This window comes from Calliopsis andreniformis, unplaced genomic scaffold (genome assembly GCF_051401765.1).
Source record: "Calliopsis andreniformis isolate RMS-2024a unplaced genomic scaffold, iyCalAndr_principal scaffold0025, whole genome shotgun sequence".
In the NCBI taxonomy this organism is placed as follows: Eukaryota; Metazoa; Arthropoda; class Insecta; order Hymenoptera; family Andrenidae; genus Calliopsis; species Calliopsis andreniformis.
Genome location: NW_027480434.1, coordinates 3,991,054 through 4,063,142, shown reverse-complemented (window position 1 = coordinate 4,063,142; position 72,089 = coordinate 3,991,054).

Sequence of the window (72,089 nt, the reverse complement as noted above, 5' to 3'; positions counted from 1 at the left end):
TACAATATAAATACAACAGTTTTTCCATCGTATAAAACGAATAATTGCAACCAGTGTGAAAGTAATGGTCATTTCTACGTTCAGGGCACCCTAGGCGTCACTCTAGGGCGTTGCTCCACCACATCTAATAGCTACGGCCTTAGAAGTCAACGCCAGAGGCATAAAATACAATATAAATACAACAGCTCTTCCATCGTATAAAACGAATGATTGCAACCAGTGTGAAAGTAATGGTCATTTATACATTCCGAGCAACCTAGGCTTCACTCTAGGGCGCTGCTCCACCAGATCGAATAGTTAGGTCCTTAGATGTCTACGCCAGAAGCATAAAATACGATATAAATCCAACAGCTTTTCCATCCTATAAAACGAATAATTTCAACCAGTTTGAAAGTGATGGTCATTTCTACGTACCGGGCAACCTAGCCTTCACTCTAGGGCGTTGCTCCACCAGATCAAACAGTTAGGGCCTTAGAAGTCAACGCCCGAGGCATAAAATACAAAATAAATAGAACAGTTTTTCCATTGTATAAAACGAATAATTGCTACCAGTGTAAAAGTTATGGTCAATTCCACGTTCCGGGCAACCTAGGCTTCACCCTAGGGCGTTGTTCCACCACATCGAATAGTTCGGGCCTAAGAAGTGAACGCCAGAAGAATAAAATACAATATAAATATAACAGTTTTTCCATCGTATAAAACGAATAATAGCAACCAGTGTGAAAGTTGTGGTCATTTCTACGTACCGGGCAACCTAGGCTTCAACCTAGGGCATTGCTCCAACAGATTGAATAGTTAGGGCCTTAGAAGTCAATGCCCGAAGCATAAAATGCAATAAAAATACAACAGTTTTTCCATCGTATAACAGGATTAATTGCAACCAGTTTGAAAGTTATGGTCATTTCTACGTTCCGGGCAACCTAGGCTTCACTATAGGGCGTTGCTCCACCAGATCAAACAGTTAGGGCCTTAGAAGTCAACGCCCGAAGCATAAAATACAAAATAAATAGAATAGTTTTTACATTGTTTAAAACGAATAATTGCTACCAGTCTAAAAGTTATAGTCATTTCTAAGTTCCGTGAAACCTAGACTACACCCTAGGGCGTTGTTCCACCAGATCGAATAGTTAGGGCCTGAGAAGTGAACGCCAGAAGCATAAAATACAATATAAATACAACAGTTTTTCCATCGTATAAAACGAATAATAGCAACCAGTGAGAAAGTTATTGTCATTTCTACGTTCCGGGCATCCTAGGCTTCACTCTACGTCGTTGTTCCACCAGATCGGATAGTTAGGGCCTAAGAAGTCAACACCAGAAGAGTAAAATACAAAATAAATACAACAGCCTTTACACCGTATAAAACGAATAATTGCAAACAGTGTGAAAGTAGTGGTCGTTTCTACGTTCCGAGCATCCTAGGCTTCACTTTAGGGCGGTGCTCCACCATATCGAATAGCTACGACCTCAGAAGTCAACGCCTGAAGCATAAAATACGATATAAATACAACAGCTTTTCCATCGTATAAAAGGAATAATTGCAAACAGTGTGAAAGTAATGGTCACTAGTACGTTCCGGGCAACCTAGGCTTCACTCTACGGCGTTGTTCCACCAGATCGAATAGCTAGGGCCCAAGAAGACAACGGCAGAAGCATAAAATACAATATAAATATAACAGTTTTTCATCGTACAAAACGAATAATAGCAACCAGTGTGAAAGTTATGGTCATTTCTACGTTCCGAGCAACCTAGGCTTCACTCTAGGGCGTTGCTCCACCAGATCAAACAGTTAGGGCCTTAGACGTCAACGCCATAAGCATATAATACAATATAAATACAACAGCTTCTCCATCGTATAAAACGAATAATTGCAACCAGTACGAAACTTATGGTCATTTCTACTTTCCGGGCAACGTAGGCTTCACCCTAGGGCGTTGCTCGAACAGATTGAATAGTTAGGGCCTTAGAAGTCAATGCCCGAAGCATATAATGCAATAAAAATACAACAGTTTTTCCATCCTATAACAGGAATAATTGCAACCAGTTTGAAAGTAATGGTCATTTCTACGTTCCGGGCAACCTAGGCTTCACTCTAGGGCGTTGCTCCAATAGATCGAATAGTTAGTGCCTTAGAAGTCAACGCCAGATGCATAAAATATAATATAACTACAACAGTTTTTCTATCGTATAAAACGAATAATTGCAACCAGTATGAAAGTTAACGTCATTTCTACATTCCGGGCAACCTAGGCTTCGCTCTAGGGCGTTGCTCCACTAGATCGAATAGTTAGTACCTTAGAAGTCAGTGCCGGAAGCATAAAATGCAAACAAAATACAACAGTTTTTCCATCATACTACAGGAATAATTGCAACCAGTTTGAAAGCGATGGTCATTTCTACGTTCCGGGCAACCTAGGCTTCACTCTAGGGCGTTGAACCACTAGATCGAATAGTTAGTGCCTTAGAAGTCAACGCCCAGATGCATAAAATACAATATAAATACAACAGTTTTTCCATCGTATAAAACGAATAATTGCAACCAGTATGAAAGTTAACGTCATTTCTACTTTCCGGGCAACCTAGGTTTCACCCTAGGGCGTTGCTCCAACAGATTGAATAGTTAGGGCGTTAGAAGTCAACGCCCGAAGCATAAGATGCAATAAAAATACAACAGTTTTTCCATCGTATAACAGGATTAATTGCAACCAGTTTGAAAGTGATGGTCATTTCTACGTTCCGGGCAACCTAGGCTTCACCCTAGGGCGTTGCTCCAACATATTGATAGTTAGGGCCTTAGAAGTCAACGCCCGAACCATAAAATGCAAAAAAAATACAACAGTGTTTCCATCATATAACACGAATAATTGCAACCAGTTTGAAAGTGATGGCCAATTCTACGTTCCGAGCAACCTAGGTTTCACTCCAGGGCGTTGCTCCACCAGATCGAATAGTTACGGCCTAAGAAGTGAACGCCAGAAGCATAAAATACAATATAAATACAACAGTTTTTCCATCGTATAAAACGAATAATTGCAACCAGTATGAAACTTATGGTCATTTCTACGTTCCGGGCAACCTAGGCTTCTCTATAGGGCGTTGCTCCACCAGATCAAACAGTTAGGGCCTTAGAAGTCAACGCCCGAAGCATAAAATACAAAATAAATAGAATAGTTTTTCCATTGTTTAAAACGAATAATTGCTACCAGTCTAAAAGTTATAGTCATTTCTAAGTTCCGTGCAACCTAGGCTACACCCTAGGGCGTTGTTCCACCAGATCGAATAGTTAGGGCCTGAGAAGTGAACGCCAGAAGCATAAAATACAATATAAATACAACAGTTTTTCCATCGTATAAAACGAATAATAGCAACCAGTGAGAAAGTTATTGTCATTTCTACGTTCCGGGCATCCTAGGCTTCACTCTACGGCGTTGTTCCACCAGATCGGATAGTTAGGGCCTAAGAAGTCAACACCAGAAGAGTAAAATACAAAATAAATACAACAGCCTTTACACCGTATAAAACGAATAATTGCAAACAGTGTGAAAGTAGTGGTCGTTTCTACGTTCCGAGCATCCTAGGCTTCACTTTAGGGCGGTGCTCCACCATATCGAATAGCTACGACCTCAGAAGTCAACGCCTGAAGCATAAAATACGATATAAATACAACAGCTTTTCCATCGTATAAAAGGAATAATTGCAAACAGTGTGAAAGTAATGGTCACTAGTACGTTCCGGGCAACCTAGGCTTCACTCTACGGCGTTGTTCCACCAGATCGAATAGCTAGGGCCCAAGAAGACAACGGCAGAAGCATAAAATACAATATAAATATAACAGTTTTTCATCGTACAAAACGAATAATAGCAACCAGTGTGAAAGTTATGGTCATTTCTACGTTCCGAGCAACCTAGGCTTCACTCTAGGGCGTTGCTCCACCAGATCAAACAGTTAGGGCCTTAGACGTCAACGCCATAAGCATATAATACAATATAAATACAACAGCTTCTCCATCGTATAAAACGAATAATTGCAACCAGTACGAAACTTATGGTCATTTCTACTTTCCGGGCAACGTAGGCTTCACCCTAGGGCGTTGCTCGAACAGATTGAATAGTTAGGGCCTTAGAAGTCAATGCCCGAAGCATATAATGCAATAAAAATACAACAGTTTTTCCATCCTATAACAGGAATAATTGCAACCAGTTTGAAAGTAATGGTCATTTCTACGTTCCGGGCAACCTAGGCTTCACTCTAGGGCGTTGCTCCAATAGATCGAATAGTTAGTGCCTTAGAAGTCAACGCCAGATGCATAAAATATAATATAACTACAACAGTTTTTCTATCGTATAAAACGAATAATTGCAACCAGTATGAAAGTTAACGTCATTTCTACATTCCGGGCAACCTAGGCTTCGCTCTAGGGCGTTGCTCCACTAGATCGAATAGTTAGTACCTTAGAAGTCAGTGCCGGAAGCATAAAATGCAAACAAAATACAACAGTTTTTCCATCATACTACAGGAATAATTGCAACCAGTTTGAAAGCGATGGTCATTTCTACGTTCCGGGCAACCTAGGCTTCACTCTAGGGCGTTGAACCACTAGATCGAATAGTTAGTGCCTTAGAAGTCAACGCCCAGATGCATAAAATACAATATAAATACAACAGTTTTTCCATCGTATAAAACGAATAATTGCAACCAGTATGAAAGTTAACGTCATTTCTACTTTCCGGGCAACCTAGGTTTCACCCTAGGGCGTTGCTCCAACAGATTGAATAGTTAGGGCGTTAGAAGTCAACGCCCGAAGCATAAGATGCAATAAAAATACAACAGTTTTTCCATCGTATAACAGGATTAATTGCAACCAGTTTGAAAGTGATGGTCATTTCTACGTTCCGGGCAACCTAGGCTTCACCCTAGGGCGTTGCTCCAACATATTGATAGTTAGGGCCTTAGAAGTCAACGCCCGAACCATAAAATGCAAAAAAAATACAACAGTGTTTCCATCATATAACACGAATAATTGCAACCAGTTTGAAAGTGATGGCCAATTCTACGTTCCGAGCAACCTAGGTTTCACTCCAGGGCGTTGCTCCACCAGATCGAATAGTTACGGCCTAAGAAGTGAACGCCAGAAGCATAAAATACAATATAAATACAACAGTTTTTCCATCGTATAAAACGAATAATTGCAACCAGTATGAAACTTATGGTCATTTCTACGTTCCGGGCAACCTAGGCTTCTCTATAGGGCGTTGCTCCACCAGATCAAACAGTTAGGGCCTTAGAAGTCAACGCCCGAAGCATAAAATACAAAATAAATAGAATAGTTTTTCCATTGTTTAAAACGAATAATTGCTACCAGTCTAAAAGTTATAGTCATTTCTAAGTTCCGTGCAACCTAGGCTACACCCTAGGGCGTTGTTCCACCAGATCGAATAGTTAGGGCCTGAGAAGTGAACGCCAGAAGCATAAAATACAATATAAATACAACAGTTTTTCCATCGTATAAAACGAATAATAGCAACCAGTGAGAAAGTTATTGTCATTTCTACGTTCCGGGCATCCTAGGCTTCACTCTACGGCGTTGTTCCACCAGATCGGATAGTTAGGGCCTAAGAAGTCAACACCAGAAGAGTAAAATACAAAATAAATACAACAGCCTTTACACCGTATAAAACGAATAATTGCAAACAGTGTGAAAGTAGTGGTCGTTTCTACGTTCCGAGCATCCTAGGCTTCACTTTAGGGCGGTGCTCCACCATATCGAATAGCTACGACCTCAGAAGTCAACGCCTGAAGCATAAAATACGATATAAATACAACAGCTTTTCCATCGTATAAAAGGAATAATTGCAAACAGTGTGAAAGTAATGGTCACTAGTACGTTCCGGGCAACCTAGGCTTCACTCTACGGCGTTGTTCCACCAGATCGAATAGCTAGGGCCCAAGAAGACAACGGCAGAAGCATAAAATACAATATAAATATAACAGTTTTTCATCGTACAAAACTAATAATAGCAACCAGTGTGAAAGTTATGGTCATTTCTACGTTCCGAGCAACCTAGGCTTCACTCTAGGGCGTTAATCCACCAGATCAAACAGTTAGGGCCTTAGAAGTCAACGCCCGATGCATAAAATACAATATAAATATAACAGTTTTTCCATCGTATAAAACGAATAATAGCAGCCAGTGTGAAAGTTATGGTCATTTCTACGTTCCGCTCAACCTAGGCTTCACCCTAGGCCGTTGGTCCACCAGATCGAATTGTTAGGGCCTAAGAAGTGAACGCCAGAAGCATAAAATGCAATAAAAATACAACTGTTTTTCCATCGTATAACAGGATTAATTGCAACCAGTTTGAAAGTGATGGTCATTTCTCCTTTCCGGGCACCCTAGGCTTCACTCTAGGGCGTTGCTCCACTAGATAGAATAGCTAGGGCCTTAGACGTCAGCGCCATAAGCATATAATACAATATAAATACAACAGCTTCTCCATCGTATAAAACGAATAATTGCAACCAGTACGAAACTTATGGTCATTTCTACTTTCCGGGCAACCTAGGCTTCACCCTAGGGCGTTGCTCCAACAGATTGAATAGTTAGGGCCTTAGAAGTCAATGCCCGAAGCATATAATGCAATAAAAATACAACAGTTTTTCCATCCTATAACAGGAATAATTGCAACCAGTTTGAAAGTAATGGTCATTTCTACGTTCCGGGCAACCTAGGCTTCACTCTAGGGCGTTGCTCCAATAGATCGAATAGTTAGTGCCTTAGAAGTCAACGCCAGATGCATAAAATATAATATAACTACAACAGTTTTTCTATCGTATAAAACGAATAATTGCAACCAGTATGAAAGTTAACGTCATTTCTACATTCCGGGCAACCTAGGCTTCGCCCTAGGGCGTTGCTCCTACAGATTGAATAGTTAGGGCCTTAGAGGTCAACGGCCGAAGCATAAAATGCAATAAAAATACAACAGTTTTTCCATCATATAACAGGAATAATTGCAACCAGTTTGAAAGTGATGGTCACTTCGACGTTCCCGGCAACCTAGGCTTCTCTCTAGGGCGTTGCTCCACTAGATCGAATAGTTAGTACCTTAGAAGTCAGTGCCGGAAGCATAAAATGCAAACAAAATACAACAGTTTTTCCATCATATTACAGGAATAATTGCAACCAGTTTGAAAGCGATGGTCATTTCTACGTTCCGGGCAACCTAGGCTTCACTCTAGGGCGTTGAACCACTAGATCGAATAGTTAGTGCCTTAGAAGTCAACCCCAGATGCATAAAATACAATATAAATACAACAGTTTTTCCATCGTATAAAACGAATAATTGCAACCAGTATGAAAGTTAACGTCATTTCTACTTTCCGGGCAACCTAGGTTTCACCCTAGGGCGTTGCTCCAACAGATTGAATAGTTAGGGCGTTAGAAGTCAACGCCCGAAGCATAAGATGCAATAAAAATACAACAGTTTTTCCATCGTATAACAGGATTAATTGCAACCAGTTTGAAAGTGATGGTCATTTCTACGTTCCGGGCAACCTAGGCTTCACCCTAGGGCGTTGCTCCAACATATTGATAGTTAGGGCCTTAGAAGTCAACGCCCGAACCATAAAATGCAAAAAAAATACAACAGTGTTTCCATCATATAACACGAATAATTGCAACCAGTTTGAAAGTGATGGCCAATTCTACGTTCCGAGCAACCTAGGTTTCACTCCAGGGCGTTGCTCCACCAGATCGAATAGTTACGGCCTAAGAAGTCAACGCCAGAAGCATAAAATACAATATAAATACAACAGCTTTTCCATCGTATAAAACAAATAATTGCAACCAGTATGAAACTTATGGTCATTTCTACTTTCCGAGCAACCTAGGCTTCACCCTAGGGCGTTGCTCAAACGGATTGAATAGTTAGGGCCTTAGAAGTCAACACCCGAACCATAAAATGCAAAAAAAAAACAACAGCGTTTCAATCGTATAAAACGAATAATTGCAACAAGTGTGAAAGTTATGGTCATTTCTACATTCCGAGCAACCTAGGCTTCACTCTAGGGCGTTGCTCCACCAGATCGAATAGTTAGTGCCTTAGAAGTCAACGCCAGAAGCATAAAATACAATATAAATACAACAGCTTTTCCATCGAATAAAACGAATAATTGCAACCAGTGTAAAAGTTATGGTCATTTCTACGTTCCGGGCAACCTAGGCTTCACTCTAGGGCGTTGCTCCACCAGATCAAATAGTTAGGGCCTTAGAAGTCCACGCCAGAAGCATAAAATACGATAAAGATGCAACAGTTTTTCCATCGTATAAAACGAATAATTGCAACCAGTGTGAAATTTATGGTCATTCCTACATTCCGAGCAACCTAGACTTCACTCTAGAGCGTTGCTCCACCAGACCGAATAGTTAGGTCCTTAGAAGTCAACGCCAGAAGTATAAAATACGATATAAATACAACAGTTTGTCCATCGTAGAACAGGAATATTTGCGACCAGTGCGAAAGTTACGGTCATTTCTGCGTTCCGGGCAACCTAGGCTTCACTCTAGGGCGTTGCTCCACCAGATTCAACAGTTACGGCCTTAGAAGTCAACGCCCGAAGCATAAAATACAAAATAAATGGAACCGTTTTTCCATTGTATAAAACGAATAATTGCTACCAGTGTAAAAGTTATGGTCATTTCTACGTTCCGGGCAACCTAGGCTTCACCCTAGGGCGTTGTTCCACCAGATCGAATAGTTAGTGCCTAAGAAGTGAACGCCAGAAGCATAAAATACAATATAAATACAACAGTTTTTCCATCGTATAAAACGAATAATTGCAACCAGTATGAAACTTATGGTCATTTCTACGTTCCGGGCAACCTAGGTTTCACTCTAGGACGTTGCTCCACCAGATCAAACAGTTAGGGCCTTAGAAGCCAACGCCCGAAGCATTAAATACAAAATAAATAGAACAGTTTTTCCATTGTATAAAACGAATAATTGCTACCAGTGTAAAAGTTATGGTCATTTCTACGTTCCGGGCAACCTAGGCTTCATCCTAGGCCGTTGTTCCACCAGATCGAATAGTTAGGGCCTAAGAAGTGAAAGCCAGAAGCATAAAATAAAATATAAATACAACAGTTTTTCCAGCATATAAAACGAATAAATGCAACCAGTATGAAAGTTATGGTCATTTCTACTTTCCGGGCAACCTAGGCTTCACCCTCGGGCATTGCTCCAACAGATTGAATAGTTAGGGCCTTAGAAGTCAATGCCCGAAGCATAAAATGCAGTAAAAATACAACAGTTTTTCCATCGTATAACAGGATGAATTGCAACCAGTTTGAAAGTGATGGTCATTTCTACGTTCCGGGCAACCTAGGCTTCACTCTAGGGCGTTGCTCCACCAGATCGAATAGTTAGGGCCTTAGAAGTCCACGCCAGAAGCATAAAATACGATAAAGATGCAACAGTTTTTCCATCGTATAAAAGGAATAATTGCAAACAGTGTGAAAGTAATGGTCACTAGTACGTTCCGGGCAACCTAGGCTTCACTCTACGGCGTTGTTCCACCAGATCGAATAGCTAGGGCCCAAGAAGACAACGGCAGAAGCATAAAATACAATATAAATATAACTGTTTTTCATCGTACAAAACGAATAATAGCAACCAGTGTGAAAGTTATGGTCATTTCTACGTTCCGGGCAACCTAGGCTTCACTCTAGGGCGTTGCTCCGCCAGATCAAACAGTTAGGGCCTTAGAAGTCAACGCCCGATGCATAAAATACAATATAAATATAACAGTTTTTCCATCGTATAAAACGAATAATAGCAGCCAGTGTGAAAGTTATGGTCATTTCTACGTTCCGCTCAACCTAGGCTTCACCCTAGGCCGTTGGTCCACCAGATCGAATTGTTAGGGCCTAAGAAGTGAACGCCAGAAGCATAAAATGCAATAAAAATACAACTGTTTTTCCATCGTATAACAGGATTAATTGCAACCAGTTTGAAAGTGATGGTCATTTCTCCTTTCCGGGCAACCTAGGCTTCACTCTAGGGCGTTGCTCCACTAGATAGAATAGCTAGGGCCTTAGACGTCAACGCCATAAGCATATAATACAATATAAATACAACAGCTTCTCCATCGTATAAAACGAATAATTGCAACCAGTACGAAACTTATGGTCATTTCTACTTTCCGGGCAACCTAGGCTTCACCCTAGGGCGTTGCTCCAACAGATTGAATAGCTAGGGCCTTAGAAGTCAATGCCCGAAGCATAAAATGCAATAAAAATACAACAGTTTTTCCATCGTATAACAGGATTAATTGCAACCAGTTTGAAAGTGATGTTCGTTTCTACGTTCCGGGCAACCTAGGCTTCACTCTAGGGCGTTGCTCCACCAGATCGAATAGTTAGGGCCTAAGAAGTGAACGCCAGAAGCACAAAATACAATATAAATATAACAGTTTTTCCATCGTATAAAACGAATAATAGCAACCAGTGTGAAAGTTATGGTCATTTCTACGTTCCGGGCAACCTAGGCTTCACTATAGGGCGTTGCTCCACCAGATCAAACAGTTAGGGCCTTAGAAGTCAACGCCCGAAGCATAAAATACAAAATAAATAGAATAGTTTTTCCATTGTTTAAAACGAATAATTGCTACCAGTCTAAAAGTTATAGTCATTTCTAAGTTCCATGCAACCTAGGCTACACCCTAGGGCGTTGTTCCACCAGATCCAATAGTTAGGGCCTGAGAAGTGAACGCCAGAAGCATAAAATACAATATAAATACAACAGTTTTTCCATCGTATAAAACCAATAATAGCAACCAGTGAGAAAGTTATTGTCATTTCTACGTTCCGGGCATCCTAGGCTTCACTCTACGGCGTTGTTCCACCAGATCGGATAGTTAGGGCCTAAGAAGTCAACACCAGAAGAGTAAAATACAAAATAAATACAACAGCCTTTACACCGTATAAAACGAATAATTGCAAACAGTGTGAAAGTGCTGGCCATTTCTACGATCCGGGCAACCTAGGCATCACCCTAGGGCGTTGTTCCACCAGATGGAATAGTTAGGGCCTAAGAAGTCAACGCCCGAAGCATAAAATACAAAATGAATAGAACGGTTTTTGCATTGTATAAAACGAATAATTGCAACCAGTGTGAAAGTAATGGTCATTTCTACGTTCCGAGCAACCTAGGCTTCACTCTAGGGCGTTGCTCCACCAGATCGAATAGTTAGGTCCTTAGAAGTAAACGCCAGAAGCATAGAATACGATATAAATACAACAGCTTTTCCATCGTATAAAAGGATTAATTGCAACCAGTTTGAAAGTGATGGTCATTTCTCCTTTCCGGGCAACCTCGGCTTCACCCTAGGGAGTTGCTCCAACAGATTGAATAGTTAGGGCCTTAGAAGTCAACGCCCGAACCATAAAATGCAAAAAAAATACAACAGTGTTTCCATGATATAAGAGGAATAATTGCAACCAGTTTGAAAGTGATGGCCAATTCTACGTTCCGGGCAACCTAGGTTTCAATCCAGGGCGTTGCTCCACCAGTCCGAATAGTTACGGCCTAAGAAGTCAACGCCAGAAGCATAAAATACAATATAAATACAACAGCGTTTCCATCGTATAAAACGAATAATTGCAAGCAGTGTGAAAGTTATGGACATTTCTACATTCCGAGCAACCTAGGCTTCACTCTAGGGCGTTGCTCCACCAGATCGAGTAGTTAGGTCCTTAGACGTAAACGCCAGAAGCATAGAATGCGATATAAATACAACAGCTTTTCCATCGTATAAAAGGATTAATTGCAACCAGTTTGAAAGTGATGGTCATTTCTCCTTTCCGGGCAACCTCGGCTTCACTCAAGGGCGTTGCTCCACTAGATCGAACAGCTAGGGCCTTAGAAGTCAACGCCAGAAGCTTAAAATACAATATAAATACAACAGCTTTTCCATCCTATAAAACAAATAATTACATCCAGTATGAAACTTATGGTCATTTCTACTTTCCGAGCAACCTAGACTTCACCCTAGGGCGTTGCTCCAACAGATTGAATAGTTAGGGTCTTAGAAGCCAACGCCCGAACCATAAAATGCAAAAAAAATACAACAGTGTTTACATCATATAACAGGAATAATTGCAACCAGTTTGAAAGTGATGGCCAATTATACGTTCCGGGCAACCTAGGTTTCACTCCAGGGCGTTGCTCCACCAGACCGAATAATTACGGCCTAAGAAGTCAACGCCAGAAGCATAAAAAACGATATAAATACAACAGCTTTTCCGTCGTATAAAACGAATAATTGCAACCAGTGTGAAAGTAATGGTCATTTCTACGTTCCGAGCACCCTAGGCGTCACTCTAGGGCGTTGCTCCACCACATCTAATAGCTACGGCCTTAGAAGTCAACGCCAGAGGCATAAAATACAGTATAAATACAACAGCGTTTCCATCGTATAAAACGAATAATTGCAACCAGTGTGAAAGTTATTGTCATTTCTACATTCCGAGCAACCTAGGCTTCACTCTAGGGCGTTGCTCCACCAGATCGAATAGTTAGGTCCTTAGAAGTAAACGCCAGAAGCATAAAATACGATATAAATACAACAGCTTTTCCATCGTATAAAACGAATAATTGCAACCAGTATGAAACTTATGGTCATTTCTACTTTCCGAGCAATCTAGGCTTCACTCTAGGGCGTTGCTCCACCAGATCGAATAGTTAGGTCCTTAGAAGTAAACGCTAGAAGCATAAAATACGATATTAATACAACAGCTTTTCCATCGTATAAAAGGATTAATTGCAACCAGTTTGAAAGTGATGGTCATTTCTCCTTTCCGGGCAACCTCGGCTTCACTCAAGGGCGTTGCTTCACTAGATCGAACAGCTAGGGCCTTAGAAGTCAACGCCAGAAGCTTAAAATACAATATAAATACAACAGCTTTTCCATCGTATAAAACGAATAATTACATCCAGTATGAAACTTATGGTCATTTCTACTTTCCGAGCAACCTAGACTTCACCCTAGGGCATTGCTCCAACAGATTGAATCGTTAGGGTCTTAGAAGCCAACGCCCAAACCATAAAATGCAAAAAAAATACAACAGTGTTTACATCATATAACAGGAATAATTGCAACCAGTTTGAAAGTGATGGCCAATTCTACGTTCCGGGCAACCTAGGTTTCACTCCAGGGCGTTGCTCCACCAGACCGAATAATTACGGCCTAAGAAGTCAACGCCAGAAGCATAAAAAACGATATAAATACAACAGCTTTTCCGTCGTATAAAACGAATAATTGCAGCCAGTGTGAAAGTAATGGTCATTTCTACGTTCCGAACATCCTAGGCGTCACTCTAGGGCGTTGCTCCACCACATCTAATAGCTACGGCCTTAGAAGTCAACGCCAGAGGCATAAAATGCAAAAAAAAAACAACAGCGTTTCAATCGTATAAAACGAATAATTGCAACAAGTGTGAAAGTTATGGTCATTTCTACATTCCGAGCAACCTAGGCTTCACTCTAGGGCGTTGCTCCACCAGATCGAATAGTTAGTGCCTTAGAAGTCAACGCCAGAAGCATAAAATACAATATAAATACAACAGCTTTTCCATCGAATAAAACGAATAATTGCAACCAGTGTAAAAGTTATGGTCATTTCTACGTTCCGGGCAACCTAGGCTTCACTCTAGGGCGTTGCTCCACCAGATCAAATAGTTAGGGCCTTAGAAGTCCACGCCAGAAGCATAAAATACGATAAAGATGCAACAGTTTTTCCATCGTATAAAACGAATAATTGCAACCAGTGTGAAATTTATGGTCATTCCTACATTCCGAGCAACCTAGACTTCACTCTAGAGCGTTGCTCCACCAGACCGAATAGTTAGGTCCTTAGAAGTCAACGCCAGAAGTATAAAATACGATATAAATACAACAGTTTGTCCATCGTAGAACAGGAATATTTGCGACCAGTGCGAAAGTTACGGTCATTTCTGCGTTCCGGGCAACCTAGGCTTCACTCTAGGGCGTTGCTCCACCAGATTCAACAGTTACGGCCGTAGAAGTCAACGCCCGAAGCATAAAATACAAAATAAATGGAACCGTTTTTCCATTGTATAAAACGAATAATTGCTACCAGTGTAAAAGTTATGGTCATTTCTACGTTCCGGGCAACCTAGGCTTCACCCTAGGGCGTTGTTCCACCAGATCGAATAGTTAGTGCCTAAGAAGTGAACGCCAGAAGCATAAAATACAATATAAATACAACAGTTTTTCCATCGTATAAAACGAATAATTGCAACCAGTATGAAACTTATGGTCATTTCTACGTTCCGGGCAACCTAGGTTTCACTCTAGGACGTTGCTCCACCAGATCAAACAGTTAGGGCCTTAGAAGCCAACGCCCGAAGCATTAAATACAAAATAAATAGAACAGTTTTTCCATTGTATAAAACGAATAATTGCTACCAGTGTAAAAGTTATGGTCATTTCTACGTTCCGGGCAACCTAGGCTTCATCCTAGGCCGTTGTTCCACCAGATCGAATAGTTAGGGCCTAAGAAGTGAAAGCCAGAAGCATAAAATAAAATATAAATACAACAGTTTTTCCAGCATATAAAACGAATAAATGCAACCAGTATGAAAGTTATGGTCATTTCTACTTTCCGGGCAACCTAGGCTTCACCCTCGGGCATTGCTCCAACAGATTGAATAGTTAGGGCCTTAGAAGTCAATGCCCGAAGCATAAAATGCAGTAAAAATACAACAGTTTTTCCATCGTATAACAGGATGAATTGCAACCAGTTTGAAAGTGATGGTCATTTCTACGTTCCGGGCAACCTAGGCTTCACTCTAGGGCGTTGCTCCACCAGATCGAATAGTTAGGGCCTTAGAAGTCCACGCCAGAAGCATAAAATACGATAAAGATGCAACAGTTTTTCCATCGTATAAAAGGAATAATTGCAAACAGTGTGAAAGTAATGGTCACTAGTACGTTCCGGGCAACCTAGGCTTCACTCTACGGCGTTGTTCCACCAGATCGAATAGCTAGGGCCCAAGAAGACAACGGCAGAAGCATAAAATACAATATAAATATAACAGTTTTTCATCGTACAAAACGAATAATAGCAACCAGTGTGAAAGTTATGGTCATTTCTACGTTCCGGGCAACCTAGGCTTCACTCTAGGGCGTTGCTCCGCCAGATCAAACAGTTAGGGCCTTAGAAGTCAACGCCCGATGCATAAAATACAATATAAATATAACAGTTTTTCCATCGTATAAAACGAATAATAGCAGCCAGTGTGAAAGTTATGGTCATTTCTACGTTCCGCTCAACCTAGGCTTCACCCTAGGCCGTTGGTCCACCAGATCGAATTGTTAGGGCCTAAGAAGTGAACGCCAGAAGCATAAAATGCAATAAAAATACAACTGTTTTTCCATCGTATAACAGGATTAATTGCAACCAGTTTGAAAGTGATGGTCATTTCTCCTTTCCGGGCAACCTAGGCTTCACTCTAGGGCGTTGCTCCACTAGATAGAATAGCTAGGGCCTTAGACGTCAACGCCATAAGCATATAATACAATATAAATACAACAGCTTCTCCATCGTATAAAACGAATAATTGCAACCAGTACGAAACTTATGGTCATTTCTACTTTCCGGGCAACCTAGGCTTCACCCTAGGGCGTTGCTCCAACAGATTGAATAGCTAGGGCCTTAGAAGTCAATGCCCGAAGCATAAAATGCAATAAAAATACAACAGTTTTTCCATCGTATAACAGGATTAATTGCAACCAGTTTGAAAGTGATGTTCGTTTCTACGTTCCGGGCAACCTAGGCTTCACTCTAGGGCGTTGCTCCACCAGATCGAATAGTTAGGGCCTAAGAAGTGAACGCCAGAAGCACAAAATACAATATAAATATAACAGTTTTTCCATCGTATAAAACGAATAATAGCAACCAGTGTGAAAGTTATGGTCATTTCTACGTTCCGGGCAACCTAGGCTTCACTATAGGGCGTTGCTCCACCAGATCAAACAGTTAGGGCCTTAGAAGTCAACGCCCGAAGCATAAAATACAAAATAAATAGAATAGTTTTTCCATTGTTTAAAACGAATAATTGCTACCAGTCTAAAAGTTATAGTCATTTCTAAGTTCCATGCAACCTAGGCTACACCCTAGGGCGTTGTTCCACCAGATCCAATAGTTAGGGCCTGAGAAGTGAACGCCAGAAGCATAAAATACAATATAAATACAACAGTTTTTCCATCGTATAAAACCAATAATAGCAACCAGTGAGAAAGTTATTGTCATTTCTACGTTCCGGGCATCCTAGGCTTCACTCTACGGCGTTGTTCCACCAGATCGGATAGTTAGGGCCTAAGAAGTCAACACCAGAAGAGTAAAATACAAAATAAATACAACAGCCTTTACACCGTATAAAACGAATAATTGCAAACAGTGTGAAAGTGCTGGCCATTTCTACGATCCGGGCAACCTAGGCATCACCCTAGGGCGTTGTTCCACCAGATGGAATAGTTAGGGCCTAAGAAGTCAACGCCCGAAGCATAAAATACAAAATGAATAGAACGGTTTTTGCATTGTATAAAACGAATAATTGCAACCAGTGTGAAAGTAATGGTCATTTCTACGTTCCGAGCAACCTAGGCTTCACTCTAGGGCGTTGCTCCACCAGATCGAATAGTTAGGTCCTTAGAAGTAAACGCCAGAAGCATAGAATACGATATAAATACAACAGCTTTTCCATCGTATAAAAGGATTAATTGCAACCAGTTTGAAAGTGATGGTCATTTCTCCTTTCCGGGCAACCTCGGCTTCACCCTAGGGAGTTGCTCCAACAGATTGAATAGTTAGGGCCTTAGAAGTCAACGCCCGAACCATAAAATGCAAAAAAAATACAACAGTGTTTCCATGATATAAGAGGAATAATTGCAACCAGTTTGAAAGTGATGGCCAATTCTACGTTCCGGGCAACCTAGGTTTCAATCCAGGGCGTTGCTCCACCAGTCCGAATAGTTACGGCCTAAGAAGTCAACGCCAGAAGCATAAAATACAATATAAATACAACAGCGTTTCCATCGTATAAAACGAATAATTGCAAGCAGTGTGAAAGTTATGGACATTTCTACATTCCGAGCAACCTAGGCTTCACTCTAGGGCGTTGCTCCACCAGATCGAGTAGTTAGGTCCTTAGACGTAAACGCCAGAAGCATAGAATGCGATATAAATACAACAGCTTTTCCATCGTATAAAAGGATTAATTGCAACCAGTTTGAAAGTGATGGTCATTTCTCCTTTCCGGGCAACCTCGGCTTCACTCAAGGGCGTTGCTCCACTAGATCGAACAGCTAGGGCCTTAGAAGTCAACGCCAGAAGCTTAAAATACAATATAAATACAACAGCTTTTCCATCCTATAAAACAAATAATTACATCCAGTATGAAACTTATGGTCATTTCTACTTTCCGAGCAACCTAGACTTCACCCTAGGGCGTTGCTCCAACAGGTTGAATAGTTAGGGTCTTAGAAGCCAACGCCCGAACCATAAAATGCAAAAAAAATACAACAGTGTTTACATCATATAACAGGAATAATTGCAACCAGTTTGAAAGTGATGGCCAATTATACGTTCCGGGCAACCTAGGTTTCACTCCAGGGCGTTGCTCCACCAGACCGAATAATTACGGCCTAAGAAGTCAACGCCAGAAGCATAAAAAACGATATAAATACAACAGCTTTTCCGTCGTATAAAACGAATAATTGCAACCAGTGTGAAAGTAATGGTCATTTCTACGTTCCGAGCACCCTAGGCGTCACTCTAGGGCGTTGCTCCACCACATCTAATAGCTACGGCCTTAGAAGTCAACGCCAGAGGCATAAAATACAGTATAAATACAACAGCGTTTCCATCGTATAAAACGAATAATTGCAACCAGTGTGAAAGTTATTGTCATTTCTACATTCCGAGCAACCTAGGCTTCACTCTAGGGCGTTGCTCCACCAGATCGAATAGTTAGGTCCTTAGAAGTAAACGCCAGAAGCATAAAATACGATATAAATACAACAGCTTTTCCATCGTATAAAACGAATAATTGCAACCAGTATGAAACTTATGGTCATTTCTACTTTCCGAGCAATCTAGGCTTCACTCTAGGGCGTTGCTCCACCAGATCGAATAGTTAGGTCCTTAGAAGTAAACGCTAGAAGCATAAAATACGATATTAATACAACAGCTTTTCCATCGTATAAAAGGATTAATTGCAACCAGTTTGAAAGTGATGGTCATTTCTCCTTTCCGGGCAACCTCGGCTTCACTCAAGGGCGTTGCTTCACTAGATCGAACAGCTAGGGCCTTAGAAGTCAACGCCAGAAGCTTAAAATACAATATAAATACAACAGCTTTTCCATCGTATAAAACGAATAATTACATCCAGTATGAAACTTATGGTCATTTCTACTTTCCGAGCAACCTAGACTTCACCCTAGGGCATTGCTCCAACAGATTGAATCGTTAGGGTCTTAGAAGCCAACGCCCAAACCATAAAATGCAAAAAAAATACAACAGTGTTTACATCATATAACAGGAATAATTGCAACCAGTTTGAAAGTGATGGCCAATTCTACGTTCCGGGCAACCTAGGTTTCACTCCAGGGCGTTGCTCCACCAGACCGAATAATTACGGCCTAAGAAGTCAACGCCAGAAGCATAAAAAACGATATAAATACAACAGCTTTTCCGTCGTATAAAACGAATAATTGCAGCCAGTGTGAAAGTAATGGTCATTTCTACGTTCCGAACATCCTAGGCGTCACTCTAGGGCGTTGCTCCACCACATCTAATAGCTACGGCCTTAGAAGTCAACGCCAGAGGCATAAAATACAGTATAAATACAACAGCGTTTCCATCGTATAAAACGAATAATTGCAACCAGTGTGAAAGTTATGGTCATTTCTACATTCCGAGCAACCTAGGCTTCACTCTAGGGCGTTGCTCCACCAGATCGAATAGTTAGAGCCTTAGAAATCAACGCCAGAAGCATAAAATACAACATAAATACAACAGCTTTTCCATCGTATAAAACGAATAATTGCAACCTGTTTGAAGGTGATGGCCAATTCTACGTTCCGGGCAACCTAGGTTTCACTCCAGGGCGTTGCTCCACCAGACCGAATAGTTACGGCCTAAGAAGTCAACGCCAGAAGCATAAAATACGATATAAATACAACAGCATTTCCATCGTATAAAACGAATAATTCCAACCAGTGTGAAAGTAATGGTCATTTCTACGTTCCGAGCACCCTAGGCGTCACTCTAGGGCGTTGCTCCACCAGATCGAATAGTTAGGTCCTTAGAAGTAAACGTCAGAAGCATAAAATACGGTATAAATACAACAGCTTTTCCAACGTATAAAAGGATTAATTGCAACCAGTTTGAAAGTGATGGTTATTTCTCCTTTCCGGGCAACCTCGGCTTCACTCTAGGTCGTTGCTCCACTAGATCGAACAGCTAGGGCCTTAGAAGTCACGCCAGAAGCATAAAATACAATATAAATACAAAAGCTTTTTCCATCGTATAAAACGAATAATTGCAACCATTATGAAACTTATATTCATTTCTACTTTCCGAGCAACCTAGGCTACACCCTAGGGCGTTGTTCCACCAGATCCAATAGTTAGGGCCTGAGAAGTGAACGCCAGAAGCATAAAATACAATATAAATACAACAGTTTTTCCATCGTATAAAACCAATAATAGCAACCAGTGAGAAAGTTATTGTCATTTCTACGTTCCGGGCATCCTAGGCTTCACTCTACGGCGTTGTTCCACCAGATCGGATAGTTAGGGCCTAAGAAGTCAACACCAGAAGAGTAAAATACAAAATAAATACAACAGCCTTTACACCGTATAAAACGAATAATTGCAAACAGTGTGAAAGTGCTGGCCATTTCTACGATCCGGGCAACCTAGGCATCACCCTAGGGCGTTGTTCCACCAGATGGAATAGTTAGGGCCTAAGAAGTCAACGCCCGAAGCATAAAATACAAAATGAATAGAACGGTTTTTGCATTGTATAAAACGAATAATTGCAACCAGTGTGAAAGTAATGGTCATTTCTACGTTCCGAGCAACCTAGGCTTCACTCTAGGGCGTTGCTCCACCAGATCGAATAGTTAGGTCCTTAGAAGTAAACGCCAGAAGCATAGAATACGATATAAATACAACAGCTTTTCCATCGTATAAAAGGATTAATTGCAACCAGTTTGAAAGTGATGGTCATTTCTCCTTTCCGGGCAACCTCGGCTTCACCCTAGGGAGTTGCTCCAACAGATTGAATAGTTAGGGCCTTAGAAGTCAACGCCCGAACCATAAAATGCAAAAAAAATACAACAGTGTTTCCATGATATAAGAGGAATAATTGCAACCAGTTTGAAAGTGATGGCCAATTCTACGTTCCGGGCAACCTAGGTTTCAATCCAGGGCGTTGCTCCACCAGTCCGAATAGTTACGGCCTAAGAAGTCAACGCCAGAAGCATAAAATACAATATAAATACAACAGCGTTTCCATCGTATAAAACGAATAATTGCAAGCAGTGTGAAAGTTATGGACATTTCTACATTCCGAGCAACCTAGGCTTCACTCTAGGGCGTTGCTCCACCAGATCGAGTAGTTAGGTCCTTAGACGTAAACGCCAGAAGCATAGAATGCGATATAAATACAACAGCTTTTCCATCGTATAAAAGGATTAATTGCAACCAGTTTGAAAGTGATGGTCATTTCTCCTTTCCGGGCAACCTCGGCTTCACTCAAGGGCGTTGCTCCACTAGATCGAACAGCTAGGGCCTTAGAAGTCAACGCCAGAAGCTTAAAATACAATATAAATACAACAGCTTTTCCATCCTATAAAACAAATAATTACATCCAGTATGAAACTTATGGTCATTTCTACTTTCCGAGCAACCTAGACTTCACCCTAGGGCGTTGCTCCAACAGGTTGAATAGTTAGGGTCTTAGAAGCCAACGCCCGAACCATAAAATGCAAAAAAAATACAACAGTGTTTACATCATATAACAGGAATAATTGCAACCAGTTTGAAAGTGATGGCCAATTATACGTTCCGGGCAACCTAGGTTTCACTCCAGGGCGTTGCTCCACCAGACCGAATAATTACGGCCTAAGAAGTCAACGCCAGAAGCATAAAAAACGATATAAATACAACAGCTTTTCCGTCGTATAAAACGAATAATTGCAACCAGTGTGAAAGTAATGGTCATTTCTACGTTCCGAGCACCCTAGGCGTCACTCTAGGGCGTTGCTCCACCACATCTAATAGCTACGGCCTTAGAAGTCAACGCCAGAGGCATAAAATACAGTATAAATACAACAGCGTTTCCATCGTATAAAACGAATAATTGCAACCAGTGTGAAAGTTATTGTCATTTCTACATTCCGAGCAACCTAGGCTTCACTCTAGGGCGTTGCTCCACCAGATCGAATAGTTAGGTCCTTAGAAGTAAACGCCAGAAGCATAAAATACGATATAAATACAACAGCTTTTCCATCGTATAAAACGAATAATTGCAACCAGTATGAAACTTATGGTCATTTCTACTTTCCGAGCAATCTAGGCTTCACTCTAGGGCGTTGCTCCACCAGATCGAATAGTTAGGTCCTTAGAAGTAAACGCTAGAAGCATAAAATACGATATTAATACAACAGCTTTTCCATCGTATAAAAGGATTAATTGCAACCAGTTTGAAAGTGATGGTCATTTCTCCTTTCCGGGCAACCTCGGCTTCACTCAAGGGCGTTGCTTCACTAGATCGAACAGCTAGGGCCTTAGAAGTCAACGCCAGAAGCTTAAAATACAATATAAATACAACAGCTTTTCCATCGTATAAAACGAATAATTACATCCAGTATGAAACTTATGGTCATTTCTACTTTCCGAGCAACCTAGACTTCACCCTAGGGCATTGCTCCAACAGATTGAATCGTTAGGGTCTTAGAAGCCAACGCCCAAACCATAAAATGCAAAAAAAATACAACAGTGTTTACATCATATAACAGGAATAATTGCAACCAGTTTGAAAGTGATGGCCAATTCTACGTTCCGGGCAACCTAGGTTTCACTCCAGGGCGTTGCTCCACCAGACCGAATAATTACGGCCTAAGAAGTCAACGCCAGAAGCATAAAAAACGATATAAATACAACAGCTTTTCCGTCGTATAAAACGAATAATTGCAGCCAGTGTGAAAGTAATGGTCATTTCTACGTTCCGAACATCCTAGGCGTCACTCTAGGGCGTTGCTCCACCACATCTAATAGCTACGGCCTTAGAAGTCAACGCCAGAGGCATAAAATACAGTATAAATACAACAGCGTTTCCATCGTATAAAACGAATAATTGCAACCAGTGTGAAAGTTATGGTCATTTCTACATTCCGAGCAACCTAGGCTTCACTCTAGGGCGTTGCTCCACCAGATCGAATAGTTAGAGCCTTAGAAATCAACGCCAGAAGCATAAAATACAACATAAATACAACAGCTTTTCCATCGTATAAAACGAATAATTGCAACCTGTTTGAAGGTGATGGCCAATTCTACGTTCCGGGCAACCTAGGTTTCACTCCAGGGCGTTGCTCCACCAGACCGAATAGTTACGGCCTAAGAAGTCAACGCCAGAAGCATAAAATACGATATAAATACAACAGCATTTCCATCGTATAAAACGAATAATTCCAACCAGTGTGAAAGTAATGGTCATTTCTACGTTCCGAGCACCCTAGGCGTCACTCTAGGGCGTTGCTCCACCAGATCGAATAGTTAGGTCCTTAGAAGTAAACGTCAGAAGCATAAAATACGGTATAAATACAACAGCTTTTCCAACGTATAAAAGGATTAATTGCAACCAGTTTGAAAGTGATGGTTATTTCTCCTTTCCGGGCAACCTCGGCTTCACTCTAGGTCGTTGCTCCACTAGATCGAACAGCTAGGGCCTTAGAAGTCACGCCAGAAGCATAAAATACAATATAAATACAAAAGCTTTTTCCATCGTATAAAACGAATAATTGCAACCATTATGAAACTTATATTCATTTCTACTTTCCGAGCAACCTAGGCTTCACCATAGGGCGTTGCTCCAACAGATTGAATAGTTAGGGCCTTAGAAGTCAACGCCCGAAGCATAAAATGCAATAAAAATACAACAGTGTTTCCATCATATAACAGGAATAATTGCAACCCGTGTGAAAGTGATGGTCATTTCCACGTTCCAGGCAACCTAGGCTTCACCCTAGGGCGTTGTTCCACCAGATGGAATAGTTAGGGCCTAAGAAGTCAACGCCAGAAGCATAAAACACTATATAAATACAACAGTTTTTCCATCATATAAAACGAATAATTGCAACCAGGATTAAAGTTATGGTCATTTCTACGTTCCGGGTAACCTAGGTTTCACTCTAGGGCGTTGCTCCACCAGATCGAATAGTTAACGCCTCAGAAGTCAACGCCCGAAGCATAAAATGCAAAATAAATAAAACAGCTTTTCCTTTGTATAAAACGAATAACTGTAACCAGTGTGAAGGTACTGGTCATTTCTACGTTCCGGGTAACCTAGGTTTCACCCTAGGTCGTTGCTCCACCAGATCGAATAGCTAGGGACTTAGAATTCAACGCCAGAAGGATAAAATACAATACAAGTACAGCAGCTTTTCCCATCGTATAAAATGAATAATTGCCGACATTGTGAAAGTAATGGTCATTTCTACGTTCCGGTCAACCTAGGCGTCACTCTAGGGCGTTGCTCCACCACATCCAATAGCTACGGCCTTAGAAGTCAACGCCAGGAGCATAAAATACAATATAAATACAACAGCTCTTCCATCGTATAGAATGAATAATTGCAAAAATTGTGGAAGTAATGGTCATTTCTACGTTCCGGGCAACCTATGCGACTCTCTAAGGCGTTGCTCCACCACATCTAATAGCTACGGCCTTAAAAGTGAACGCCAGAAGCATAACACACGATATAAATACAACAGCTTTTCCATCGTATAAAACGAATAATGCTAACCAGTGTGAAAGTGCTGGCCATTTCTACGTTCCGGGCAACCTAGGCTTCACCCTAGGGCGTTGTTCCACCAGATGGAATAGTTAGGGCCTAAGAAGTCAACGCCCGAAGCATAAAATACAAAATAAATAGAACGGTTTTTGCATTGTATAAAACGAATAATTGCTACGAGTGTAAAAGCTATGGTCATTTCTACGTTCCGGGCAACCTAGGCTTCACCCTAGGGCGTTGTTCCACCAGATCGAATAGTTAGGGCCTAAGAAGTGAACGCCAGAAGCATAAGATGCAATAAAAATACAACAGTTTTTCCATCGTGTAGCAGGAATAGTTTGCAACCAGTGTGATAGTAGTGGTCATTTCTACGTTCCGGGCAACCCAGGTTTCACTCCAGGGCGTTGCTCCACCAGATCGAATAGTTACGGGCCTAAGAAGTCAACGCCAGAAGCATAAAATACGATAAAGATGCAACAGTTTTTCCATCGTATAAAACGAATTATTGCAATCAGTGTCAAAGTTATGGTCATTTCTACGTTCCGGGTAAGCTAGGTTTTACTCTAGGGCGTTGCTCCACCAGATCGAATAGTTAACGCCTCAGAAGTCAACGCCCGAACATAAAATGCAAAATAAATAAAACAGTTTTTCCATTGTATAAAACGAATAACTGTAACCAGTGTGAAGGTACTGGTCATTTCTACGTTCCGGGTAACCTAGGTTTCACCCTAGGTCGTTGCTCCCCCAGATCGAATAGCTAGGGACTTAGAATTCAACGCAAGAAGGATAAAATACAATATAAGTACAACAGCTTTTCCCATCGTATAAAATGAATAATTGCCGACATTGTGAAAGTAATGGTCATTTCTACGTTCCGGTCAACCTAGGCGTCACTCTAGGGCGTTGCTCCACCACATCCAATAGCTACGGCCTTAGAAGTCAACGCCAGGAGCATAAAATACAATATAAATACAACAGCTCTTCCATCGTATAGAATGAATAATAGCAAAAATTGTGAAAGTAATGGTCATTTCTACGTTCCGTGCAACATATGCGACTCTCTAAGGCGTTGCTCCACAACATCTAATAGCTACGGCCTTAAAAGTGAACGCCATAAGCATAACACACGATATAAATGCAACAGCTTTTCCATCGTATAAAACGAATAATGCTAACCAGTGTGAAAGTGCTGGCCATTTCTACGATCCGGGCAACATAGGCATCACCCTAGGGCGTTGTTCCACCAGATGGAATAGTTAGGGCCTAAGAAGTCAACGCCCGAAGCATAAAATACAAAATAAATAGAACGGTTTTTGCATTGTATAAAACGAATAATTGCAACCAGTGTGAAAGTGCTGGCCATTTCTACGTTCCGAGCAACCTAGGCTTCACTCTAGGGCGTTGCTCCACCAGATCGAATAGTTAGGTCCTTAGAAGTAAACGCCAGAAGCATAGAATACGATATAAATACAACAGCTTTTCCATCGTATAAAAGGATTAATTGCAACCAGTTTGAAAGTGATGGTCGTTTCTCCTTTCCGGGCAACTTCGGCTTCACCCTAGGGAGTTGCTCCAACAGATTGAATAGTTAGGGCCTTAGAAGTCAACGCCCGAACCATAAAATGCAAAAAAAATACAACAGTGTTTCCATCATATAAGAGGAATAATTGTAACCAGTTTGAAAGTGATGGCCAATTCTACGTTCCGGGCAACCTAGGTTTCAATCCAGGGCGTTGCTCCACCAGACCGAATAGTTACGGCCTAAGAAGTCAACGCCAGAAGCATAAAATACAATATAAATACAACAGCGTTTCCATCGTATAAAACGAATAATTGCAAGCAGTGTGAAAGTTATGGACATTTCTACATTCCGAGCAACCTAGGCTTCACTGTAGGGCGTTGCTCCACCAGATCGAGTAGTTAGGTCCTTAGACGTAAACGCCAGAAGCATAGAATGCGATATAAATACAACAGCTTTTCCATCGTATAAAAGGAATAATTGCAACCAGTTTGAAAGTGATGGTCATTTCTCCTTTCCGGGCAACCTCGGCTTCACTCAAGGGCGTTGCTCCACTAGATCGAACAGCTAGGGCCTTAGAAGTCAACGCCAGAAGCTTAAAATACAATATAAATACAACAGCTTTTCCATCCTATAAAACAAATAATTACATCCAGTATGAAACTTATGGTCATTTCTACTTTCCGAGCAACCTAGACTTCACCCTAGGGCGTTGCTCCAACAGATTGAATAGTTAGGGTCTTAGAAGCCAACGCCCGAACCATAAAATGCAAAAAAAATACAACAGTGTTTACATCATATAACAGGAATAATTGCAACCAGTTTGAAAGTGATGGCCAATTCTACGTTCCGGGCAACCTAGGTTTCACTCCAGGGCGTTGCTCCACCAGACCGCATAATTACGGCCTAAGAAGTCAACGCCAGAAGCATAAAAAACGATATAAATACAACAGCTTTTCCGTCGTATAAAACGAATAATTGCAACCAGTGTGAAAGTAATGGTCATTTCTACGTTCCGTGCAACCTAGGCTTCACTCTAGGGCGTTGCTCCACCAGATCGAATAGTTAGGTCCTTAGAAGTCAACGCCAGAAGCATAAAATACGACATAAATACAACAGCTGTTCCATCGTATAAAAGGAATAATTGCAAACAGTGTGAAAGTAATGGTCATTTCTACGTTCCGGGCAACCTAGGCTTCACTCTACGGCGTTGTTCCACCAGATCGAATAGTTAGGGCCTAAGAAGTCAACACCAGAAGAATAAAATACAATAAAAATACAACAGTCCTTCCATCCTATAACAGGAATAATTGCAACCCGTGTGAAAGTGATGGTCATTTCTACGTTCCAGGCAACCTAGGCTTCACTCTAGGGCGTTGTTCCACCAGATCGGATAGTTAGGGTCTAAGAAGTCAACACCAGAAGAATAAAATACAAAATAAATACAACAGACTTTATACCGTATAAAACAAATAATTGCAACCTGTGTGAAGGTTATGATCATATCTTCGTTCCGGGCAACTTAGGCTTCACTGTCGGGCGTTGCTCCACCAGATCGAAATGTTAGGGCCTAAGAAGTCAACGACCGAAGCATAAAATACGATATAAATACAACAGCATTTCCATCGTATTAAATGAATAATTGCAAACAGTGTGAAAGTAGTGGTCATTTCTACGTTCCGGGTAACCTAGGCTTCACTGTATGGCGTTCTTCCACCACATCGAATAGCTACGGCCTCAGAAGTCCTCGCCTGAAGCATAAAATACAATAAAAATACAACAGTCTTTTCATCGTATAACAGGAATAATTGCAACAAGCGTGAAAGTAATGATCATTTCGGCGTTTCAGGAATCCTAGACTTAACTCTGAGGCATTGATCCACCAAATCGAATAATTGGGGCCTTCGAAGTCAACGCAAGAAGCATAAAATACAATATAAATACAAGAGTTTTTTCATCGTATAAAAGGAATAATTGCAACCAGTATGAAACTTATGGTCATTTCTACGTTCCGGGCAACCTAGGCTTCACTGTATGTCGTTCTTCCACCACATCGAATATCTACGGCCTCAGAAGTCAACGCCTGAAGTATAAAATACAATAAAAATACTACAGTCTTTCCATTCTATAACAGGAGTAATTGCAACCCGTGTGAAAGTGATGGTCATTTCTACGTTCGAGGCAACCTAGGCTTCATTCTAGGGCGTTGTACTACAAGGTCGAATAGTTAGGGCCTAAGAAGTCAACGCCCGTAGCATTAAATACAAAATAAATAGAACAGTTTTTCCATTGTATAAAACGAATAATTGCTACCAGTGTAAAAGTTATGGTCATTTCTACGTTCCGGGCAACCTGGGCTTCTCCCTATGCCGTTGTTCCACCAGATCGAATAGTTAGGGCCTAAGAAGTGAACGCCAGAAGCATAAAATACGATAAAGATGCAACAGTCTTTCCATCGTATAAAACGAATTATTGCAACCAGTGTGAATGTTATGGTCATTTCTACGTTCCGGGCAACCTAGGCTTCACCGTAGGCCGTTGTTCCACCAGATCGAATAGTTAGGGCCTAAGAAGTGAACGCCAGAAGCATAAAATGCAATAAAAATACAACAGTTTTTCCATCGTATAGCAGGAATAATCTGCAACCAGTGTGATAGTAGTGGTCACTTCTACGTTCCGGGCAACCTAGGTTTCACTCCAGGGCGTTGCTCCACCAGATCGAATAGTTAACGCCTCAGAAGTCAACGCCCGAAGCATAAAATGCAAAATAAATAAAACAGTTTTTCCATTGTATAAAACGAATAACTGTAACCAGTGTGAAGGTACTGGTCATTTCTACGTTCCGGTTAACCTAGGTTTCACCCTAGGTCGTTGCTCCACCAGATCGAATAGCTAGGGACTTAGAATTCAACGCCAGAAGGATAAAATTCAATATAAGTACAACAGTTTTTCCATCGTATAAAATGAATAATTGCAGACATTGTGAAAGTAATGGTCATTTCTACGTTCCGGTCAACCTAGGCGTCACTCTAGGGCCTTGCTCGACCACATCTAATAGCTACGGCCTTAGAAGTCAACGCCAGGAGCATAAAATACAATATAAATACAACAGCTTTTCCATCGTATAAAGTGGATAATTGCAGACATTGTGAAAGTCATGGTCATTTCTACGTTCCGGTCAACCTAGGCGTCACTCTAGGGCGTTGCTCGACCACATCTAATAGATACGGCCTTAGAAGTCAACGCCAGGAGCATAAAATACAATATAAATACAACAGCTTTTCCATCGTATAAAATGAATAATTGCAGACATTGTGAAAGTAATGGTCATTTCTACGTTCCGGTCAACCAAGGCGTCACTCTAGGGCGTTGCTCCACCACATCCAATAGCTACGGCCTTAGAAGTCAACGCCAGGAGCATAAAATACAATATAAATACAACAGCATTTCCATCGTATAAAATGAGTAATTGCAAACAGTGTGAAAGTACTGGTCATTTCTACGTTCTGGGCAACCTAGGCTTCACCCTAGGGCGTTGTTCCACCAGACGGTATAGTTAGGGCCTAAGAAGTCAACGCCAGAAGCATAAAATACCATATAAATACAACAGCTTTTCCATAGTAGAAAACGAATAATGGCAACCAGTGTGAAAGTTATGGTTATTTCTACGTTCCGAGCAGCCTAGGCTTCACACTAGGGCCCTGCTCCACCAGATCGAATAGGTAGGGCCTTAGATGTCAACGCCAGATGCATAAAATACAATAAAGGTGCAACAGTTTTTCCATCGTATAACAGGAATAACTGCAACCAGTGTGAAAGTACTGGTCATTGCTACGTTCCGGGTAACCTAGGTTTCACTCTAGGGCGTTGCTCCACCAGATGCAATAGCTAGGGACTTTGAATTCAACGCCAGAAGAATAAAATACAATATAAGTACAACAGTTTTTCCATCGTATAAAATGAATATTTGCAAAAATTGTGAAAGTAATGGTCATTTCTACGTTCCGGGCAACCTATGCGACTCTCTAAGGCGTTGCTCCACCACATCTAATAGCTACGGCCTTAAAAGTGAACGTCAGAAGCATAAAATACGATAAAGATGCAACAGTCTTTCCATCGTATAAAACGAATAATTGCAACCAGTGTGAAAGTTATGGTCATTTCTACGTTCCGGGCAACCTAGGCTTCACCCTAGGCCGTTGTTCCACCAGATCGAATAGTTAGGGCCTAAGAAGTGAACGCCAGAAGCATAAAATACGACATAAATACAACAGCTGTTCCATCGTATAAAAGGAATAATTGCAAACAGTGTGAAAGTAATGGTCATTTCTACGTTCCGGGCAACCTAGGCTTCACTCTACGGCGTTGTTCCACCAGATCGAATAGTTAGCGCCTAAGAAGTCAACACCAGAAGAATAAAATACAATAAAAATACAACAGTCTTTCCATCCTATGACAGGAATAATTGCAACCCGTGTGAAAGCGATGGTCATTTCTACGTTCCAGGCAACCTAGGCTTCACTCTAGGGCGTTGTTCCACCAGATCGAATAGCTAGGGTCTAAGAAGTCAGCACCAGAAGAATAAAATACAAAATAAATACAACAGCCTTTACACCGTATAAAACAAATAATTGCAACCTGTGTGAAGGTTATGGTCATATCTACGTTCCGGGCAACCAAGGCTTCACTGTCGGGCGTTGCACCACCAGATCGAAATGTTAGGGCCTAAGAAGTCAACGTCAGAAGCATAAAACTCTATATAAATACAACAGTTTTTCCATCATATAAAACGAATAATTGCAACCAGGATTAAAGTTATGGTCATTTCTACGTTCCGGGTAACCTAGGTTTCACTCTAGGGCGTTGCTCCACCAGATCGAATAGTTAACGCCTCAGAAGTCAACGCCCGAAGCATAAAATACAATATAAATACAACAGTCTTTCCATCCTATAACAGGAATAATTGCAACCCGTGTGAAAGTGATGGTCATTTCTACGTTCCAGGCAACCTAGGCTTCACTCTAGGGCGTTGTTCCACCAGATCGAATAGTTAGGGCCTAAGAAGTCAACACCAGAAGAATAAAATTCAAAATAAATGCAACAGCCTTTACACCGTATAAAACGAATAATTGCTACCAGTGTAAAAGTTATGGTCATTTCTACGTTCCGGGCAACCTAGGCTTCACCCTAGGCCGTTGTTCCACCAGATCGAATAGTTAGGCCCTAAGAAGTGAACGTCAGAAGCATAAAATACGATAAAGATGCAACAGTCTTTCCATCGTATAAAACGAATAATTGCAACCAGTGTGAAAGTTATGGTCATTTCTACGTTCCGGGCAACCTAGGCTTCACCCTAGGCCGTTGTTCCACCAGATCGAATAGTTAGGGCCTAAGAAGTGAACGCCAGAAGCATAAAATGCAATAAAAATACAACAGTTTTTCCATCGTATAGCAGGAATAATTTGCAACCAGTGTGATAGTAGTGGTCATTTCTACGTTCCGGGCAACCTAGGCTTCACTCTAGGGCGTTGTTCCACCAGATCGAATAGTTAGGGCCTAAGAAGTCAACACCAGAAGAATAAAATTCAAAATAAATACAACAGCCTTTACACGGTATAAAACAAATAATTGCAGCCTGTGTGAAGGTTATGGTCATATCTACGTTCCGGGCAATCTAGGCTTCACTGTCGGGCGTTGCTCCACCAGATCGAATAGTTAGGTCCTTAGAAGTAAACGTCAGATGCATAAAATACGATATAAATACAACAGCTTTTCCAACGTATAAAAGGATTAATAGCAACCAGTTTGAAAGTGATGGTCATTTCTCCTTTCCGGGCAACCTCGGCTTCACTCTAGGTCGTTGCTCCACTAGATCGAACAGCTAGGGCCTTAGAAGTCAACGCCAGAAGCATAAAATACAATATAAATACAACAGCTTTTTCCATCGTATAAAACGAATAATTGCAACTAGTATGAAACTTATATTCATTTCTACTTTCCGAGCAACCTAGGCTTCACCCTAGGGCGTTGCTCCAACAGATTGAATAGTTAGGGCCTTAGAAGTCAACGCCCGAAGCATAAAATGCGGTTAAAATACAACAGTGTTTCCATCATATAACAGGAATAATTGCAACCAGTTTGAAAGTGATGGCCAATTCTACGTTCCGGGCAACCTATGCTTCGCTCTAGGCCGTTGCTCCACCAGATCGAAAAGATAGTGCCTCAGAAGTCAACGCCAGGAGCATAAAATGCGATATAAATACAACAGTTTTTCCATCGTATAAAACGAATAATTGCAACCAGTATGAAACCTATGGTCATTTCTACTTTCCGAGCAACCTAGGCTTCACCCTAGGGCGTTGCTCCAACGGATTGCATAGTTAGGGCCTTAGAAGTCAACGCCCGAACCATAAAATGCAAAAAAAATACAACAGAGTTTCCATCATATAACAGGAATAATTGCAACCAGTTTGAAAGTGAGGGCCAATTCTACGTTCCGGGCAACCTAGGCTTCGCTCTAGGGCGTTGCTCCACCAGATCGAAAAGATAGTGCCTTAGAGGTCAACGCCAGAAGCATAAAATGCGATATAAATACAACAGTTTTTCCATCGTATAAAACGGATAATTGCGACCAGTTTGAAAGTGATGGTCATTTCTGCTTTCCGGGCAGCCTAGGCTTCACTCTAGGGCGTTGCTCCACCAGATCGAATAGTTAGTCCCTTAGAAGTCAACGCCAGAAGCATAAAATACAATATAAATACAACAGTTTTTCCATCGTATAAAACGAATAATTGCAACCAGTACTAAACTTATGGACATTTCTACTTTCCGTGCATCCTAGGCTTCACCCTAGGGCGCTGCTCCAACAGATTGGACAGTTAGGGCCTTAGAAGTCAACGCCCGAACCATAAAATGCAAAAAAAATACAACAGTATTTCCATCATATATCAGGAATAATTGCAACCAGTTTGAAAGTGATGGCCAATTCTACGTTCCGGGCAACCTAGGTTTCACTCCAGGGCGTTGCTCCACCAGACCGAATAGTTACGGCCTAAGAAGTCAACGCCAGAAGCATAAAATACGATATAAATACAACAGCTTTTCCATCGTATAAAACGAATAATTGCAACCAGTATGAACCTTATGGTCATTTCTACTTTCCGAGCAACCTAGGCTTCACCCTAGGGCGTTGCTCCAACGGATTGAATAGTTAGGGCCTTAGAAGTCAACGCCCGAACCATAAAATGCAAAAAAAATACAACAGTGTTTCCATCATATAACAGGAATAATTGCAACCAGTTTGAAAGTGATGGCCAATTCTACGTTCCGGGCAACCTAGGTTTCACTCCAGGGCGTTGCTCCACCAGATCGAATAGTTAGTGCCTTAGAAGTCAACGCCGGAAGCATAAAATACAATATAAACACAACAGTTTTTCCATAGTATAAAACAAATAATTGCAACCAGTATGAAACTTATGGTCATTTCTACTTTCCGAGCAACCTAGGCTTCACCCTAGGGCGTTGCTCCAACGGATCGAATAGTTAGGTCCTAAGAAGTGAACGCCAGAAGCATAAGAGGCAATAAAAACACAACAGTTTTTCCATTGTATAGCAGGAATAATTTGCAACCAGTGTGATAGTAGTGGTCATTTGTACGTTCCGGGCAACCCAGGTTTCACTCCAGGGCGTTGCTCCACCAGATCGAATAGTTACGGCCTAAGAAGTCAACGCCAGAAGCATAAAATACGATAAGGATGCAACAGTTTTTCCATCGTATAAAACGAATTATTGCAATCAGTGTGAAAGTTATGGTCATTTCTACATTACGAGCAACCTAGGCTTCACTCTAGGGCGTTGCTCCACCAGATCGAATAGTTAGGTCCTTAGAAGTCAACGCCAGAAGCATAAAATACGACATAAATACAACAGCTGTTCCATCGTATAAAAGGAATAATTGCAAACAGTGTGAAAGTAATGGTCATTTCTACGTTCCGGGCAACCTAGGCTTCACTCTACGGCGTTGTTCCACCAGATCGAATAGTTAGCGCCTAAGAAGTCAAAACCAGAAGAATAAAATACAATAAAAATACAACAGTCTTTCCATCCTATAACAGGAATAATTGCAACCCGTGTGAAAGCGATGGTCATTTCTACGTTCCAGGCAACCTAGGCTTCACTCTAGGGCGTTGTTCCACCAGATCGAATAGCTAGGGTCTAAGAAGTCAGCACCAGAAGAATAAAATACAAAATAAATACAACAGCCTTTACACCGTATAAAACAAATAATTGCAACCTGTGTGAAGGTTATGGTCATATCTACGTTCCGGGCAACCAAGGCTTCACTGTCGGGCGTTGCACCACCAGATCGAAATGTTAGGGCCTAAGAAGTCAACGTCAGAAGCATAAAACTCTATATAAATACAACAGTTTTTCCATCATATAAAACGAATAATTGCAACCAGGATTAAAGTTATGGTCATTTCTACGTTCCGGGTAACCTAGGTTTCACTCTAGGGCGTTGCTCCACCAGATCGAATAGTTAACGCCTCAGAAGTCAACGCCCGAAGCATAAAATACAATATAAATACAACAGTCTTTCCATCCTATAACAGGAATAATTGCAACCCGTGTGAAAGTGATGGTCATTTCTACGTTCCAGGCAACCTAGGCTTCACTCTAGGGCGTTGTTCCACCAGATCGAATAGTTAGGGCCTAAGAAGTCAACACCAGAAGAATAAAATTCAAAATAAATGCAACAGCCTTTACACCGTATAAAACGAATAATTGCTACCAGTGTAAAAGTTATGGTCATTTCTACGTTCCGGGCAACCTAGGCTTCACCCTAGGCCGTTGTTCCACCAGATCGAATAGTTAGGCCCTAAGAAGTGAACGCCAGAAGCATAAAATACGATAAAGATGCAACAGTCTTTCCATCGTATAAAACGAATAATTGCAACCAGTGTGAAAGTTATGGTCATTTCTACGTTCCGGGCAACCTAGGCTTCACCCTAGGCCGTTGTTCCACCAGATCGAATAGTTAGGGCCTAAGAAGTGAACGCCAGAAGCATAAAATGCAATAAAAATACAACAGTTTTTCCATCGTATAGCAGGAATAATTTGCAACCAGTGTGATAGTAGTGGTCATTTCTACGTTCCGGGCAACCTAGGCTTCACTCTAGGGCGTTGTTCCACCAGATCGAATAGTTAGGGCCTAAGAAGTCAACACCAGAAGAATAAAATTCAAAATAAATACAACAGCCTTTACACGGTATAAAACAAATAATTGCAGCCTGTGTGAAGGTTATGGTCATATCTACGTTCCGGGCAATCTAGGCTTCACTGTCGGGCGTTGCTCCACCAGATCGAATAGTTAGGTCCTTAGAAGTAAACGTCAGATGCATAAAATACGATATAAATACAACAGCTTTTCCAACGTATAAAAGGATTAATAGCAACCAGTTTGAAAGTGATGGTCGTTTCTCCTTTCCGGGCAACCTCGGCTTCACTCTAGGTCGTTGCTCCACTAGATCGAACAGCTAGGGCCTTAGAAGTCAACGCCAGAAGCATAAAATACAATATAAATACAACAGCTTTTTCCATCGTATAAAACGAATAATTGCAACTAGTATGAAACTTATATTCATTTCTACTTTCCGAGCAACCTAGGCTTCACCCTAGGGCGTTGCTCCAACAGATTGAATAGTTAGGGCCTTAGAAGTCAACGCCCGAAGCATAAAATGCGGTTAAAATACAACAGTGTTTCCATCATATAACAGGAATAATTGCAACCAGTTTGAAAGTGATGGCCAATTCTACGTTCCGGGCAACCTATGCTTCGCTCTAGGCCGTTGCTCCACCAGATCGAAAAGATAGTGCCTCAGAAGTCAACGCCAGGAGCATAAAATGCGATATAAATACAACAGTTTTTCCATCGTATAAAACGAATAATTGCAACCAGTATGAAACCTATGGTCATTTCTACTTTCCGAGCAACCTAGGCTTCACCCTAGGGCGTTGCTCCAACGGATTGCATAGTTAGGGCCTTAGAAGTCAACGCCCGAACCATAAAATGCAAAAAAAATACAACAGAGTTTCCATCATATAACAGGAATAATTGCAACCAGTTTGAAAGTGAGGGCCAATTCTACGTTCCGGGCAACCTAGGCTTCGCTCTAGGGCGTTGCTCCACCAGATCGAAAAGATAGTGCCTTAGAGGTCAACGCCAGAAGCATAAAATGCGATATAAATACAACAGTTTTTCCATCGTATAAAACGGATAATTGCGACCAGTTTGAAAGTGATGGTCATTTCTGCTTTCCGGGCAGCCTAGGCTTCACTCTAGGGCGTTGCTCCACCAGATCGAATAGTTAGTGCCTTAGAAGTCAACGCCAGAAGCATAAAATACAATATAAATACAACAGTTTTTCCATCGTATAAAACGAATAATTGCAACCAGTACTAAACTTATGGACATTTCTACTTTCCGTGCATCCTAGGCTTCACCCTAGGGCGCTGCTCCAACAGATTGGACAGTTAGGGCCTTAGAAGTCAACGCCCGAACCATAAAATGCAAAAAAAATACAACAGTGTTTCCATCATATATCAGGAATAATTGCAACCAGTTTGAAAGTGATGGCCAATTCTACGTTCCGGGCAACCTAGGTTTCACTCCAGGGCGTTGCTCCACCAGACCGAATAGTTACGGCCTAAGAAGTCAACGCCAGAAGCATAAAATACGATATAAATACAACAGCTTTTCCATCGTATAAAACGAATAATTGCAACCAGTATGAACCTTATGGTCATTTCTACTTTCCGAGCAACCTAGGCTTCACCCTAGGGCGTTGCTCCAACGGATTGAATAGTTAGGGCCTTAGAAGTCAACGCCCGAACCATAAAATGCAAAAAAAATACAACAGTGTTTCCATCATATAACAGGAATAATTGCAACCAGTTTGAAAGTGATGGCCAATTCTACGTTCCGGGCAACCTAGGTTTCACTCCAGGGCGTTGCTCCACCAGATCGAATAGTTAGTGCCTTAGAAGTCAACGCCGGAAGCATAAAATACAATATAAATACAACAGTTTTTCCATAGTATAAAACAAATAATTGCAACCAGTATGAAACTTATGGTCATTTCTACTTTCCGAGCAACCTAGGCTTCACCCTAGGGCGTTGCTCCAACGGATTGAATAGTTAGGGCCTTAGAAATCAACGCCGGAACCATAAAATGCAAAAAAAATACAACAGTGTTTCCTTCATATAACAGGAATAATTGCAACCAGTTTGAAAGTGATGGCCAATTCTATGTTCCGGGCAACCTAGGTTTCACTCCAGGGCGTTGCTCCACCAGACCGAATAGTTACGGCCCAAGAAGTCAACGCCAGAAGCATAAAATACGATATAAATACAACAGCTTTTCCATCGTATAAAACGAGTAATTGCAACCAGTATGAAACTTATGGTCATTTGTACTTTCCGAGCAACCTAGGCTTCACCCTAGGGCGTTGCTCCAACAGATTGAGTGGTTAGGGCCTTAGATGTCAACGCCCGAAGCATAAAATGCAATAAAAATACAACTGTGTTTCCATCATATAACAGGAATAATTGCAACGAGTTTGAAAGTGATGGCCAATTCTACGTTCCGGGCAACCTAGACATCACTCTACGGCGTTGCTCCACCAGATCGAATAGTTAGTGCCTTAGAAGTCACCGCCAGAAGCATAAAATACAATATAAATACAACAGCTTTTCCATCGTATAAAACGAATAATTGCAACCAGTATGAAACTTATGGGCATTTCTACTTTCCGAGCAACCTAGGCTTCACCCTAGGGCGTTGCTCCAACAGATTGAGTACTTAGGACCTCAGAAGTCAACGCCCGAAGCATAAAATGCAAAAAAAATACAACAGTGTTTCCATCATATAACAGGAATAATTGCAACCAGTTTGAAAGTGATGGCCAATTCTACGTTCCGGGCAACCTAGGTTTCACTCCAGGGCGTTGCTCCACCAGAGCGAATAGTTACGGCCCAAGAAGTAAACGCCAGAAGCATAAAATACGATATAAATACAACAGTTTTTCCATCGTATAAAACGAATAATTGCAACCAGTTTGAAAGTGATGGCCAATTCTACCTTCCGGGCAACCTAGGCTTCACTCTACGGCGTTGCTCCACTAGATCGAACAGCTAGGGCCTTAGAAGTCAACGCTAGAAGCATAAAATGCGATATAAATACAACAGTTTTTCCATCATATAACAGGAATAATTGCAACCAGTTTGAAAGTGATGGCCAATTCTACGTTCCGGGCAACCTAGGCTTCAGTCTATTGCGTTGCTCCACCAGATCGAATAGTTAGTGCCTTAGAAGTCAACGCCAGAAGCATAAAATACAATATAAATACAACAGTTTTTCCATCGTATAAAACGGATAATTGCAACCAGTATGAAACCTATGGTCATTTCTACTTTCCGAGGAACCTAGGCTTCACCCTAGGGCGTTGCTCCAACAGATTGAGTAGTTAGGGCCTTAGAAGTCATCGCCCGAACCATAAAATGCAAAAAAAATACAACAGTGTTTCCATCGTATAACAGGAATAATTCCAACCAGTTTGAAAGTGATGGCCAATTCTACGTTCCGGGCAACCTAGGTTTCACTCCAGGGCGTTACTCCACCAGATCGAATAGTTAGTGCCTTAGAAATCAACGCCAGAAGCATAAAATACAATATACATACAACAGTTTTTCCATAGTATAAAACAAATAACTGCAACCAGTTTGAAACTTATGGCCATTTCTACTTTCCGAGCAACCTAGGCTTCACCCTAGGGCGTTGCTCCAACGGATTGAATAGTTAGGGCCTTAGAAGTCATCGCCCGAACCATAAAATGCAAAAAAAATACAACAGTGTTTCCATCATATAACAGGAATAATTGCAACCAGTTTGAAAGTGATGGCCAATTTTACGTTCCGGGCAACCTAGGTTTCACTCCAGTGCGTTGCTCCACCAGACCGAATAGTTATGGCCCAAGAAGTCAACGCCAGAGGCATAAAATACGATACAAATACAACAGCTTTTCCATCGTATAAAACGAATAATTGCAACCAGTATGAAACTTATGGTCATTTCTACTTTCCGAGCAAGCTAGGCTTCACCCTAGGGCGTTGCTCCAACAGATTGAGTAGTTAGGGCCTTAGAAGTCATCGCCCGAACCATAAAATGCAAAAAAAATACAACAGTGTTTCCATCATATAACAGGAATAATTGCAACCAGTTTGAAAGTGATGGCCAATTTTACGTTCCGGGCAACCTAGGTTTCACTCCAGTGCGTTGCTCCACCAGACCGAATAGTTACGGCCCAAGAAGTCAACGCCAGAGGCATAAAATACGATACAAATACAACAGCTTTTCCATCGTATAAAACGAATAATTGCAACCAGTATGAAACTTATGGTCATTTCTACTTTCCGAGCAAGCTAGGCTTCACCCTAGGGCGTTGCTCCAACAGATTGAATAGTTAGGGCCTTAGAAGTCAACGCCCGAACCACAAAACGCAAATAAAATACAACAGTGTTTCCATCATATAACAGGAATAATTGCAACCAGTTTGAAAGTGATGCCCAATTCTACGTTCCGGGCAACCTAGGCTTCAGTCTATTGCGTTGCTCCACCAGATCGAATAGTTAGTGCCTTAGAAGTCAACGCCAGAAGCATAAAATACAATATAAATACAACAGTTTTTCCATCGTATAAAACGAATAATTGCAACCAGTATGAAACTTATGGTCATTTCTACTTTCCGAGGAACCTAGGCTTCACCCTAGGGCGTTGCTCCAACAGATTGAGTAGTTAGGACCTTAGAAGTCAACGCCCGAAGCATAAAATGCAAAAAAAATACAACAGTGTTTCCATCATATAACAGGAATAATTGCAACCAGTTTGAAAGTGATGGCCAATTCTACGTTCCGGGCAACCTAGGCTTCGCTCTAGGGCGTTGCTCCACCAGATCGAATAGATAGTGCCTTAGAAGTCAACGCCAGAAGCATAAAATACAATATAAATACAACAGTTTTTCCATCGTACAAAACGAATAATTGCAACCAGTATGAAACTTATGGTCATTTCAACTTTCCGAGCACGCTAGGCTTCACCCTAGGGCGTTGCTCCAACAGATTGAATAGTTATTGCCTTAGATGTCAACGCCCGAACCATAAAACGCAAAAAAAATACAACAGTGTTTCCATCATATAACAGGAATAATTGCAACCAGTTTGAAAGTGATGGCCAATTCTACGTTCCGGGCAACCCAGGCTTCACTCTATTGCGTTGCTCCACCAGATCGAATAGTTAGTGCCTTAGAAGTCAACGCCAGAAGCATAAAATACAATCTAAATACAACAGGTTTTCCATCGTATAAAACGAATACTTGCAACCAGTATGAAACTTATGGTCATTTGTACGTTCCGAGCAGCCTAGGCTTCACCCTAGGGCGTTGCTCCAACATATTGAGTAGTTAGGGCCTTAGATGTCAACGCCCGAAGCATAAAATGCAAAAAAAATACAACAGTGTTTCCATCATATAACAGGAATAATTGCAACCAGTTTGAAAGTGATGGCCAATTCTACGTTCCGGGCAACCTAGACTTCGCTCTAGGGCGTTGCTCCACCAGATCGAATAGATAGTGCCTTAGAAGTCAACGCCAGAAGCATAAAATACAATATAAATACAACAGTTTTTCCATCGTATAAAACGAATAATTGCAACCAGTATGAAACTTATGGTCATTTCTACTTTCCGAGCACGCTAGGCTTCACCCTAGGGCGTTGCTCCAACGGATTGAATAGTTAGGGCCTTAGAAGTCAACGCCCGAACCATAAAATGCAAAAAAAATACAACAGTGTTTCCATCGTATAACAGGAATAATTCGAACCAGTTTGAAAGTGATGGCCAATTCTACGCTCCGGGCAACCTAGGTTTCACTCCAGGGCGTTACTCCACCAGATCGAATAGTTAGTGCCTTAGAAATCAACGCCAGAAGCATAAAATACAATATACATACAACAGTTTTTCCATAGTATAAAACAAATAACTGCAACCAGTTTGAAACTTATGGCCATTTCTACTTTCCGAGCAACCTAGGCTTCACCCTAGGGCGTTGCTCCAACGGATTGAATAGTTAGGGCCATAGAAGTCATCGCCCGAACCATAAAATGCAAAAAAAATACAACAGTGTTTCCATCATATAACAGGAATAATTGCAACCAGTTTGAAAGTGATGGCCAATTCTACGTTCCGGGCAACCTAGGTTTCACTCCAGTGCGTTGCTCCACCAGACCGAATAGTTACGGCCCAAGAAGTCAACGCCAGAGGCATAAAATACGATACAAATACAACAGCTTTTCCATCGTATAAAACGAATAATTGCAACCAGTATGAAACTTATGGTCATTTCTACTTTCCGAGCAAGCTAGGCTTCACCCTATGGCGTTGCTCCAACAGATTGAATAGTTAGGGCCTTAGAAGTCAACGCCCGAACCATAAAACGCAAATAAAATACAACAGTGTTTCCATCATATAACAGGAATAATTGCAACCAGTTTGAAAGTGATGCCCAATTCTACGTTCCGGGCAACCTAGGCTTCAGTCTATTGCGTTGCTCCACCAGATCGAATAGTTAGTGCCTTAGAAGTCAACGCCAGAAGCATAAAATACAATATAAATACAACAGTTTTTCCATCGTATAAAACGAATACTTGCAACCAGTATGAAACTTATGGTCATTTCTACTTTCCGAGGAACCTAGGCTTCACCCTAGGGCGTTGCTCCAACAGATTGAGTAGTTAGGACCTTAGAAGTCAACGCCCGAAGCATAAAATGCAAAAAAAATACAACAGTGTTTCCATCATATAACAGGAATAATTGCAACCAGTTTGAAAGTGATGGCCAATTCTACGTTCCGGGCAACCTAGGCTTCGCTCTAGGGCGTTGCTCCACCAGATCGAATAGATAGTGCCTTAGAAGTCAACGCCAGAAGCATAAAATACAATATAAATACAACAGTTTTTCCATCGTACAAAACGAATAATTGCAACCAGTATGAAACTTATGGTCATTTCAACTTTCCGAGCACGCTAGGCTTCACCCTAGGGCGTTGCTCCAACAGATTGAATAGTTATTGCCTTAGATGTCAACGCCCGAACCATAAAACGCAAAAAAAATACAACAGTGTTTCCATCATATAACAGGAATAATTGCAACCAGTTTGAAAGTGATGGCCAATTCTACGTTCCGGGCAACCCAGGCTTCACTCTATTGCGTTGCTCCACCAGATCGAATAGTTAGTGCCTTAGAAGTCAACGCCAGAAGCATAAAATACAATCTAAATACAACAGGTTTTCCATCGTATAAAACGAATACTTGCAACCAGTATGAAACTTATGGTCATTTGTACGTTCCGAGCAGCCTAGGCTTCACCCTAGGGCGTTGCTCCAACATATTGAGTAGTTAGGGCCTTAGATGTCAACGCCCGAAGCATAAAATGCAAAAAAAATACAACAGTGTTTCCATCATATAACAGGAATAATTGCAACCAGTTTGAAAGTGATGGCCAATTCTACGTTCCGGGCAACCTAGACTTCGCTCTAGGGCGTTGCTCCACCAGATCGAATAGATAGTGCCTTAGAAGTCAACGCCAGAAGCATAAAATACAATATAAATACAACAGTTTTTCCATCGTATAAAACGAATAATTGCAACCAGTATGAAACTTATGGTCATTTCTACTTTCCGAGCACGCTAGGCTTCACCCTAGGGCGTTGCTCCAACGGATTGAATAGTTAGGGCCTTAGAAGTCAACGCCCGAACCATAAAATGCAAAAAAAATACAACAGTGTTTCCATCGTATAACAGGAATAATTCGAACCAGTTTGAAAGTGATGGCCAATTCTACGCTCCGGGCAACCTAGGTTTCACTCCAGGGCGTTACTCCACCAGATCGAATAGTTAGTGCCTTAGAAATCAACGCCAGAAGCATAAAATACAATATACATACAACAGTTTTTCCATAGTATAAAACAAATAACTGCAATCAGTTTGAAACTTATGGCCATTTCTACTTTCCGAGCAACCTAGGCTTCACCCTAGGGCGTTGCTCCAACGGATTGAATAGTTAGGGCCATAGAAGTCATCGCCCGAACCATAAAATGCAAAAAAAATACAACAGTGTTTCCATCATATAACAGGAATAATTGCAACCAGTTTGAAAGTGATGGCCAATTCTACGTTCCGGGCAACCTAGGTTTCACTCCAGTGCGTTGCTCCACCAGACCGAATAGTTACGGCCCAAGAAGTCAACGCCAGAGGCATAAAATACGATACAAATACAACAGCTTTTCCATCGTATAAAACGAATAATTGCAACCAGTATGAAACTTATGGTCATTTCTACTTTCCGAGCAAGCTAGGCTTCACCCTAGGGCGTTGCTCCAACAGATTGAATAGTTAGGGCCTTAGAAGTCAACGCCCGAACCATAAAACGCAAATAAAATACAACAGTGTTTCCATCATATAACAGGAATAATTGCAACCAGTTTGAAAGTGATGCCCAATTCTACGTTCCGGGCAACCTAGGCTTCAGTCTATTGCGTTGCTCCACCAGATCGAATAGTTAGTGCCTTAGAAGTCAACGCCAGAAGCATAAAATACAATATAAATACAACAGTTTTTCCATCGTATAAAACGAATAAATGCAACCAGTATGAAACTTATGGTCATTTCTACTTTCCGAGGAACCTAGGCTTCACCCTAGGGCGTTGCTCCAACAGATTGAGTAGTTAGGACCTTAGAAGTCAACGCCCGAAGCATAAAATGCAAAAAAAATACAACAGTGTTTCCATCATATAACAGGAATAATTGCAACCAGTTTGAAAGTGATGGCCAATTCTACGTTCCGGGCAACCTAGGCTTCGCTCTAGGGCGTTGCTCCACCAGATCGAATAGATAGTGCCTTAGAAGTCAACGCCAGAAGCATAAAATACAATATAAGTACAACAGTTTTTCCATCGTACAAAACGAATAATTGCAACCAGTATGAAACTTATGGTCATTTCAACTTTCCGAGCACGCTAGGCTTCACCCTAGGGCGTTGCTCCAACAGATTGAATAGTTATTGCCTTAGAAGTCAACGCCCGAACCATAAAACGCAAAAAAAATACAACAGTGTTTCCATCATATAACAGGAATAATTGCAACCAGTTTGAAAGTGATGGCCAATTCTACGTTCCGGGCAACCTAGGCTTCGCTCTAGGGCGTTGCTCCACCAGATCGAATAGATAGTGCCTTAGAAGTCAACGCCAGAAGCCTAAAATACAATATAAATACAACAGTTTTTCCATCGTATAAAACGAATAATTGCGACCAGTATGAAACTTATGGTCATTTCTACTTTCCGAGCAACCTAGGCTTCACCCTAGGGCGTTGCTCCAACGGATTGAATAGTTAGGGCCTTAGAAGTCATCGCCCGAACCATAAAATGCAAAAAAAATACAACAGTGTTTCCATCATATAACAGGAATAATTGCAACCAGTTTGAAAGTGATGGCCAATTCTGCGTTCCGGGCAAAATAGGTTTCACTCCAGGGCGTTGCTCCACCAGACCGAATAGTTACGGCCCAAGAAGTCAACGCCAGAAGCATAAAATACGATATAAATACAACAGCTTTTCCATCGTATAAAACGAATAATTGCAACCAGTATGAAACTTATGGTCATTTCTGCTTTCCGAGCAAGCTAGGCTTCACCCTAGGGCGTTGGTGCAACAGATTGAATAGTTAGGGCCTTAGAAGTCAATGCCCGAAGCATAAAATGCAATTAAAATACAACAGTGTTTCCATCATATAACAGGAATAATTGCAACCAGTTTGAAAGTGATGGCCAATTCTACGTTCCGGGCAACCTAGGCTTCGCTCTAGGGCGTTGCTCCACCAGATCGAAAAGGTAGTGCCTTAGAAGTCAACGCCAGAAGCATAAAATGCGATATAAATACAACAGTTTTTCCATCGTATAAAACGAATAATTGCGACCAGTATGAAACTTATGGTCATTTCTACTTTCCGAGCAACCTAGGCTTCACCCTAGGGCGTTGTTCCAACGGATTGAATAGTTAGGGCCTTAGAAGTCATCGCCCGAACCATAAAATGCAAAAAAAATACAACAGTGTTTCCATCATATAACAGGAATAATTGCAACCAGTTTGAAAGTGATGGCCAATTCTGCGTTCCGGGCAAAATAGGTTTCACTCCAGGGCGTTGCTCCACCAGACCGAATAGTTACGGCCCAAGAAGTCAACGCCAGAAGCATAAAATACGATATAAATACAACAGCTTTTCCATCGTATAAAACGAATAATTGCAACCAGTATGAAACTTATGGTCATTTCTACTTTCCGAGCAAGCTAGGCTTCACCCTAGGGCATTGCTCCAACAGATTGAACAGTTAGGGCCTTAGAAGTCAACGCCCGAACCATAAAACGCAAATAAAATACAACAGTGTTTCCATCATATAACAGGAATAATTGCAACCAGTTTGAAAGTGATGGCCAATTCTACGTTCCGGGCAACCTAGGCTTCAGTCTATTGCGTTGCTCCACCAGATCGAATGGTTAGTGCCTTAGAAGTCAACGCCAGAAGCATAAAATACAATATAAATATAACAGTTTTTCCATCGTATAAAACGAATAATTGCAACCAGTATGAAACTTATGGTCATTTCTACTTTCCGAGGAACCTAGGCTTCACCCTAGGGCGTTGCTCCAACAGATTGAGTAGTTAGGACCTTAGATGACAACGCCCGAAGCATAAAATGCAAAAAAAATACAACAGTGTTTCCATCATATAACAGGAATAATTGCAACCAGTTTGAAAGTGATGGCCAATTCTACGTTCCGGGCAACCTAGGCTTCGCTCTAGGGCGTTGCTCCACCAGATCGAATAGATAGTGCCTTAGAAGTCAACGCCAGAAGCCTAAAATACAATATAAATACAACAGTTTTTCCATCGTATAAAACGAATAATTGCAACCAGTATGAAACTTATGGTCATTTCTACTTTCCGAGCACGCTAGGCTTCACCCTAGGGCGTTGCTCCAACAGATTGAATAGTTATTGCCTTAGAAGTCAACGCCCGAACCATAAAACGCAAAAAAAATACAACAGTGTTTCCATTATATAACAGGAATAATTGCAACCAGTTTGAAAGTGATGGCCAATTCAACGTTCCGGGCAACCTAGGTTTCACTCCAGGGCGTTGCTCCACCAGATCGAATAGTTAGTGCCTTAGAAGTCAACGCCCGAACCATAAAATGCAAAAAAAATACAACAGTGTTTCCATCATATAACAGGAATAATTGCAACCAGTTTGAAAGTGATAGCCAATTCTACGTTCCGGGCAACCTAGGTTTCACTCCAGGGCGTTGCTCCACCAGACCGAATAGTTACGGCCCAAGAAGTCAACGCCAGAGGCATAAAATACGATATAAATACAACAGCTTTTCCATCGTATAAAACGAATAATTGCAACCAGTATGAAACTTATGGTCATTTCTACTTTACGAGCAAGCTAGGCTTCACCCTAGGGCGTTGCTCCAACAGATTGAATAGTTAGGGCCTTAGAAGTCAACGCCCGAAGCATAAAATGCAATTAAAATACAACAGCGTTTCCATCATATAACAGGAATAATTGCAACCAGTTTGAAAGTGATGGCCAATTCTACGTTCCGGGCAACCTAGACTTCACTCTACGGCGTTGCTCCACCACATCGAATAGTTAGTGCCTTAGAAGTCAACGCCAGAAGCATAAAATACAATATAAATACAACAGTTTTTCCATCGTATAAAACGAATAATTGCAACCAGTATAAAACTTATGGTCATTTCTACTTTCCGAGCAACCTAGGCTTCACCCTAGGGCGTTGCTCCAACAGATTGAATAGTTAGGGCCTTAGAAGTCAACGCCCGACCCATAAAATGCAAAAAAAAAATACAACAGTGTTTCCGTCATATATCAGGAATAATTGCAACCAGTTTGAAAGTGATAGCCAATTCTACGTTCCGGGCAACCTAGGTTTCACTCCAGGGCGTTGCTCCTCCAGACCGAATAGTTACGGCCTAAGAAGTCAACGCCAGAAGCATAAAATACGATATAAATACAACAGCTTTTCCATCGTATAAAACAAATAATTGCAACCAGTATGAAACTTATGGTCATTTCTACTTTCCGAGCAAGCTAGGCTTCACCCTAGGGCGTTGGTGCAACAGATTGAATAGTTAGGGCCTTAGAAGTCAACGCCCGAAGCATAAAATGCAATTAAAATACAACAGTGTTTCCATCATATAACAGGAATAATTGCAACCAGTTTGAAAGTGATGGCCAATTCTACGTTCCGGGCAACCTAGGCTTCGCTCTAGGGCGTTGCTCCACCAGATCGAAAAGGTAGTGCCTTAGAAGTCAACGCCAGAAGCATAAAATGCGATATAAATACAACAGTTTTTCCATCGTATAAAACGAATAATTGCGACCAGTATGAAACTTATGGTCATTTCTACTTCCCGAGCAACCTAGGCTTCACCCTAGGGCGTTGCTCCAACGGATTGGATAGTTAGGGCCTTAGAAGTCATCGCCCGAACCATAAAATGCAAAAAAAATACAACAGTGTTTCCATCATATAACAGGAATAATTGCAACCAGTTTGAAAGTGATGGCCAATTCTGCGTTCCGGGCAAAATAGGTTTCACTCCTGGGCGTTGCTCCACCAGACCGAATAGTTACGGCCCAAGAAGTCAACGCCAGAAGCATAAAATACGATATAAATACAACAGCTTTTCCATCGTATAAAACGAATAATTGCAACCAGTATGAAACTTATGGTCATTTCTACTTTCCGAGCAAGCTAGGCTTCACCCTAGGGCATTGCTCCAACAGATTGAATAGTTAGGGCCTTAGAAGTCAACGCCCGAACCATAAAACGCAAATAAAATACAACAGTGTTTCCATCATATAACAGGAATAATTGCAACCAGTTTGAAAGTGATGGCCAATTCTACGTTCCGGGCAACCTAGGCTTCAGTCTATTGCGTTGCTCCACCAGATCGAATGGTTAGTGCCTTAGAAGTCAACGCCAGAAGCGTAAAATACAATATAAATACAACAGTTTTTCCATCGTATAAAACGAATAATTGCAACCAGTATGAAACTTATGGTCATTTCTACGTTCCGGGCAACCTAGACTTCACACTAGGGCGTTGCTCCACCAGATCGAATAGTTAGTGCCTTAGAAGTCAACGCCAGAAGCATAAAATACAATATAAATACAACAGTTTTTCCATCGTATAAAACGAATAATTGCGACCAGTATGAATCTTATGTTCATTTCTACTTTCCGAGCAACCTAGGCTTCACCCTAGGGCGTTGCTCCAACAGATTGAATAGTTAGGGCCTTAGAAGTCAACGCCCGAACCATAAAATGAAGAAAAAATCCAACAGTGCTTCCATCATATAACAGGATTAATTGCAACCAGTTTGAAAGTGATGGCCAATTCTACGTTCCGGGCAACCTAGGCTTCACTCTATTGCGTTGCTCCACCAGATCGAATTGTTAGTGCCTTAGGAGTCAATGCAAGAATCTTAAAGGACAATATAAATACAACAGTTTTTCCATCGTATAAAACGAATAATTGCAACCAGTATGAAACTTATGGTCATTTCTACTTTCCGAGCAACCTAGGCTTCACCCTAGGGCGTTGCTCCAACGGATTGAATAGTTAGGGCCTTAGAAGTCATCGCCCGAACCATAAAATGCAAAAAAAATACAACAGCGTTTCCATCATATAACAGGAATAATTGCAACCAGTTTGAAAGTGATGGCCAATTCTGCGTTCCGGGCAAAATAGGTTTCACTCCAGGGCGTTGCTCCACCAGACCGAATAGTTACGGCCCAAGAAGTCAACGCCAGAAGCATAAAATACGATATAAATACAACAGCTTTTCCATCGAATAAAACGAATAATTGCAACCAGTATGAAACTTATGGTCATTTCTGCTTTCCGAGCAAGCTAGGCTTCACCCTAGGGCGTTGGTGCAACAGATTGAATAGTTAGGGCCTTAGAAGTCAACGCCCGAAGCATAAAATGCAATTAAAATACAACAGTGTTTCCATCATATAACAGGAATAATTGCAACCAGTTTGAAAGTGATGGCCAATTCTACGTTCCGGGCAACCTAGGCTTCGCTCTAGGGCGTTGCTCCACCAGATCGAAAAGGTAGTGCCTTAGAAGTCAACGCCAGAAGCATAAAATGCGATATAAATACAACAGTTTTTCCATCGTATAAAACGAATAATTGCGACCAGTATGAAACTTATGGTCATTTCTACTTTCCGAGCAACCTAGGCTTCACCCTAGGGCGTTGCTCCAACGGATTGGATAGTTAGGGCCTTAGAAGTCATCGCCCGAACCATAAAATGCAAAAAAAATACAACAGTGTTTCCATCATATAACAGGAATCATTGCAACCAGTTTGAAAGTGATGGCCAATTCTGCGTTCCGGGCAAAATAGGTTTCACTCCTGGGCGTTGCTCCACCAGACCGAATAGTTACGGCCCAAGAAGTCAACGCCAGAAGCATAAAATACGATATAAATACAACAGCTTTTCCATCGTATAAAACGAATAATTGCAACCAGTATGAAACTTATGGTCATTTCTACTTTCCGAGCAAGCTAGGCTTCACCCTAGGGCATTGCTCCAACAGATTGAATAGTTAGGGCCTTAGAAGTCAACGCCCGAACCATAAAACGCAAATAAAATACAACAGTGTTTCCATCATATAACAGGAATAATTGCAACCAGTTTGAAAGTGATGGCCAATTCTACGTTCCGGGCAACCTAGGCTTCAGTCTATTGCGTTGCTCCACCAGATCGAATGGTTAGTGCCTTAGAAGTCAACGCCAGAAGCGTAAAATACAATATAAATACAACAGTTTTTCCATCGTATAAAACGAATAATTGCAACCAGTATGAAACTTATGGTCATTTCTACTTTCCGAGGAACCTAGGCTTCACCCTAGGGCGTTGCTCCAACAGATTGAGTAGTTAGGACCTTAGATGACAACGCCCGAAGCATAAAATGCAAAAAAAATACAACAGTGTTTCCATCATATAACAGGAATAATTGCAACCAGTTTGAAAGTGATGGCCAATTCTACGTTCCGGGCAACCTAGGCTTCGCTCTAGGGCGTTGCTCCACCAGATCGAATAGATAGTGCCTTAGAAGTCAACGCCAGAAGCCTAAAATACAATATAAACACAACAGTTTTTCCATCGTATAAAACGAATAATTGCAACCAGTATGAAACTTATGGTCATTTCTACTTTCCGAGCACGCTAGGCTTCACCCTAGGGCGTTGCTCCAACAGATTGAATAGTTATTGCCTTAGAAGTCAACGCCCGAACCATAAAACGCAAAAAAAATACAACAGTGTTTCCATTATATAACAGTAATAATTGCAACCAGTTTGAAAGTGATGGCCAATTCAACGTTCCGGGCAACCTAGGTTTCACTCCAGGGCGTTGCTCCACCAGATCGAATAGCTAGTGCCTTAGAAGTCAACGCCCGAACCATAAAATGCAAAAAAAATACAACAGTGTTTCCATCATATAACAGGAATAATTGCAACCAGTTTGAAAGTGATGGCCAATTCTACGTTCCGGGCAACCTAGGTTTCACTCCAGGGCGTTGCTCCACCAGACCGAATAGTTACGGCCCAAGAAGTCAACGCCAGAGGCATAAAATACGATATAAATACAACAGCTTTTCCATCGTATAAAACAAATAATTGCAACCAGTATGAAACTTATGGTCATTTCTACTTTCCGAGCAGCCTAGGCTTCACCCTAGGGCGTTGCTCCAACGGATTGAATAGTTAGGGCCTTAGAAGTCAACGCCCGAACCATAAAATGCAAAAAAAATACAACAGTGTTTCCATTATATAACAGTAATAATTGCAACCAGTTTGAAAGTGATGGCCAATTCAACGTTCCGGGCAACCTAGGTTTCACTCCAGGGCGTTGCTCCACCAGATCGAATAGCTAGTGCCTTAGAAGTCAACGCCCGAACCATAAAATGCAAAAAAAATACAACAGTGTTTCCATCATATAACAGGAATAATTGCAACCAGTTTGAAAGTGATGGCCAATTCTACGTTCCGGGCAACCTAGGTTTCACTCCAGGGCGTTGCTCCACCAGACCGAATAGTTACGGCCCAAGAAGTCAACGCCAGAGGCATAAAACACGATATAAATACAACAGCTTTTCCATCGTATAAAACAAATAATTGCAACCAGTATGAAACTTATGGTCATTTCTACTTTCCGAGCAGCCTAGGCTTCACCCTAGGGCGTTGCTCCAACGGATTGAATAGTTAGGGCCTTAGAAGTCAACGCCCGAACCATAAAATATAAAAAAAATACAACAGTGTTTCCATCATATATTAGGAATAATTGCAACCAGTTTGAAAGTGATGGCCAATTCTACGTTCCGGGCAACCTAGGTTTCACTCCAGGGCGTTGCTCCACCAGAGCGAATAGTTACGGCCCAAGAAGTAAACGCCAGAAGCATAAAATACGATATAAATACAACAGTTTTTCCATCGTATAAAACGAATAATTGCAACCAGTTTGAAAGTGATGGCCAATTCTACCTTCCGGGCTACCTAGGCTTCACTCTACGGCGTTGCTCCACTAGATCGAACAGCTAGGGCCTTAGAAGTCAACGCTAGAAGCATAAAATGCGATATAAATACAACAGTTTTTCCATCATATAACAGGAATAATTGCAACCAGTTTGAAAGTGATGGCCAATTCTACGTTCCGGGCAACCTAGGCTTCAGTCTATTGCGTTGCTCCACCAGATCGAATAGTTAGTGCCTTAGAAGTCAACGCCAGAAGCATAAAATACAATATAAATACAACAGTTTTTCCATCGTATAAAACGGATAATTGCAACCAGTATGAAACCTATGGTCATTTCTACTTTCCGAGGAACCTAGGCTTCACCCTAGGGCGTTGCTCCAACAGATTGAGTAGTTAGGGCCTTAGAAGTCATCGCCCGAACCATAAAATGCAAAAAAAATACAACAGTGTTTCCATCGTATAACAGGAATAATTCCAACCAGTTTGAAAGTGATGGCCAATTCTACGTTCCGGGCAACCTAGGTTTCACTCCAGGGCGTTACTCCACCAGATCGAATAGTTAGTGCCTTAGAAATCAACGCCAGAAGCATAAAATACAATATACATACAACAGTTTTTCCATAGTATAAAACAAATAACTGCAACCAGTTTGAAACTTATGGCCATTTCTACTTTCCGAGCAACCTAGGCTTCACCCTAGGGCGTTGCTCCAACGGATTGAATAGTTAGGGCCTTAGAAGTCATCGCCCGAACCATAAAATGCAAAAAAAATACAACAGTGTTTCCATCATATAACAGGAATAATTGCAACCAGTTTGAAAGTGATGGCCAATTTTACGTTCCGGGCAACCTAGGTTTCACTCCAGTGCGTTGCTCCACCAGACCGAATAGTTACGGCCCAAGAAGTCAACGCCAGAGGCATAAAATACGATACAAATACAACAGCTTTTCCATCGTATAAAACGAATAATTGCAACCAGTATGAAACTTATGGTCAATTCTACTTTCCGAGCAAGCTAGGCTTCACCCTAGGGCGTTGCTCCAACAGATTGAATAGTTAGGGCCTTAGAAGTCAACGCCCGAACCACAAAACGCAAATAAAATACAACAGTGTTTCCATCATATAACAGGAATAATTGCAACCAGTTTGAAAGTGATGCCCAATTCTACGTTCCGGTAACCTAGGCTTCAGTCTATTGCGTTGCTCCACCAGATCGAATAGTTAGTGCCTTAGAAGTCAACGCCAGAAGCATAAAATACAATATAAATACAACAGTTTTTCCATCGTATAAAACGAATAATTGCAACCAGTATGAAACTTATGGTCATTTCTACTTTCCGAGGAACCTAGGCTTCACCCTAGGGCGTTGCTCCAACAGATTGAGTAGTTAGGACCTTAGAAGTCAACGCCCGAAGCATAAAATGCAAAAAAAATACAACAGTGTTTCCATCATATAACAGGAATAATTGCAACCAGTTTGAAAGTGATGGCCAATTCTACGTTCCGGGCAACCTAGGCTTCGCTCTAGGGCGTTGCTCCACCAGATCGAATAGATAGTGCCTTAGAAGTCAACGCCAGAAGCATAAAATACAATATAAATACAACAGTTTTTCCATCGTACAAAACGAATAATTGCAACCAGTATGAAACTTATGGTCATTTCAACTTTCCGAGCACGCTAGGCTTCACCCTAGGGCGTTGCTTCAACAGATTGAATAGTTATTGCCTTAGATGTCAACGCCCGAACCATAAAACGCAAAAAAAATACAACAGTGTTTCCATCATATAACAGGAATAATTGCAACCAGTTTGAAAGTGATGGCCAATTCTACGTTCCGGGCAACCCAGGCTTCACTCTATTGCGTTGCTCCACCAGATCGAATAGTTAGTGCCTTAGAAGTCAACGCCAGAAGCATAAAATACAATCTAAATACAACAGGTTTTCCATCGTATAAAACGGATACTTGCAACCAGTATGAAACTTATGGTCATTTGTACGTTCCGAGCAGCCTAGGCTTCACCCTAGGGCGTTGCTCCAACATATTGAGTAGTTAGGGCATTAGATGTCAACGCCCGAAGCATAAAATGCAAAAAAAATACAACAGTGTTTCCATCATATAACAGGAATAATTGCAACCAGTTTGAAAGTGATGGCCAATTCTACGTTCCGGGCAACCTAGACTTCGCTCTAGGGCGTTGCTCCACCAGATCGAATAGATAGTGCCTTAGAAGTCAACGCCAGAAGCATAAAATACAATATAAATACAACAGTTTTTCCATCGTATAAAACGAATAATTGCAACCAGTATGAAACTTATGGTCATTTCTACTTTCCGAGCACGCTAGGCTTCACCCTAGGGCGTTGCTCCAACGGATTGAATAGTTAGGGCCTTAGAAGTCAACGCCCGAACCATAAAATGCAAAAAAAATACAACAGTGTTTCCATCGTATAACAGGAATAATTCGAACCAGTTTGAAAGTGATGGCCAATTCTACGCTCCGGGCAACCTAGGTTTCACTCCAGGGCGTTACTCCACCAGATCGAATAGTTAGTGCCTTAGAAATCAACGCCAGAAGCATAAAATACAATATACATACAACAGTTTTTCCATAGTATAAAACAAATAACTGCAACCAGTTTGAAACTTATGGCCATTTCTACTTTCCGAGCAACCTAGGCTTCACCCTAAGGCGTTGCTCCAACGGATTGAATAGTTAGGGCCATAGAAGTCATCGCCCGAACCATAAAATGCAAAAAAAATACAACAGTGTTTCCATCATATAACAGGAATAATTGCAACCAGTTTGAAAGTGATGGCCAATTCTACGTTCCGGGCAACCTAGGCTTCGCTCTAGGGCGTTGCTCCACCAGATCGAATAGATAGTGCCTTAGAAGTCAACGCCAGAAGCCTAAAATACAATATAAATACAACAGTTTTTCCATCGTATAAAACGAATAATTGCAACCAGTATGAAACTTATGGTCATTTCTACTTTCCGAGCACGCTAGGCTTCACCCTAGGGCGTTGCTCCAACAGATTGAATAGTTATTGCCTTAGAAGTCAACGCCCGAACCATAAAACGCAAAAAAAATACAACAGTGTTTCCATTATATAACAGGAATAATTGCAACCAGTTTGAAAGTGATGGCCAATTCAACGTTCCGGGCAACCTAGGTTTCACTCCAGGGCGTTGCTCCACCAGATCGAATAGTTAGTGCCTTAGAAGTCAACGCCCGAACCATAAAATGCAAAAAAAATACAACAGTGTTTCCATCATATAACAGGAATAATTGCAACCAGTTTGAAAGTGATAGCCAATTCTACGTTCCGGGCAACCTAGGTTTCACTCCAGGGCGATGCTCCACCAGACCGAATAGTTACGGCCCAAGAAGTCAACGCCAGAGGCATAAAATACGATATAAATACAACAGCTTTTCCATCGTATAAAACGAATAATTGCAACCAGTATGAAACTTATGGTCATTTCTACTTTACGAGCAAGCTAGGCTTCACCCTAGGGCGTTGCTCCAACAGATTGAATAGTTAGGGCCTTAGAAGTCAACGCCCGAAGCATAAAATGCAATTAAAATACAACAGCGTTTCCATCATATAACAGGAATAATTGCAACCAGTTTGAAAGTGATGGCCAATTCTACGTTCCGGGCAACCTAGACTTCACTCTACGGCGTTGCTCCACCACATCGAATAGTTAGTGCCTTAGAAGTAAACGCCAGAAGCATAAAATACAATATAAATACAACAGTTTTTCCATCGTATAAAACGAATAATTGCAACCAGTATAAAACTTATGGTCATTTCTACTTTCCGAGCAACCTAGGCTTCACCCTAGGGCGTTGCTCCAACAGATTGAATAGTTAGGGCCTTAGAAGTCAACGCCCGAACCATAAAATGCAAAAAAAAAATACAACAGTGTTTCCGTCATATATCAGGAATAATTGCAACCAGTTTGAAAGTGATAGCCAATTCTACGTTCCGGGCAACCTAGGTTTCACTCCAGGGCGTTGCTCCTCCAGACCGAATAGTTACGGCCTAAGAAGTCAACGCCAGAAGCATAAAATACGATATAAATACAACAGCTTTTCCATCGTATAAAACAAATAATTGCAACCAGTATGAAACTTATGGACATTTCTACTTTCCGAGCAAGCTAGGCTTCACCCTAGGGCGTTGCTCCAACAGATTGAATAGTTAGGGCCTTAGAAGTCAACGCCCGAACCATAAAACGCAAAAAAAATACAACTGTCTTTCCATCATATAACAGGAATAATTGCAACCAGTTTGAAAGTGTTGGCCAATTCTACGTTCCGGGCAACCTAGACTTCACACTAGGGCGTTGCTCCACCATATCGAATAGTTAGTGCCTTAGAAGTCAACGCCAGAAGCATAAAATACAATATAAATACAACAGTTTTTCCATCGTATAAAACGAATAATTGCAACCAGTATGAATCTTATGTTCATTTCTACTTTCCGAGCAACCTAGGCTTCACCCTAGGGCGTTGCTCCAACAGATTGAATAGTTAGGGCCTTAGAAGCCAACGCCCGAACCATAAAATGAAGAAAAAATCCAACAGTGCTTCCATCATATAACAGGATTAATTGCAACCAGTTTGAAAGTGATGGCCAATTCTACGTTCCGGGCAACCTAGGCTTCACTCTATTGCGTTGCTCCACCAGATCGAATTGTTAGTGCCTTAGGAGTCAATGCAAGAATCTTAAAGGACAATATAAATACAACAGTTTTTCCATCGTATAAAACGAATAATTGCAACCAGTATGAAACTTATGGTCATTTCTACTTTCCGAGCAACCTAGGCTTCACCCTAGGGCGTTGCTCCAACGGATTGAATAGTTAGGGCCTTAGAAGTCATCGCCCGAACCATAAAATGCAAAAAAAATACAACAGCGTTTCCATCATATAACAGGAATAATTGCAACCAGTTTGAAAGTGATGGCCAATTCTGCGTTCCGGGCAAAATAGGTTTCACTCCAGGGCGTTGCTCCACCAGACCGAATAGTTACGGCCCAAGAAGTCAACGCCAGAAGCATAAAATACGATATAAATACAACAGCTTTTCCATCGAATAAAACGAATAATTGCAACCAGTATGAAACTTATGGTCATTTCTGCTTTCCGAGCAAGCTAGGCTTCACCCTAGGGCGTTGGTGCAACAGATTGAATAGTTAGGGCCTTAGAAGTCAACGCCCGAAGCATAAAATGCAATTAAAATACAACAGTGTTTCCATCATATAACAGGAATAATTGCAACCAGTTTGAAAGTGATGGCCAATTCTACGTTCCGGGCAACCTAGGCTTCGCTCTAGGGCGTTGCTCCACCAGATCGAAAAGGTAGTGCCTTAGAAGTCAACGCCAGAAGCATAAAATGCGATATAAATACAACAGTTTTTCCATCGTATAAAACGAATAATTGCGACCAGTATGAAACTTATGGTCATTTCTACTTTCCGAGCAACCTAGGCTTCACCCTAGGGCGTTGCTCCAACGGATTGGATAGTTAGGGCCTTAGAAGTCATCGCCCGAACCATAAAATGCAAAAAAAATACAACAGTGTTTCCATCATATAACAGGAATAATTGCAACCAGTTTGAAAGTGATGGCCAATTCTGCGTTCCGGGCAAAATAGGTTTCACTCCTGGGCGTTGCTCCACCAGACCGAATAGTTACGGCCCAAGAAGTCAACGCCAGAAGCATAAAATACGATATAAATACAACAGCTTTTCCATCGTATAAAACGAATAATTGCAACCAGTATGAAACTTATGGTCATTTCTACTTTCCGAGCAAGCTAGGCTTCACCCTAGGGCATTGCTCCAACAGATTGAATAGTTAGGGCCTTAGAAGTCAACGCCCGAACCATAAAACGCAAATAAAATACAACAGTGTTTCCATCATATAACAGGAATAATTGCAACCAGTTTGAAAGTGATGGCCAATTCTACGTTCCGGGCAACCTAGGCTTCAGTCTATTGCGTTGCTCCACCAGATCGAATGGTTAGTGCCTTAGAAGTCAACGCCAGAAGCGTAAAATACAATATAAATACAACAGTTTTTCCATCGTATAAAACGAATAATTGCAACCAGTATGAAACTTATGGTCATTTCTACGTTCCGGGCAACCTAGACTTCACACTAGGGCGTTGCTCCACCAGATCGAATAGTTAGTGCCTTAGAAGTCAACGCCAGAAGCATAAAATACAATATAAATACAACAGTTTTTCCATCGTATAAAACGAATAATTGCAACCAGTATGAATCTTATGTTCATTTCTACTTTCCGAGCAACCTAGGCTTCACCCTAGGGCGTTGCTCCAACAGATTGAATAGTTAGGGCCTTAGAAGTCAACGCCCGAACCATAAAATGAAGAAAAAATCCAACAGTGCTTCCATCATATAACAGGATTAATTGCAACCAGTTTGAAAGTGATGGCCAATTCTACGTTCCGGGCAACCTAGGCTTCACTCTATTGCGTTGCTCCACCAGATCGAATTGTTAGTGCCTTAGGAGTCAATGCAAGAATCTTAAAGGACAATATAAATACAACAGTTTTTCCATCGTATAAAACGAATAATTGCAACCAGTATGAAACTTATGGTCATTTCTACTTTCCGAGCAACCTAGGCTTCACCCTAGGGCGTTGCTCCAACGGATTGAATAGTTAGGGCCTTAGAAGTCATCGCCCGAACCATAAAATGCAAAAAAAATACAACAGCGTTTCCATCATATAACAGGAATAATTGCAACCAGTTTGAAAGTGATGGCCAATTCTGCGTTCCGGGCAAAATAGGTTTCACTCCAGGGCGTTGCTCCACCAGACCGAATAGTTACGGCCCAAGAAGTCAACGCCAGAAGCATAAAATACGATATAAATACAACAGCTTTTCCATCGAATAAAACGAATAATTGCAACCAGTATGAAACTTATGGTCATTTCTGCTTTCCGAGCAAGCTAGGCTTCACCCTAGGGCGTTGGTGCAACAGATTGAATAGTTAGGGCCTTAGAAGTCAACGCCCGAAGCATAAAATGCAATTAAAATACAACAGTGTTTCCATCATATAACAGGAATAATTGCAACCAGTTTGAAAGTGATGGCCAATTCTACGTTCCGGGCAACCTAGGCTTCGCTCTAGGGCGTTGCTCCACCAGATCGAAAAGGTAGTGCCTTAGAAGTCAACGCCAGAAGCATAAAATGCGATATAAATACAACAGTTTTTCCATCGTATAAAACGAATAATTGCGACCAGTATGAAACTTATGGTCATTTCTACTTTCCGAGCAACCTAGGCTTCACCCTAGGGCGTTGCTCCAACGGATTGGATAGTTAGGGCCTTAGAAGTCATCGCCCGAACCATAAAATGCAAAAAAAATACAACAGTGTTTCCATCATATAACAGGAATAATTGCAACCAGTTTGAAAGTGATGGCCAATTCTACGTTCCGGGCAACCTAGGTTTCACTCCAGGGCGTTGCTCCACCAGACCGAATAGTTACGGCCCAAGAAGTCAACGCCAGAGGCATAAAATACGATATAAATACAACAGCTTTTCCATCGTATAAAACAAATAATTGCAACCAGTATGAAACTTATGGTCATTTCTACTTTCCGAGCAGCCTAGGCTTCACCCTAGGGCGTTGCTCCAACGGATTGAATAGTTAGGGCCTTAGAAGTCAACGCCCGAACCATAAAATGCAAAAAAAATACAACAGTGTTTCCATTATATAACAGTAATAATTGCAACCAGTTTGAAAGTGATGGCCAATTCAACGTTCCGGGCAACCTAGGTTTCACTCCAGGGCGTTGCTCCACCAGATCGAATAGCTAGTGCCTTAGAAGTCAACGCCCGAACCATAAAATGCAAAAAAAATACAACAGTGTTTCCATCATATAACAGGAATAATTGCAACCAGTTTGAAAGTGATGGCCAATTCTACGTTCCGGGCAACCTAGGTTTCACTCCAGGGCGTTGCTCCACCAGACCGAATAGTTACGGCCCAAGAAGTCAACGCCAGAGGCATAAAATACGATATAAATACAACAGCTTTTCCATCGTATAAAACAAATAATTGCAACCAGTATGAAACTTATGGTCATTTCTACTTTCCGAGCAGCCTAGGCTTCACCCTAGGGCGTTGCTCCAACGGATTGAATAGTTAGGGCCTTAGACGTCAACGCCCGAACCATAAAATGCAAAAAAAATACAACAGTGTTTCCATCATATAACAGGAATAATTGCAACCAGTTTGAAAGTGATGGCCAATTCTACGTTCCGGGCAACCTAGGCTTCGCTCTAGCGCGTTGCTCCACCAGATCGAAAAGATAGAGCCTTAGAAGTCAACGCCAGAAGCATAAAATGCGATATAAATACAATAGTTTTTCCATCGTATAAAACGAATAATTGCAACCAGTTTGAAAGTGATGGCCAATTCTACGTTCCGGGCAACCTAGGTTTCACTCCAGGGCGTTGCTCCACCAGACCGAATAGTTACGGCCCAAGAAGTCAACGCCAGAGGCATAAAATACGATATAAATACAACAGCTTTTCCATCGTATAAAACGAATAATTGCAACCAGTATGAAACTTATGGTCATTTCTACTTTCCGAGGAACCTAGGCTTCACCCTAGGGCGTTGCTCCAACAGATTGAGTAGTTAGGACCTTAGATGACAACGCCCGAAGCATAAAATGCAAAAAAAATACAACAGTGTTTCCATCATATAACAGGAATAATTGCAACCAGTTTGAAAGTGATGGCCAATTCTACGTTCCGGGAAACCTAGGCTTCGCTCTAGGGCGTTGCTCCACCAGATCGAATAGATAGTGCCTTAGAAGTCAACGCCAGAAACCTAAAATACAATATAAATACAACAGTTTTTCCATCGTATAAAACGAATAATTGCAACCAGTATGAAACTTATGGTCATTTCTACTTTCCGAGCAAGCTAGGCTTCACCCTAGGGCATTGCTCCAACAGATTGAATAGTTAGGGCCTTAGAAGTCAACGCCCGAACCATAAAACGCAAATAAAATACAACAGTGTTTCCATCATATAACAGGAATAATTGCAACCAGTTTGAAAGTGATGGCCAATTCTACGTTCCGGGCAACCTAGGCTTCAGTCTATTGCGTTGCTCCACCAGATCGAATGGTTAGTGCCTTAGAAGTCAACGCCAGAAGCGTAAAATACAATATAAATACAACAGTTTTTCCATCGTATAAAACGAATAATTGCAACCAGTATGAAACTTATGGTCATTTCTACGTTCCGGGCAACCTAGACTTCACACTAGGGCGTTGCTCCACCAGATCGAATAGTTAGTGCCTTAGAAGTCAACGCCAGAAGCATAAAATACAATATAAATACAACAGTTTTTCCATCGTATAAAACGAATAATTGCAACCAGTATGAATCTTATGTTCATTTCTACTTTCCGAGCAACCTAGGCTTCACCCTAGGGCGTTGCTCCAACAGATTGAATAGTTAGGGCCTTAGAAGTCAACGCCCGAACCATACAATGAAGAAAAAATCCAACAGTGCTTCCATCATATAACAGGATTAATTGCAACCAGTTTGAAAGTGATGGCCAATTCTACGTTCCGGGCAACCTAGGCTTCACTCTATTGCGTTGCTCCACCAGATCGAATTGTTAGTGCCTTAGGAGTCAATGCAAGAATCTTAAAGGACAATATAAATACAACAGTTTTTCCATCGTATAAAACGAATAATTGCAACCAGTATGAAACTTATGGTCATTTCTACTTTCCGAGCAACCTAGGCTTCACCCTAGGGCGTTGCTCCAACGGATTGAATAGTTAGGGCCTTAGAAGTCATCGCCCGAACCATAAAATGCAAAAAAAATACAACAGCGTTTCCATCATATAACAGGAATAATTGCAACCAGTTTGAAAGTGATGGCCAATTCTGCGTTCCGGGCAAAATAGGTTTCACTCCAGGGCGTTGCTCCACCAGACCGAATAGTTACGGCCCAAGAAGTCAACGCCAGAAGCATAAAATACGATATAAATACAACAGCTTTTCCATCGAATAAAACGAATAATTGCAACCAGTATGAAACTTATGGTCATTTCTGCTTTCCGAGCAAGCTAGGCTTCACCCTAGGGCGTTGGTGCAACAGATTGAATAGTTAGGGCCTTAGAAGTCAACGCCCGAAGCATAAAATGCAATTAAAATACAACAGTGTTTCCATCATATAACAGGAATAATTGCAACCAGTTTGAAAGTGATGGCCAATTCTACGTTCCGGGCAACCTAGGCTTCGCTCTAGGGCGTTGCTCCACCAGATCGAAAAGGTAGTGCCTTAGAAGTCAACGCCAGAAGCATAAAATGCGATATAAATACAACAGTTTTTCCATCGTATAAAACGAATAATTGCGACCAGTATGAAACTTATGGTCATTTCTACTTTCCGAGCAACCTAGGCTTCACCCTAGGGCGTTGCTCCAACGGATTGGATAGTTAGGGCCTTAGAAGTCATCGCCCGAACCATAAAATGCAAAAAAAATACAACAGTGTTTCCATCATATAACAGGAATAATTGCAACCAGTTTGAAAGTGATGGCCAATTCTGCGTTCCGGGCAAAATAGGTTTCACTCCTGGGCGTTGCTCCACCAGACCGAATAGTTACGGCCCAAGAAGTCAACGCCAGAAGCATAAAATACGATATAAATACAACAGCTTTTCCATCGTATAAAACGAATAATTGCAACCAGTATGAAACTTATGGTCATTTCTACTTTCCGAGCAAGCTAGGCTTCACCCTAGGGCATTGCTCCAACAGATTGAATAGTTAGGGCCTTAGAAGTCAACGCCCGAACCATAAAACGCAAATAAAATACAACAGTGTTTCCATCATATAACAGGAATAATTGCAACCAGTTTGAAAGTGATGGCCAATTCTACGTTCCGGGCAACCTAGGCTTCAGTCTATTGCGTTGCTCCACCAGATCGAATGGTTAGTGCCTTAGAAGTCAACGCCAGAAGCGTAAAATACAATATAAATACAACAGTTTTTCCATCGTATAAAACGAATAATTGCAACCAGTATGAAACTTATGGTCATTTCTACTTTCCGAGGAACCTAGGCTTCACCCTAGGGCGTTGCTCCAACAGATTGAGTAGTTAGGACCTTAGATGACAACGCCCGAAGCATAAAATGCAAAAAAAATACAACAGTGTTTCCATCATATAACAGGAATAATTGCAACCAGTTTGAAAGTGATGGCCAATTCTACGTTCCGGGCAACCTAGGCTTCGCTCTAGGGCGTTGCTCCACCAGATCGAATAGATAGTGCCTTAGAAGTCAACGCCAGAAGCCTAAAATACAATATAAATACAACAGTTTTTCCATCGTATAAAACGATTAATTGCAACCAGTATGAAACTTATGGTCATTTCTACTTTCCGAGCACGCTAGGCTTCACCCTAGGGCGTTGCTCCAACAGATTGAATAGTTATTGCCTTAGAAGTCAACGCCCGAACCATAAAACGCAAAAAAAATACAACAGTGTTTCCATTATATAACAGTAATAATTGCAACCAGTTTGAAAGTGATGGCCAATTCAACGTTCCGGGCAACCTAGGTTTCACTCCAGGGCGTTGCTCCACCAGATCGAATAGCTAGTGCCTTAGAAGTCAACGCCCGAACCATAAAATGCAAAAAAAATACAACAGTGTTTCCATCATATAACAGGAATAATTGCAACCAGTTTGAAAGTGATGGCCAATTCTACGTTCCGGGCAACCTAGGTTTCACTCCAGGGCGTTGCTCCACCAGACCGAATAGCTACGGCCCAAGAAGTCAACGCCAGAGGCATAAAATACGATATAAATACAACAGCTTTTCCATCGTATAAAACAAATAATTGCAACCAGTATGAAACTTATGGTCATTTCTACTTTCCGAGCAGCCTAGGCTTCACCCTAGGGCGTTGCTCCAACGGATTGAATAGTTAGGGCCTTAGAAGTCAACGCCCGAACCATAAAATGCAAAAAAAATACAACAGTGTTTCCATCATATAACAGGAATAATTGCAACCAGTTTGAAAGTGATGGCCAATTCTACGTTCCGGGCAACCTAGGCTTCGCTCTAGCGCGTTGCTCCACCAGATCGAAAAGATAGAGCCTTAGAAGTCAACGCCAGAAGCATAAAATGCGATATAAATACAATAGTTTTTCCATCGTATAAAACGAATAATTGCAACCAGTTTGAAAGTGATGGCCAATTCTACGTTCCGGGCAACCTAGGTTTCACTCCAGGGCGTTGCTCCACCAGACCGAATAGTTACGGCCCAAGAAGTCAACGCCAGAGGCATAAAATACGATATAAATACAACAGCTTTTCCATCGTATAAAACGAATAATTGCAACCAGTATGAAACTTATGGTCATTTCTACTTTCCGAGGAACCTAGGCTTCACCCTAGGGCGTTGCTCCAACAGATTGAGTAGTTAGGACCTTAGATGACAACGCCCGAAGCATAAAATGCAAAAAAAATACAACAGTGTTTCCATCATATAACAGGAATAATTGCAACCAGTTTGAAAGTGATGGCCAATTCTACGTTCCGGGAAACCTAGGCTTCGCTCTAGGGCGTTGCTCCACCAGATCGAATAGATAGTGCCTTAGAAGTCAACGCCAGAAGCCTAAAATACAATATAAATACAACAGTTTTTCCATCGTATAAAACGAATAATTGCAACCAGTATGAAACTTATGGTCATTTCTACTTTCCGAGCAAGCTAGGCTTCACCCTAGGGCATTGCTCCAACAGATTGAATAGTTAGGGCCTTAGAAGTCAACGCCCGAACCATAAAACGCAAATAAAATACAACAGTGTTTCCGTCATATAACAGGAATAATTGCAACCAGTTTGAAAGTGATGGCCAATTCTACGTTCCGGGCAACCTAGGCTTCAGTCTATTGCGTTGCTCCACCAGATCGAATGGTTAGTGCCTTAGAAGTCAACGCCAGAAGCGTAAAATACAATATAAATACAACAGTTTTTCCATCGTATAAAACGAATAATTGCAACCAGTATGAAACTTATGGTCATTTCTACGTTCCGGGCAACCTAGACTTCACACTAGGGCGTTGCTCCACCAGATCGAATAGTTAGTGCCTTAGAAGTCAACGCCAGAAGCATAAAATACAATATAAATACAACAGTTTTTCCATCGTATAAAACGAATAATTGCAACCAGTATGAATCTTATGTTCATTTCTACTTTCCGAGCAACCTAGGCTTCACCCTAGGGCGTTGCTCCAACAGATTGAATAGTTAGGGCCTTAGAAGTCAACGCCCGAACCATAAAATGAAGAAAAAATCCAACAGTGCTTCCATCATATAACAGGATTAATTGCAACCAGTTTGAAAGTGATGGCCAATTCTACGTTCCGGGCAACCTAGGCTTCACTCTATTGCGTTGCTCCACCAGATCGAATTGTTAGTGCCTTAGGAGTCAATGCAAGAATCTTAAAATACAATATAAATACAACAGTTTTTCCATCGTATAAAACGAATAATTGCAACCAGTATGAATCTTATGTTCATTTCTACTTTCCGAGCAACCTAGGCTTCACCCTAGGGCGTTGCTCCAACAGATTGAATAGTTAGGGCCTTAGAAGTCAACGCCCGAACCATAAAATGAAGAAAAAATCCAACAGTGCTTCCATCATATAACAGGATTAATTGCAACCAGTTTGAAAGTGATGGCCAATTCTACGTTCCGGGCAACCTAGGCTTCACTCTATTGCGTTGCTCCACCAGATCGAATTGTTAGTGCCTTAGGAGTCAATGCAAGAATCTTAAAATACAATATAAATACAACAGTTTTTCCATCGTATAAAACGAATAATTGCAACCAGTATGAAACTTATGGTCATTTCTACTTTCCGAGGAACCTAGGCTTCACCCTAGGGCGTTGCTCCAACAGATTGAGTAGTTAGGACCTTAGATGACAACGCCCGAAGCATAAAATGCAAAAAAAATACAACAGTGTTTCCATCATATAACAGGAATAATTGCAACCAGTTTGAAAGTGATGGCCAATTCTACGTTCCGGGCAACCTAGGCTTCGCTCTAGGGCGTTGCTCCACCAGATCGAATAGATAGTGCCTTAGAAGTCAACGCCAGAAGCCTAAAATACAATATAAATACAACAGTTTTTCCATCGTATAAAACGAATAATTGCAACCAGTATGAAACTTATGGTCATTTCTACTTTCCGAGCACGCTAGGCTTCACCCTAGGGCGTTGCTCCAACAGATTGAATAGTTATTGCCTTAGAAGTCAACGCCCGAACCATAAAACGCAAAAAAAATACAACAGTGTTTCCATTATATAACAGTAATAATTGCAACCAGTTTGAAAGTGATGGCCAATTCAACGTTCCGGGCAACCTAGGTTTCACTCCAGGGCGTTGCTCCACCAGATCGAATAGCTAGTGCCTTAGAAGTCAACGCCCGAACCATAAAATGCAAAAAAAATACAACAGTGTTTCCATCATATAACAGGAATAATTACAACCAGTTTGAAAGTGATGGCCAATTCTACGTTCCGGGCAACCTAGGTTTCACTCCAGGGCGTTGCTCCACCAGACCGAATAGTTACGGCCCAAGAAGTCAACGCCAGAGGCATAAAATACGATATAAATACAACAGCTTTTCCATCGTATAAAACAAATAATTGCAACCAGTATGAAACTTATGGTCATTTCTACTTTCCGAGCAGCCTAGGCTTCACCCTAGGGCGTTGCTCCAACGGATTGAATAGTTAGGGCCTTAGAAGTCAACGCCCGAACCATAAAATGCAAAAAAAATACAACAGTGTTTCCATTATATAACAGTAATAATTGCAACCAGTTTGAAAGTGATGGCCAATTCAACGTTCCGGGCAACCTAGGTTTCACTCCAGGGCGTTGCTCCACCAGATCGAATAGCTAGTGCCTTAGAAGTCAACGCCCGAACCATAAAATGCAAAAAAAATACAACAGTGTTTCCATCATATAACAGGAATAATTGCAACCAGTTTGAAAGTGATGGCCAATTCTACGTTCCGGGCAACCTAGGTTTCACTCCAGGGCGTTGCTCCACCAGACCGAATAGTTACGGCCCAAGAAGTCAACGCCAGAGGCATAAAATACGATATAAATACAACAGCTTTTCCATCGTATAAAACAAATAATTGCAACCAGTATGAAACTTATGGTCATTTCTACTTTCCGAGCAGCCTAGGCTTCACCCTAGGGCGTTGCTCCAACGGATTGAATAGTTAGGGCCTTAGAAGTCAACGCCCGAACCATAAAATGCAAAAAAAATACAACAGTGTTTCCATCATATAACAGGAATAATTGCAACCAGTTTGAAAGTGATGGCCAATTCTACGTTCCGGGCAACCTAGGCTTCGCTCTAGCGCGTTGCTCCACCAGATCGAAAAGATAGAGCCGTAGAAGTCAACGCCAGAAGCATAAAATGCGATATAAATACAATAGTTTTTCCATCGTATAAAACGAATAATTGCAACCAGTTTGAAAGTGATGGCCAATTCTACGTTCCGGGCAACCTAGGTTTCACTCCAGGGCGTTGCTCCACCAGACCGAATAGTTACGGCCCAAGAAGTCAACGCCAGAGGCATAAAATACGATATAAATACAACAGCTTTTCCATCGTATAAAACGAATAATTGCAACCAGTATGAAACTTATGGTCATTTCTACTTTCCGAGGAACCTAGGCTTCACCCTAGGGCGTTGCTCCAACAGATTGAGTAGTTAGGACCTTAGATGACAACGCCCGAAGCATAAAATGCAAAAAAAATACAACAGTGTTTCCATCATATAACAGGAATAATTGCAACCAGTTTGAAAGTGATGGCCAATTCTACGTTCCGGGAAACCTAGGCTTCGCTCTAGGGCGTTGCTCCACCAGATCGAATAGATAGTGCCTTAGAAGTCAACGCCCGAACCATAAAATGCAAAAAAAAATACAACAGTGTTTCCGTCATATATCAGGAATAATTGCAACCAGTTTGAAAGTGATGGCCAATTCTGCGTTCCGGGCAAAATAGGTTTCACTCCAGGGCGTTGCTCCACCAGACCGAATAGTTACGGCCCAAGAAGTCAACGCCAGAAGCATAAAATACGATATAAATACAACAGCTTTTCCATCGTATAAAACGAATAATTGCAACCAGTATGAAACTTATGGTCATTTCTACTTTCCGAGCAAGCTAGGCTTCACCCTAGGGCATTGCTCCAACAGATTGAATAGTTAGGGCCTTAGAAGTCAACGCCCGAACCATAAAACGCAAATAAAATACAACAGTGTTTCCATCATATAACAGGAATAATTGCAACCAGTTTGAAAGTGATGGCCAATTCTACGTTCCGGGAAACCTAGGCTTCAGTCTATTGCGTTGCTCCACCAGATCGAATGGTTAGTGCCTTAGAAGTCAACGCCAGAAGCGTAAAATACAATATAAATACAACAGTTTTTCCATCGTATAAAACGAATAATTGCAACCAGTATGAAACTTATGGTCATTTCTACTTTCCGAGGAACCTAGGCTTCACCCTAGGGCGTTGCTCCAACAGATTGAGTAGTTAGGACCTTAGATGACAACGCCCGAAGCATAAAATGCAAAAAAAATACAACAGTGTTTCCATCATATAACAGGAATAATTGCAACCAGTTTGAAAGTGATGGCCAATTCTACGTTCCGGGCAACCTAGGCTTCGCTCTAGGGCGTTGCTCCACCAGATCGAATAGATAGTGCCTTAGAAGTCAACGCCAGAAGCCTAAAATACAATATAAATACAACAGTTTTTCCATCGTATAAAACGAATAATTGCAACCAGTATGAAACTTATGGTCATTTCTACTTTCCGAGCACGCTAGGCTTCACCCTAGGGCGTTGCTCCAACAGATTGAATAGTTATTGCCTTAGAAGTCAACGCCCGAACCATAAAACGCAAAAAAAATACAACAGTGTTTCCATTATATAACAGTAATAATTGCAACCAGTTTGAAAGTGATGGCCAATTCAACGTTCCGGGCAACCTAGGTTTCACTCCAGGGCGTTGCTCCACCAGATCGAATAGCTAGTGCCTTAGAAGTCAACGCCCGAACCATAAAATGCAAAAAAAATACAACAGTGTTTCCATCATATAACAGGAATAATTGCAACCAGTTTGAAAGTGATGGCCAATTCTACGTTCCGGGCAACCTAGGTTTCACTCCAGGGCGTTGCTCCACCAGACCGAATAGTTACGGCCCAAGAAGTCAACGCCAGAGGCATAAAATACGATATAAATACAACAGCTTTTCCATCGTATAAAACAAATAATTGCAACCAGTATGAAACTTATGGTCATTTCTACTTTCCGAGCAGCCTAGGCTTCACCCTAGGGCGTTGCTCCAACGGATTGAATAGTTAGGGCCTTAGAAGTCAACGCCCGAACCATAAAATGCAAAAAAAATACAACAGTGTTTCCATCATATAACAGGAATAATTGCAACCAGTTTGAAAGTGATGGCCAATTCTACGTTCCGGGCAACCTAGGCTTCGCTCTAGCGCGTTGCTCCACCAGATCGAAAAGATAGAGCCTTAGAAGTCAACGCCAGAAGCATAAAATGCGATATAAATACAATAGTTTTTCCATCGTATAAAACGAATAATTGCAACCAGTTTGAAAGTGATGGCCAATTCTACGTTCCGGGCAACCTAGGTTTCACTCCAGGGCGTTGCTCCACCAGACCGAATAGTTACGGCCCAAGAAGTCAACGCCAGAGGCATAAAATACGATATAAATACAACAGCTTTTCCATCGTATAAAACGAATAATTGCAACCAGTATGAAACTTATGGTCATTTCTACTTTCCGAGGAACCTAGGCTTCACCCTAGGGCGTTGCTCCAACAGATTGAGTAGTTAGGACCTTAGATGACAACGCCCGAAGCATAAAATGCAAAAAAAATACAACAGTGTTTCCATCATATAACAGGAATAATTGCAACCAGTTTGAAAGTGATGGCCAATTCTACGTTCCGTGAAACCTAGGCTTCGCTCTAGGGCGTTGCTCCACCAGATCGAATAGATAGTGCCTTAGAAGTCAACGCCAGAAGCCTAAAATACAATATAAATACAACAGTTTTTCCATCGTATAAAACGAATAATTGCAACCAGTATGAAACTTATGGTCATTTCTACTTTCCGAGCACGCTAGGCTTCACCCTAGGGCGTTGCTCCAACAGATTGAATAGTTATTGCCTTAGAAGTCAACGCCCGAACCATAAAACGCAAAAAAAATACAACAGTGTTTCCATTATATAACAGTAATAATTGCAACCAGTTTGAAAGTGATGGCCAATTCAACGTTCCGGGCAACCTAGGTTTCACTCCAGGGCGTTGCTCCACCAGATCGAATAGCTAGTGCCTTAGAAGTCAACGCCCGAACCATAAAATGCAAAAAAAATACAACAGTGTTTCCATCATATAACAGGAATAATTGCAACCAGTTTGAAAGTGATGGCCAATTCTACGTTCCGGGCAACCTAGGTTTCACTCCAGGGCGTTGCTCCACCAGACCGAATAGTTACGGCCCAAGAAATCAACGCCAGAAGCATAAAATACGATATAAATACAACAGCTTTTCCATCGTATAAAACAAATAATTGCAACCAGTATGAAACTTATGGTCATTTCTACTTTCCGAGTAGCCTAGGCTTCACCCTAGGGCGTTGCTCCAACGGATTGAATAGTTAGGGCCTTAGAAGTCAACGCCCGAACCATAAAATGCAAAAAAAATACAACAGTGTTTCCATCATATAACAGGAATAATTGCAACCAGTTTGAAAGTGATGGCCAATTCTACGTTCCGGGCAACCTAGGCTTCGCTCTAGCGCGTTGCTCCACCAGATCGAAAAGATAGAGCCTTAGAAGTCAACGCCAGAAGCATAAAATGCGATATAAATACAATAGTTTTTCCATCGTATAAAACGAATAATTGCAACCAGTATAAAACTTATGGTCATTTCTACTTTCCGAGCAACCTAGGCTTCACCCTAGGGCGTTGCTCCAACAGATTGAATAGTTAGGGCCTTAGAAGTCAACGCCCGAACCATAAAATGCAAAAAAAAAATACAACAGTGTTTCCGTCATATATCAGGAATAATTGCAACCAGTTTGAAAGTGATGGCCAATTCTGCGTTCCGGGCAAAATAGGTTTCACTCCAGGGCGTTGCTCCACCAGACCGAATAGTTACGGCCCAAGAAGTCAACGCCAGAAGCATAAAATACGATATAAATACAACAGCTTTTCCATCGTATAAAACGAATAATTGCAACCAGTATGAAACTTATGGTCATTTCTACTTTCCGAGGAACCTAGGCTTCACCCTAGGGCGTTGCTCCAACAGATTGAGTAGTTAGGACCTTAGATGACAACGCCCGAAGCATAAAATGCAAAAAAAATACAACAGTGTTTCCATCATATAACAGGAATAATTGCAACCAGTTTGAAAGTGATGGCCAATTCTACGTTCCGGGAAACCTAGGCTTCGCTCTAGGGCGTTGCTCCACCAGATCGAATAGATAGTGCCTTAGAAGTCAACGCCAGAAGCCTAAAATACAATATAAATACAACAGTTTTTCCATCGTATAAAACGAATAATTGCAACCAGTATGAAACTTATGGTCATTTCTACTTTCCGAGCACGCTAGGCTTCACCCTAGGGCGTTGCTCCAACAGATTGAATAGTTATTGCCTTAGAAGTCAACGCCCGAACCATAAAACGCAAAAAAAATACAACAGTGTTTCCATTATATAACAGTAATAATTGCAACCAGTTTGAAAGTGATGGCCAATTCAACGTTCCGGGCAACCTAGGTTTCACTCCAGGGCGTTGCTCCACCAGATCGAATAGCTAGTGCCTTAGAAGTCAACGCCCGAACCATAAAATGCAAAAAAAATACAACAGTGTTTCCATCATATAACAGGAATAATTGCAACCAGTTTGAAAGTGATGGCCAATTCTACGTTCCGGGCAACCTAGGTTTCACTCCAGGGCGTTGCTCCACCAGACCGAATAGTTACGGCCCCAGAAGTCAACGCCAGAGGCATAAAATACGATATAAATACAACAGCTTTTCCATCGTATAAAACAAATAATTGCAACCAGTATGAAACTTATGGTCATTTCTACTTTCCGAGCAGCCTAGGCTTCACCCTAGGGCGTTGCTCCAACGGATTGAATAGTTAGGGCCTTAGAAGTCAACGCCCGAACCATAAAATGCAAAAAAAATACAACAGTGTTTCCATCATATAACCGGAATAATTGCAACCAGTTTGAAAGTGATGGCCAATTCTACGTTCCGGGCAACCTAGGCTTCGCTCTAGCGCGTTGCTCCACCAGATCGAAAAGATAGAGCCTTAGAAGTCAACGCCAGAAGCATAAAATGCGATATAAATACAATAGTTTTTCCATCGTATAAAACGAATAATTGCAACCAGTATAAAACTTATGGTCATTTCTACTTTCCGAGCAACCTAGGCTTCACCCTAGGGCGTTGCTCCAACAGATTGAATAGTTAGGGCCTTAGAAGTCAACGCCCGAACCATAAAATGCAAAAAAAAAATACAACAGTGTTTCCGTCATATA